Source organism: Capsicum annuum, chromosome 10 (assembly GCF_002878395.1).
Source record: "Capsicum annuum cultivar UCD-10X-F1 chromosome 10, UCD10Xv1.1, whole genome shotgun sequence".
NCBI lineage: Eukaryota > Viridiplantae > Streptophyta > Magnoliopsida > Solanales > Solanaceae > Capsicum > Capsicum annuum.
Genome location: NC_061120.1, coordinates 170,466,106 through 170,538,194, shown reverse-complemented (window position 1 = coordinate 170,538,194; position 72,089 = coordinate 170,466,106). Strand labels below are relative to the sequence as shown.

General features: G+C 33.2%; 1 protein-coding gene across 1 annotated transcript; it reads left to right on the top strand.

The window, feature by feature from the left end:
- Nucleotides 1–21,817: 21,817 nt before the first annotated feature.
- LOC124887944 lies at nucleotides 21,818–23,232 on the top strand. Its single transcript, XM_047397864.1, has one exon. The coding sequence runs from the start codon at nucleotides 22,034–22,036 to the stop codon at nucleotides 22,592–22,594; it is 561 nt and encodes a 186-aa protein (XP_047253820.1). The 5' UTR covers nucleotides 21,818–22,033; the 3' UTR covers nucleotides 22,595–23,232.
- The last annotated feature ends 48,857 nt before the right edge of the window (nucleotides 23,233–72,089 follow it).

Below are 72,089 nucleotides of genomic sequence, written 5' to 3'. Positions count from 1 at the left end.
CAAAACATGCACATGACCACCCAAGATTCATAACACCATAATAGAGTCATCACTTTGAAATCTCAAGAAAATTTAGGCATTTATCCTCTCTTTGCAAGATTCAAAACATGTGGTGGTCAAGTCAATTTATTCAATCACATCCCATTCGTTCACTTTAAAGCAAGAATGTAGTTATAACTATAAACTCCCTCTCATCATATATAAATCATGCCATACACCACGATATTGAGAATATCACTTTCAAATCTTAAAACATGCATTTCAAATTATTCGCAATGAATATATAAACTTTAGTTCGCAACAAGAGAGGGAATTCATACTCATGCTCTCAATCAATCTTACAAAATACAAAAAATCATATATGTATAGTTATAATTCAATCTCCATAAAAATCGATTCGAGATAACATATAATTCCATCAAAACAATCCCATGATGCATACTTTTTGTAAATAATATAGAATACTTCATTATAAAACATAATTAGGGATCTTTAATCTTGATAAAATATTTAAAATTATGCCCAAGATTTTTAGAGTAGTATCACATAACTTAGGTTGTTTAATTTGAAAAATGGAACCTTAATCTTGAAAACTTTCTTTAGAATCTTGAATTGAAAGGATTAGTTTCTTGATTTCTTGTTCCTGGAGGAAGCCCTAATTTCCATTGTTCTTGAGAGTAAAGAGGATTGATATGTTGTAAAACTGATGAAAGATGGATTATAATGCTCAGGATACAATTTATATTCATGGGGTAGGTTTTAGGGTGAAGAAAAGACCAAAATACACCTAAAGAAACCAAAGAAGTCACAGAATTTCATTAGTTGACGACCATGGTTGATAACCCATCACTCATGTGATAGGTCGTCACCTAGGTTGTCACTTTTGGGATAGATTTTACCACTTTAGTCCCTAGGCTGACGACTAGTTATGATGGGCCGTCACCTAGTTAATAGGTTATTAGCCTCGTCATCACATTTTGGCAGACGGACACTTCAAAGTAAAATGAGCATAACTTTATACTCCGATATCGAATTAATGTAAAACCAGTTGCGTTGGAAAGAAGACTCAAAGAACTATCATTTGATATATAGTAGGCCCTTTAAATTATTATATACAAGAAGTTATGATTGATTGAAGTAGACCCAATTTAGACGTTCACCAAAACTTAATCAATAGAAGGGTTTTCAACTCGTCTTTGAGTTAGGGGATTTTTTTGACATCAATTCCTACTAAAAGGTATTCACACACTATAGGATTGATCTTTACACATATATTAATGAAGAATCATTGGGTTTGGATCTTTACGCGTATAAAAGATGGTTCAAACTTTAGACGAAAAGTGAGGGGTGTTACATTATAATATCCCAATTTTTCATGTCATAAACCTCTCATCTCTTCTTTATGAACTTAGATTCAGATGAAAGTGATAGTCTTTGTTTATTCATTTCTTTTTCAGTTTCAAATCCATCCATATATCTATTTTCATGTAAGTTCATGCACTCACATATCAGTTCAATAGCTCACTATGTTGAGATTCAGTCATAAAATTTATTTCAGTTATGAATGATATCTTATAGCCTCATATTCTTCAGTATTTTCAGCCTAAATAGCTATATTCGAGGACAAAAGTTCACAAGGGATAGATAATGTAACACCCCACATCTTTCCTAGTTTAATTTCATCCCTAGAATGCCAAAGATTATCTTCAAGAATGAATAACATTTATTTTATATAGAATTTTCTAGATTTTAGACCTTCCATTGTGTGGAAAATTGAATAATCTTTCCATCAATTTCAAATTCTCCCAAATTCGATATGCGGTTGAGAAGTTATGGCATTTTAATATTGACAGTGTGTCATTCAAGAAACCATCGCGTCACGGTGAAAGGCAAATTCATAATTGTCAAATTCCAGTAGCTCACTGCTATTCCATCACGTTGCAGTCAGTATAGCGCCAAGAGGTCCATCGCATCACGGTGGAGAGTGAAAAGGCAATTTTCAATTTCTAGTGACTCACTGCGACTCCATTACGTCGCGGTGAGTATAGCGATGGCGGGATCACCGCATTGCGATGAAGGCATATTTGCCATGTCCTTGATCCATAATTTGAAATGTATATTCATGACCTTTATCCTAGTGTATGAAATGCTTATTGGGTGAAAAATGATCCTAGAAATCACTTAGAGCCAAGTTGAGCTAAGATCCCTTAATTCGTCGAATGTTTGGCGTTCAATTCTACAAGGGTCAACTTTGAAAGTATTTAACTTTTGTTGTATATAGAATTTTTTTATATCAAGACCCACCAAATTATAGATAATTGAGTTAGCTTTCCAATGATACCAATTTTACCAAAATTTAATACCCGAGTCAAAAGTTATAATATTTTTTGTATGAGGCATAGCTCACCACGATTACACCGCATCGCGGTGGCCCTTAAAACGGCAATACGGGTTACAAATTTTTATTTTAAATTATGGAGGAAAATGGGGTCTTTTTTCAGCTCAACCCAAGTCGTAAAAACATGATCTAAGGCTTTAATTGGGGCCTTATTTGTCCTCATTCTCCAATTTTCCCTCAATAACAACCCTAATCAATTCCTTCAAGAATAAATAATTTCATCTTTCTTCTTTTCAACAACAAGATTAAGAATTTAGGATTCCTAATCCAAGAACTTCAAGAATGATTGTCAGATCATCTCCAAAGGATTCAAGGTTCAAGATTTTACATTCAATTCATCATAGGAATCAAAGATTCAAGCTTTCTCATATAAGATCATCAATTAAGGTATGTGAGGTTTTAACAAGGACAATTCTTTCGTCCTTGTGCCTAAAACTTGTTTTAAATTTATAAATTACTGAATTTTATATGAATTTCCACGAAATACAAGTCAGCGTTTATACCCATTATTGTGATTTCCAAGCTTATGATATTCCCAATGATTTAGAAGTTGAATTACATGAGTATGTTTATGCTTTCATGCATATTGCTGAAATTTCTAGATTTGAGTTGATTAATCAATATTTACATAATCAAGCATGAATCTTTTGGTGTTTTAACATGAGTTTGACGTATGGGTCATTAATCCCTAATTTAAAGATTTTTTATTTCAAGATAATTATTGTGAGGATGAAGTTTAGTGTGATTTGACATGATTTCCATGTATGGGGTGTAAGCCCTAAGTTTTAGTCTTGATCTTCAAGAAAGATGATGTTTAAGCATCGTTTGACAAGCAAGTATTCAGATTTTTAAGCAAGATTATGATCTCAAGTTTTGTTGACAAGTTTTGATAAGTGATTTCAAAAGCAAAGATTGATCTTTTGATCCTAAGCTAAGGTAGGAATCCACATTATTTATGATTTAAAGAAAAGAGAAGTATAATTGGTCTTCATTATAGACCCTTGTATTGTTTTAAGGTGGATTTTCTAAAAAGTTCTGAGCGTAAGTATAGGAGTAGTATTTAGCACCGAGTTGGATATGATTCCAATATCTCATACCCCAGAAATATGTGCCACCATAAATTTTGAGCACCCATAGTGGGCTAAGAAAGTGATCACTAAAGTTAAGGTTCTATTCTGATGGAAAGGGTAGAACAGCTCTCCCCAACGTGGGCAAGATGTTGGACTCCATGTCAGCTCACATGGTTTATGTCGGTTAGAAGAAACTCACAAAGTTCTATAATCCCTAAGTTCCCAAAGAAGTCCCCTACTTTCTTCAAGATAAAGTATATGTTTTGAAAGCTATGATTTTAAGATTTCCAAGGTTCTATAATCCCTAAGTTCCCAAAGAAGTCCCCTACTCTCCTCAAGATAAAGTATATGTTTTGAAAGCTATGGTTATAAGATTCCTAAAGTTCTAAGTTTTAAAGTCCCTAAGTCTCAAGTTTCAAAAGTTTCCAAATCTCCTAAGTCTTTAAGTTCCAAAAGAAAAGAATGATTAAAAAGCTTTTAGAAAACTAAGTGTGAAGGCTCACAATTTTTAATCAGATTTCGCATTACAGAAAGATATTAGATTTCAGATTTCAGATTTAAGAGTGAGTCCTTCCTACACTTAGACAGCATGATTTATAGAAAAAGTATAAGTACATCTTTTAGAACTAAATATTATGACTCACTAAATTTATAAAGCATGATTTGCTTCTCATGATTATTATATTTCAGTATTGCAGATATTCCAGCTTATGTGAGTCATTTACATTTAGCATGCATTGTTTTATAAATTATGATGTTGAGATAATTTTTTATTTATGCATTGGACCCCCATATACTCAGTAAATCCTCAAAGTACTGATCCACATATATGTCTGTGTGCTACATTGTCTCATAATGTAGGTACAAGTTGTAGCACACATACCATATTCAGCCAGTTGCAGCTTTCAATCAACAGGTGATGAGACCTTTTGATTTAAGGGCTCGAATCAGTTATATAGTTTGAGAAATATTTTATTTTTTCTTTGTTTAGTCATATTTAGTTGGGATAGTTGGGAGTCATGACCCGGCTACCTATAGTCAATACTAGTAGAGGCTTCATAGACAGTGAGTATAGTTGATGTATTCAGTTTCAGTTTTTATTTTGTATAAGAATTTTCTCCGAAGGAAACATACACAAACCTCACGAAAAGCATTCATGCTGTCGCCAAGTGAATCGTGTAAGCATGAAATGTGAGAGGATGTGAACTGACATAGAGATGATCTTGTACATGAATTCTAGGGATCATGACCATCACAACATATGATATAAGTTTATTTGGTGATCATAGGCCTGATTTTCATCGGTACTAATCATGAAATAAGATTTCATGGAAGATAAGGATAGAAGTATTTTCTACTTTACATGATAGCATGAATAGACTTATACTTAGATACACTACTCATCTATTCCCCAAAAAATAAATTACATACCTCATCATTTCCAACTTACAATTCTTCCATCACACATCTAACCACCAGATCTTGAGTCCCACTAAATAATACTCCTATGTTGAAGCCCAACTCAGAGAATAGAAGTGCTAGTTTAAGCTATGGGACCTTGCACTCTACACCCTATTAAGAAAATTACTTTACCTTATCACTACTGACAAACACACCTAAGTTTTAAATCAAAGAGTACTAATCGTATAGCGCATTAGTTTGTGTTTTCATCAATCACAATCTACAAGCCTACCATTTCTACACCCATTTCGAGGATTTGCCACTAAGTCTCACAATTTCAATCACTCTCACATAGACTTACGCCACATATCTCCTTCCTAACTTTTTTACATAACAAAAGTTCATCTTTTTTCCCCCTCTTTTCTAAAATTTTTCCCAAAGAAATCACATCTAAACTTTCACATTCAAGATCATCTACTCCCCTACCTAAAACATCACCGAGCTTCCACAACAACCATCATACTAACATATGGAAGGTCATTGAGGGACCCGAACATACACATCATGACTAGAAGTCACACTTATCAATCTATAACTTATACTTATTGCACTTCTCAAGGAGGGGCATGAGGTGAAGATACGATAGAATAGACACAAAGTGCTTTATATATCAACTGTCCGGATCATAAGTAAGGAGTTGTTTAGCACAAACACAACACAACATGGTTTCCTTAGGACAGACCATGATGAGAAACATGGGTGCACATATCATGGGCTATATGGAATAAGGCCAAAATTTAAGTAGTTAACAACTAAGACAAGGATTGACACTCAACGCGATTGATCCTCATTTAAAGAACTGAAATTTCCCATGGGTTAGCATAAATTTAATCACTTTTGCCAATTTTGATATAAAATGATTCAGTGAGATATAGAGACATAATTTCTTAGGACCAGACATATTGTGAGACATAGATTTGGATCATGAGCAACATAACATATGTCTTGGATACTTGGAATATTGGATAACTGAGGGACATTGCTGCTTCTTGTTTGGAGGTCGGAACATGACATGAGTAACATAGAGAGTACAAACTTTAGGCATAGGCAAGACATAAATACATAAGACATCTATTCAAATCGAAGTAGGAGAAGCTTTCTTGAATAGGAATTGATTTTTCATGATTCTTACTTGAAACTTGACAAAGAAAATTCGAGAACTGTTGCATTCTATCATCTCCCCGTTAGATCAATGTCACACTCCTACACTTGCAGACATAACCTCTCATCAAAATCTATAGCCACAACTCTCAATGCAAAAGAGACATCACCACATACTTAGACTCTAAACTCTCCCTGATGAACTATAACTATACTCTGAAGGCCTTGTTTTTTCGTAAATGCTACTCTTAACTTTCCTAGCCTCTATAGCCATCACTCTACAAATCCCTCTCTCATGAGTGTATGCATCCACACTCCTTATAACAAAGGGATATCAATATACATATGAACAAAAACTCCCTTCAATAAATACATAAAGATACTAAATTCTTTCTAGAATCTCTCCCTTCCGGGGAGAATAAATCGTAATTTACTCCAACCCCCAAGGTCGTTAACTTACGACTACCATCATCATAGACATAGACACCTATGCTTCTAAGAACTTAACACTCCATCTTCAATTCCTTAGAATGCTAGCTTTACACCTCTAATCACACAACTTACAACTTTTCATAAACAATATAGAATACTTCATTATAAAATATAATTGGGGATCTTTAATCTTGATAAAATATTTAAACTTATGCCCAAGATTTTTAGAGTAGTCCCATATACCTTAGGTTGTTTAATTTGAAAAATGAAACCTTAATCTTGAAAATTTTCTTGAGAATCTTGAATTGAAAGGATTAGCTTCTTGATTTCTTGTTCTTAGAAGAATCCCTAATTTCTCTTGTTCTTGAGAGTAGAGAGGATTAAGATGTTTTAAAACTGCTAAAAGATAAATTATAATGCTTAGGATACAATTTATATTCGTGGGGTATGTTTTAGGGTGAGAAAAAGATCAAAATACCCCTAAAGAAATCAAAGAAGACAGAATTTCATCAGTTGACGATCATGGTTGATACCCCGTCACTCAGGTGATAGGTCGTCACCTAGGTCATCACTTTTGGGAAAGATTTTACCACTTTCTTCCCTAGGCTGATGACTAGGACTGATGGGCCGTCACCTAGTTGATAGGTCATCAGCCTCGTCGTCATATTTTGGCAGACGGACACTTCAAAGTAAAATGAGCATAACTTTCTACTCCGATAACAGATTAAGGTGAAACCACTTTCTTTGGAAAGAAGACTCAAAGAAATTTCATTTTATATATAGGAGGCCCTCTAACTCATTATATACAAGAATTTATGATTGATAGAATTTGACCCAAGTTTAGACGTTCACCAAAACTTATTCGATAGAAGGATTTTCAACTCGTCTTTGAGTTAGGAAATTTTGTGACCTTAATTCATATTAAAAGGTATTCATACACTATAGGATTGATCATCACACATATATTAACAAAGAATCATTGGGTTTGGGTCTATACGCGTATAAAAGACAATTCAAACTTTAGCCCAAAAGTGCGGGGTGTTACATGAGTGACATATTGTAATAGATAACTAATATGTTGCAACAGACGATGCATCTATTGGAATCGAGTTCAGGTTCTATTGCAATAGGTGACTAATCTAGTTCAACAGATGACTCCTCTATTGCAACGGATAACTCATCTGTTGCAATAGATGACCAATCTGCTCAATTCATGTTACGACACTATAGAACCATAAACATGAATTGAACATATGAGTCTTTTGTTGCAACAAATGACTCATCTCTCGCAACAGATGAGGGGATCTATTGAAACAGATGGCTCTTATGTTGGATCCATATTTGGGTTTTATCCATGTTGAAAAAAATAGTAGTAGTAGTAGTAGTAGTGTCCCAAAATGACAAATTCAACTAAAAATCATAATTTTACTTACCAAAGTCATCTATGAAATGATGCCAAAGTGATATACGAAACAAAATATGACCTAAAAAATTAGTCAAGTAGCAATAGTAGGGGTAACAACAGCAATAATGGTCAGTAAGAAGAAGATGAAGATGATAATAAAGAAGATGACGATGATAATGAGGCAGAAGATGATGAATAAAGCAGTAGCAACAATGAACAACAAAAATCACGAAGAGAGAGAAAACAACAATGGATGAGAAGAGAGAGAAACACGCATTTTTCCTCCGTTTCCTATTATATTAGGTTAACATTTGGATCAAAGTATAAATTAAAAAACTTGTGGGCTATTCTCAAACTTCCCCCAACTTTCTTAATCAATAATAAAATAATTGTCACCTACACTCAATTATTAAAACTTGAGTCACCAACACCTCATTTTGAAACTCTTTTTGTCACTTTTAACTCAATTGACCTAGAATCTAAACAAAAACTACTGAATTTTTGTGAGATCGACATATCATACAATAGTTTCATCCTTATCCATTGATTTCTTCCTTCAATTCTGATCCTACGACATAGAAAAATACTCATTTTACGTTTTATATTGGCAATTTCAGTCATTGTGTAGACAATTTTTCAATAATCCTTCTCGCTTGGAGCAAATGATGGCCATATTTGCAAATGTTTTTTGAAAGGAAACAAAGTTTGAATAGCGGCCTCAAAGAAGACTATTCATGCAATTTTAATGTAAACACTAATGGAAGATGATTTTTACTAAGCCTCCCTAATTGGCACAAATAGAATATTTTTCACCGTTACCATTTAAATTTTGACCTCGTTTTAAGAAGTTTGACAAAAAGAAATATGTGGTCAAATATCTCAAAATTGGTCACCTAATCTTGACTATTTTGGTAGATCATCATAAAATTCGTCAAGTTACTTTGTCATAAATAATAAAGATCGTCATAAATTGACCATCGGATCCTTATAATTTTTGGAAGTCGCTATAAACTTCTTGTACAAAATTTGAGTATCATAGTTTTTCTTCTAAACAGTCCAAATCAACTTCAAATTAATATCCAGCCTTCTAATACTAGTCCAAACAATTTTCAATTGATAGTTTTAACTCTAACCTTCAAAAATCAATATACTTACTTTGTCTTCATCAACAGTCAAACTCGATAAATCCCAATAATGATGTTCTTATGAAACCAATCGAAAATAGAGACAAAGATAAGCCATATGTTAGATTTATTGGAAGGAGGTGAAGAAGGTAAAAGAGGAGAAGATGGAGGAGGAGAAAAATGAAGACATCTAGCAGGACTTTAAGAAGGAAAAATTATGACCCTAAACATCTCAGTCAGCTAATTTACAAAATTTATGTAAAGCATATAGGTTGTATATACTTTATATGAAATATACACTGTACATATAACACTGATAATGTATATGTTACGTATATTTCAACCATGCTGATAAACTAGCATAAATTTGTAGTCGAACTCACTACCCTTGCAACTTTTTAGATGAACCATCGTTCCCATCCATGGGGTGGCCAAAATTGGGCCTCGGAACAAGATAGTCCTACAGGCTTTGATAGAATAAGCCCACTGGACATTCAGGGCTAGGTAGGAAAAGGCATTATTCTCTCAGAAGGAAATTTTACATAATTGCTGCCTGTTTAGTGATGGTGACTCAGAACCAAAAAAAAAATGAATTTTGACATAAAAAAATTGAAGGAATACTTTCCCACAAAGGATATTGACATCAAATCATGTCAATTTACTTTAGTTAAGAAATTTAACGAGACAGGTGTTAAAAGTTTATGCACACATGCATGTGACACATTTATTTGTTGGAACAATTACACCCATTATTGAAACTTAACAGAAATAAAACAATTACAATTTTGGTAACACATGCCACTATCTCAAAAGTGATGATCAGTTCAATTAGGATGCAAATTGTTATGATTAATTGCTCCCCAAAGTTTAATAACACTTTCAAACATTTGTACTTTGTGGCTGAAAATTTAGCATTTCCAAAAACAAATTGGCTAAGAAAAAAAAAAACTAGAGAGAACTTATGGGGAGCCTAAAAAAGAAGAGAGAACTAATGGTGAATTACAACAATCAAAGATGTGGTACACTTTTTTGGTAGGCCTTCTTTTCCTTTTAAAAATTAGATTGGAATAAGGCCTCCAGCGTATATCTCACGCACATGGAGTGGCAAATCAAGCAGTTTACCTTCAAGTTCATTTTTTATGTGTGAGAGGCCACACTCTTTTTTACTAGTTTTTTGTGAACTCAATACGAATAATTTGATGTAAGTAGTGAAAATGAGTTCTTCCTAATTAAAGAAGTAAATGAAGAAAAAAGACCCATAAAAGTATTCTTTCGTCCTCATTTTATGTGATATCTTTTTCTTTTTAACCCATTTCAAAAAAGAATGTCATCTTATTATATTAAAAATAGTTTAATTTTTAAAATTTCTTTTTTATCCTTAATAAATAATTTACAATCACACAAATATCTAAAGATTATTTTAGATGACAAATTTCAAAACTCTTTTTTAAAAAATAATTATACCAAGTCAACCGATGCCTCGTAAATGACAAGGGAGTGTTTTGACTTTACTTTATCGATCATAAATATACCAAGAGTATTAGGATGATATAAACCTCAGGTGCTAAAAAATTAGTTAAGATTATATATGACCACGCACACCCTAGCATTAATTTATAGAGGGAATTAGTAGTAGTAGTTGTTAAAAAGTCATGAGAAGTTGAAAACTAAGATCACCACACGTGTTGGTTGCATCATTAAACTCCTACAATTACCAAGTTCTAACCTACTATGAACATTGAACAATATCATTTAGGATTTGCACTTACTATATTCTGATTCTATGCAAAATTGACAAAGACAAATAAAAATGAAATGCAAAATATTAGAATTTGTGTGCATTGGATCCTTCACCAAAGGCTCTACCTTGGTTTTTTCGTTTTCACATAATGTCCGGCCACATTAAGGCTAAATTATTTCGCGTTTACATTAAAAAATCCTACCATTAAAAAAGTAAAGCTTTCTATATTAGAGGTGATTTCATTTTTAAAATTTCGATATGATACTTTTGATTAGTTAAGAATTGAGAAATACAAATTACCCGCTACAATATTTGCTTGAGCTCTACCTTTTCCCTTCTTTTATTCTAACTGGTTTAGTCTATGTGTTTCCGGTCAATCAATTAAAATTATATACAAAAAAATAAAATTATTAGCAAGTAGAAAGTCGGTATAAATTAAATTTTATATCTATTTAAATGATATATCTTGTACCAAAAAAGATGACAACCATTAAAGTCTATTATTAAAAATAATGATGTTATAGTTGCTTATATTAAAGTAAAAGAGAATTGATACAAGAATAATCACGGAGATGAACTTATGAGAGTGCGCGTCGAATCCGAGACTCGAAGTGTGCAAGTGAAGTGCAAAGGAACGCCATATCATACACCAAGAACGGGCAATACACTACATTCCATAGGCACCTTTTGTCTTCCCTTTATTAAGGGCATTTGGGACATTTCACTTATGTTTGTAATAAGTCTATAAATAGACTAGTTTTAGATCTTTAGTTCTTTAGTTGTTTATTGATATTGAAAGTTGTGACACTTGAACCAAACTCTCTCTAGCATGAGGAGTGTAATACCTTAGTTGTAGGGCTTGGAATAGCCACCAAACTGAAATGAGGGTGATGCTAGTGTGGAATCACTAGTATTGCAGAACATTGTTAGAAATCTTGTTGCTTGAGTGGTCTACGCCCTCTTGTGTCATGGTAAGAGTGTTGGTGTTGCTTTTACAATAGTTAAGGGTCTTAGTGTTTAAAAGACACCTAGGTTCTTAGTTCTTGTAAGGGTTAATGTCTCACTACCTATCCCTTTCATTCTTGTAATTGTTTATTGTTGTTCTAGTAAAAACCGTGGGTTGTTGTTGTCTCTTGTTACTGCTCTTGTTATATTGTGTTCATCACGTGTTATCGCTACTGTTTTGGTATAGAAATACACCTTGTGATCCCCTTGGTGTTCTCGGTTCTCTTGTGTTTTAGCTACTGCCGAAAGAGTGTTCTTGTTGAGCTCTTGGTTTCTCTTGTGTTTGTGTCTTATTTCTGTATTGGGGGTTGGTTCCACTATCATTTGGTATCAAAGCTAAGGCTGGTTGTGTTCCTAAACTACTGATCTTAGGCTCTCTAAGTCGAAAAATCAAAAAAATAAGTGTTGAAAAACTGAAAATCCCAAAACGAAGTAAATCTGTCCATTCTTGTGGTCTTGGTTGAAATTGTGTTTTGCTGTTGTTTTGGGCCGAGATTTCTGTCTAGATTTAGGTGTGTTTTTGTTGTCTTAGTAGTTTCTTGTGTTAGTTTGTTGTTCACTAACACCCTTTGAGTCTAAAGTCCAAGATTTGAGCTCTTGTCAAAGTGTTGTTGAAGGGTGAACGGCTAAGAGGTTGTAGTTGTTCAATTGTTCTTGAAGTGGTGTTCAACAAAAGGAGTTGTTTGATTTTGAAAAAAGAAGAGAGAGACAAGGCTTTATGTTTGTCTTGGGAATACTTTCAAGACAACACCAAAGTGGTAAAGAAACAAAGGGTATCCAAAAAGCTTAGTTAGTAAAAGAGTGACAAACACTTTTCAAGAAGAGAAAAGAGATAATGCTACTACAAAAAGGTGTTTTGCCAAATTAGTGCAAGTTGGTGAAAAGTTGATGGAAGCCTTTGACTCTTGAAAAGAGAGTCCAAACTCTTGAAAAGAGAGTCCAAACCTTGTTCACCTACACTACAATCGAAAATTCATCATCAAGGAGAGAGATTGAACAACTCAAGTTTGAAAAACATCATACTTCAACTACAACAACAATACAAGTTTAATTTATGTGGTATTGTTATTTGCGGTTAAAGACTTAAACTTTTTTTGGTGTTGTTGTGTGTGATATTTTGGGATTGTTTTGTGTCCTTTGTTGGCTGTTTTTGTGACATTGTGGACTATTTTGGAGAAATGAAACTCGAGACCTTATCCCCTCAACCCATGGTGGACCACAATGCTACAAGTACCATTTTGACCCTCCTTGATGCTATGTCCCGTGACCTTGCTAGGGCGAATGCAGGTCTTAAAAAAATTGGCTCGTATATGGTAACTATGAGTGAGAGTTTGGATCGAATAGAGAGCCAAAGGAACTCTCGTTCTTTTACTCCCGACACTTTACTTCCAATGACCAATCCTCCAAGACCATCACCTAATGCCGCAAGCCAAGCTCTAAATAGCCCTCAAAATCGAGACATAACTAGGCCTATTTCCCCACAATTCGATCAAGTCTAACAAGGACTTGGACGCTAAATAACTACACTAAAACTGAACCCTCCCATCCAAGATCCACTTAACCAAAGGCGTCAACTTTCACCAATTCAAATTTCTTTCATCCAAGCTCCATAACCGAAACTCTGCTTCACTAAACCAACCCTCTTGATCGAAGCTCCACGTTACCAAAACTGATATATCCATGTAGAGGAGAATGGTAGAAAGGAACATGAATGATATGGGGTCTACGACAATGCTTGTATGATGGTAGGAGACTTAAATCGGATGAGATTAAAGGTAAAACTCAAGATGGAGAGAAATCCAAGATTCAAAATAAAGATGTCGGTCGAGATGTGTTGTTATTAAACTTGCGGGTTCTCCATGTTTTGCGAACTGTTTTGAGTGGCTTCCTCTAAGTGGCCAATTGAACGAAGTGAAGCCATGAATTTGTGGGCAAATTCCTCTCAAGATGGAGAGGATGATACAAGAATAATCAAGGAGATGAACTTATGAGAGTACACACCGAACCCGAGACTCGAAGTGTGCAATGAAGTGCAAAGGAACACCATATCACACACTAAGAACGGTCAATACACTACACTCCATAGGCACCTTTGGTATTCCCTTTATTAAGGGCATTTGGGATATTTCACTTATATTTGTAATAAGTCTATAAATAGACTAGTTTTAGGTCTTTAGATATTTAGTTGTTTATTGATATTGAAAGTTGTGACACTTGAACCAAACTCTGTCTAGCATGAGGAGTGTAATACCTTAGTTGTAGGGCTTGGAATAGCCACCAAACTGAAATGAGGGTGATGCTAGTATGGAATCACTAGTATTGCAAAATATTGTTAGAAACCTTGTTTTTTGAGTGGTCCACGCCCTCTTGTGTCATGGTAAGAGTGTTGGTGTTACATTAACAATAGTTAAGGGTCTTAGTGTTTAAGATACACCTAGGTTCTTAGTTCTTGTAAGGGTTAATGTCTCACTACCTAGCCCTTTCATTCCTGTAATTGTTTGTTGTTGTTCTACTGAAAATCGTGGGTTGTTGTTATCTCTTGTTGTTGCTCTTGTTATATTGTGTTCATCACGTGTTATCGCTACTGTTTTGGTGTAGAAATACACCTTGTGATACCCTTGGTTTTCTCGGTTCTCTTGTGTTTTAGCTACTACCGAGAGAGTGTTCTTGTTGAGCTCTTGGTTTCTCTTGTATTTGTGTCTTATTTCTGTATTGGGGATTGGTTCCGCTATCAAGAATTCTAGAGTTCGAATGACTAATCAATTTCTTGAGAAAGAATGTATCAATCCAAGAATCTGATAAAAATTATAAACAAGACAATTTCAGTAATTGGCTATCAAGAATACATGACAATTTATTATTGGATAATTTCCATAGATAGTCATTCATGTTTTAACAATTGCCTACAAATATCACTTTTGTTTCTTTTAAGACAACAATATCACTCAACTATCTCTATTTTCCTCAAAAAATACTTAACAGTTTAAAAACCTTCTTCTCTCTTACTTGATATGCCATGTTGTTAAAATCTTATTTTCTTAGTGATAAACTTGTTTAATTCTTCAAATTCATTTGTTCAAATCTACGTCTTATAAACTGCAAGAAAAATCTAAATTACGTAAAAAAAATTATAGAAAATTTGCAAAAGAATTTACCGGTAACCAGATTCTCTACAAATTTTTCAACTAAACTAATTCGATGAAAAACCTACAAATTTTTCTATCAAACAAAATGGAAGGAGAAAATCTAAGAATTTTTTTTTTTGTGTCAAACAAAATTCGATCAAAAAATCTTAAAAGCTAATTATCACCTGAAAATTTTAATTCTAATGTAGATCATCTGCAAAATTTTAAGCAAGATCTTTTTGATAAAAAATGGATTCATCTTACGAATTTTCCCCAAGTAAATTTATAAATGACTCAATCAAATCCGCAAAGTTAACATAGGCAAAACACTTTAGAAAAAAATTATTATTTTTAATTTAGTTTTTCATATTAATTTTTATTTCTATTATACTATATTTTGCTTTATTATAAAATTAAACGTCAATTTTTATTCTTTTCTCATCCTAAACCCACAAAAAATAAGTTATAACTGGTTGGGTACTATTTTAAAGATTCATTTGTAATATTAGATCATTTTGTTAATATTTTTTAAAAAATTTAATTTGTTTCATGACTAAATATTTTTTCTTTCCACAAAAATAGTACATTTAGTAAGTATATGAAAATCCAAAAGCCATCATTTTTTTTCTTTTACATTTTAAGACTCTTTAGTATATGAAATAAATAATCAAAATATATTAAATTAGTACTAATTCATATAAATATCTTTATTTTTAAAAATATTATTAAATGGAGAAATAAATAAATTAGTAAAACTTTGAAAAGTACCAAATAAAATAATTCAAACCTTTGCACATCAACTATTACATTAATGAGTAATGTGCATAGCATTACCGGACGGATTATTTCCCTTTAAGTTGTGTGATTATCTGATATTTTTATCACGTGATGTAATAATTTTTCTCGTATCGAATAAAGAATAAATATAATTTATATTCTTTTTTTAAGAAAGGCAAAATAAATATAAAATTTAAAGTACATAATTAAATTATTCCTCAATGATAAATATATCATGTGTGTTTATTTTTTTAAATAAAATAGGATAAAATTTTAGTTAAATAAATTTGATAAGTTAAAATAGATCTATTTATTATATATACAAAAAAAAAATTTTAATGACATGGCATGTCAACTATGAGAGTAGAAATGTTTTTGAAGTATCAAGTATATTTTGAGGAAACCAAGCTTGGTTGGCCTGATGGTTAGTTCACTAGGTCGCTTAACCAAGTGTCGGGGGTTCGATTCTCGCCTTGTGCATGCAGCAACCAATTGGCCAGCGGCAAATACTTAAATGGAGCTCAGATCCGCGGAGGATTAGTCCTTGACCTGTTGGGCTTGGGGATACCTTGGGAAACCAAAAAAAAAAAAAGTATATTTTGAGGAACATAGGGATAGTTGAGTGATATTTTTGTCCTAAAAGAAATAAAAGTGATATTTGTAGGTAATTTTCAAAATATGGGTGACTATCCATGGAAATTACTGATTTATTATTGTAAATTTTAAGAATGTACTAAAATTTTAGAAAATTTACCTCAAATCGTAAATATATTTGTCTCTTCAATCATAGATACTATCAATATTTCATCAAAAAAATTCTCAATTAGCAGTTGTTCATCAAGAATACATTATAATTTATTATTGTAAAATTCAAGAATATTCTAAAATTTAGGAAAACGCATCTCAAATCACAAGCAAGTTTGTCTTCTTCAAGCATAGATACTATCAAGACTATATACATGAAGAACATAATAAATTACAATCAAACTTGTCTCTTCAATCATAAGATAACTTAAGATTTCACATACAAAAAAAATCTTCTTAATTAGCAATCGCCTATCAAGAATAGATGATAATCATGTATACAAGAAATTTTAGAAAAAAAAAAACAAAAAGGATCATGCCAATGATGCAAAAGACAACTCAATCAAAATAAGATGGAGAAGCAGAAATAAAAAAAAGACATGTTTCTTATAAAGTTTATTTCAAAAATGTATGTTTGTAGAAGAAGTCTTACGTTTTTAGAAAGTTTGATAAAAATATTACTTACATAGAATTATAGAATTTTTTTATTTTTTTTTAATGTAAGGTAAAGTTTTAATTGATTTCGAATTGTTAAAGATTATGATTCGAAAAGTCGTATGTTTGTAGAAGAAGTCTTATGTTTTCAGAAAAGTTTGATGAAAATATTACTTAAATAAAATTATAGCAATTCTTTTTTTATATAAGGTAAAATTTTAATTAATTTCAAAATATTAAATATTATGATTTCCTGAGATTTAATTTTCTAACACAATTTAATAGAGAAAAACTAAGGTTTTACAGGTAATTTGAAAAAAAGAATAACTAATTATAATCAGTTCACGTATATTGTCAGCTAATAATAGTTTATTGGCACTAGAAAAATTAAGTTTTTAAAGGTAATTTGCACAAAGAAAATGACTTATTGCAAATTGTAGTTTATTAACATTAGGACTTCATCGGTATCTTTTAAAAACTCACGTAAATTTGTACTCTTTATTCTTAAGGACTGTGTAGCACTTTTTAAAACAGATAGCCCAAGTTTGACATTTTTTTAAAAAGTAGTCAGTCGGGTATACTATTTTCACTTTATAGTCGTTTCCTAATTTGGATCATTTTGGCCCATTTATTTCAGATATAATTCATATACGATACTGATACAGTCCATATACAATACTGATACAGTTTTTAACTTGGGTCATTCGACCCTTTTAAAAATATTTCAGTCTTTTTTTTTTCTATAAATTTTTTAACTGAAAAAATATTCTGTTTTTTTGTTATTTTTTAAAAATAATAATTAAATATAATTATACAAAAACGGTATAATTATTATATAGAATATGTATCTATATAACATATATGTATAAAAATTGTATAGTTCTATCAAATATGTATATGTATAAAATATATATAAAAAAATATAAAAAGTGTATAAAAATTATATTGTTATTGTATAAAATATGTAAAAAAAAAAAAAAGTACAATTATTGTATAAATTGTGTATCGAAACTGTATAATTTTCGTATAGAATATTTATATGTATAAGATATGTATAGAAATTGTATAGAAGATGTGTAGAAACGGTATAGAACAAGTCACCAAATTAAAATGGCTAGAAAGTGGAATTTAAATTCCATGACCATTTTCGTAGAAATAGTTTAATTTAAAGTGTCGTTTCTGATTTTTCTCCTTTTTCTTCATCTTACCAAATATTTTAGTACTTTTTTCATACACAAAATCTATTAACATTAATTCTTCATATTTTGCTCTTATATATTTTAGAATATTTTAATAATTAAATAATATTTTAGAAAAATGAGTGAAAAGACGATTTTGTCTAAAGTAAGTCTTTTAATGAAGGACAACCAATTCGAATCACATTTCTAAGGTCTTCACACTTCTAATATATTATAGATTATAGATTATAGATATAGATATAGATAACTGCATGCTTCTTTCTCCTTTTACCTTCTTAGATTCCTTACCTTATATATATGCTTATACACTAAATAATAACAACAATAGATCTAGTTAAAATCACAAGCGAGATCCAGAAGGCTAAGATAATGTATGCAGTTTTATGCCTATTTTTACGGGATAAAGACGTTTTCAATTGATCGTCGACAAACCTCTTACTTTATATGAACTTGGAATCAAAAATGTGAACAAGCTCACGCAAGCGGAATAAAGCTTACACAATCCCCATAAGCTTAAAAAATTGAGTTAATTTCTCATATTGTCATTGAACTATTGATAATATCTCACAAAAGTCATTTTTGTATTTTTTATGATAAAAATGTCATTGAACTATTACTTTATCTCTCATATTATCATTCTAACATATTAAGCTACTAAACTCACTTAATTTTCTTAAGTGACATTATAAATTCAATTTTAATGACACGTTCATTGAAATATACAACTCAATATATAACAAAAAATGATTTTAGTATAAAGGCAATAAGCAAATTTTATTATAAAAACAATAAAATTCACTAAAATAAAATAGATTTTAAATAAAGATAAATTATACACGGTGAAAATAATTTTAAAAATTAAAAAAAATATGAGATTTTATAGAACCCATTTTTAAAAATTTTTAAAGAGTCACTCTCTCCGTTTCATATTATTTATTCACCTTTCTCTACACGTCCCATAAAAAATTATAAATAAGAAAGATAATTTACTAATTTACCTTGTAATTTTTTAATACATTCTATTAGTGGCGTCATAAATACCAAAATTAATAATATAAGATTTTTTTTGGAAACTTTATTATATTATACTTTCAAATGAATTAACATAACGATGAATAATAATTTAATTTTAGTCCTATAAATCGATAATAACTTAAAATATATGAGACAAAAAGATTAGTTAATACTCTCCTTGTTCTTAAATAAGTGAACAAAAGCAAAATGTAAATTAAGATAATTTAATGTATATGTTTTAAATTTTTTATATTTATTTTAAAAATTTATTGAATGCATACATATTAATAAAAAAATCAGAATTCATAAACTTTAACTTTTGATTCCATAAGTGAAACATGTAAAGAGAAAAAGTCTATAAATAATATGTAATGGAGAAAGTATACTTTTCTTTTAAATGGTCCTATAAAATTTCAAGTATTTTTTTATTTTTTTTTAAAACATTCCAATATGTCTAATTTTTGTTTATTTAAAAATGTATATTTTCTTTTTATATTAGACCCATTTTTTGTTATGTACTTGGGGTGGTATAATCTAATGAATTTTCATTAAATTTAAACTTAATTAAGTGAGTTTATTAGGTTAAAATGTTAGGATGACAATATGAGACATAAAGTAATAGTTCAGTGACATTTTTATCATAAAAAAAAATAAAAGTGACTTTTGTGGATATTATCAATAGTTCAATGACAATATAAGGAATTAACTCCAAAAAATTAAAACCAATGATCATTTGGTAGAAAAAACTACATATACGGAGCGCTTTTGATGTTGAGATTTACACTAAACAACAGCACCTAACAAAGCTCACAATTTAAGATAATTCTAGTATTTAATTTTTACAAATACTATGTAATAAATTAACCTACGTATAATTAATATGCATACATTATATACCTTTCTTTTAATATCTTTTGGCTTTTGCCTTTTTCAAAAAAAAAATAAAATTCAAAACGTAAATATATACCACTATATACTTATATACATTATATATATATATATCCAAAGTATACATTCTATACTTATTAAACACACGTTATACAATGACTATCTACCAATAATATCTTTTAATTATTGTTACTGCTAGGAGGGTGAAAATGTGTTTAGCCAGCTGACTGAAAACGTTGACAACCAAAAAATGATCTTATTCTCTTTATTTATTAGAGCGGAAAAGGCTCAAAAATACCCCTGGATTATCTGAAATAGCTCAAAAATACTTCTCGTTAGATTTTTAGCTCAAAAATACCTCTCCGTTAAATATTTGGCTAAAAAATACCCCTTCCTCTAATGAAATTCGGAAAAGGATAAAAAATACCCCTGAACTATCTGAAATGGGTCAAAAATACCCCTCTGTTAAATATTTGGCTAAAAAATACCCCTCCCTTTAACGAAATTAAATTATTTCGATTGAATTAAACCCTAACTTTAACTTTTTAACCCTAATACTTTAATTTTTTTTACATAAAAGTATTTTTTTAAATTTTAAAAATAAGATAATGAAAAAAAGTATTTGAATTATAATATATATTGGTTGAATTTGATTTGAAAAATAAATATACATTTATTCTTAAAAGCTATTTTCACTTTACAACTTTTTAATCTTTATAGAAATTAACGAAATATAAATTTTCACTTAAAGAAATTACCGAAATATAAATTAAATGATGAACTTTATATAAATTAATGAAATAATCGAAATAATTTAATTTCGTTAAATACTCCTCTGTTAAATATTTGGCTCAAAAATACCCCTTCCCTTAACGAAATTAAATTATTTCGGTTGAATTAAACCCTAACTTGAACTTTTTAATCCAAATACTTTAATTTTTTTTACATAAAAGTATTTTTTAAATTTTAAAATAAGATAATGAAAAAAGGTATTTGAATTATAATATAAATTGGTTGAATTTGATTTGGAAAATAAACATACATTTATTCTAAAAAGGTATTTTTACTTTACATCTTTTTAATCTGTAATGAAATTAAAGAAATATAAATTTTCACTTAAAGAAATTACCGAAATATAAATTAAATGATGAACTTTATATAAATTAACGAAATAATCAAAATAATTTAATTTCATTAAAAAACCATCTGTTAAATATTTGGCTCAAAAATACCCCTCCCCTTAACAAAATTAAATTATTTCGATTGAATTAAACCCCAACTTTAGCTTTTTAACCCTAATACTTTAATTTTTTTTACATAAAAGTATTTTTTTAATTTTAAAAATAAGATAATGAAAAAAAGTATTTGAATTATAATATAAATTGGTTAAATTTAATTTGAAAAATAAACATACATTTATTCTAAAAAGGTATTTTCACTTTACATCTTTTTAATCTTTAAAGAAATTAACGAAATATAAATTAACGAAAATAGCGAAATATAAATTTTCACATAAAGAAATAAACGAAATATAAATTAAATGATGAGCTTTATATAAATTAACGAAATAATCAAAATAATTTAATTTCGTTAAGGGAGAGTATTTTTGAGCCAAATATTTAATAGAGGGGTATTTTTGACCCATTTCAGATAGTTCAGAGGTATTTTTGATCCTTTTCCAAATTCCGTTAGAGGGAGGAATATTTTTGAGTAAATATTTAAAGAGGGGTATTTTTGAGCCAAAAATCTAACGAAGAGTATTTTTGAGCTATTTCGGATAGTTCGGCGGGTATTTTTGAGCCGTTATTGAAGTGACCATATTTCTTTCTCTTTGTCTCCTCTCTTCCTCAATCCCATCCTCTTTTGACTAAAGTTTTGATCTAGCTTGACAAATTGACATGCTCATAATTCAACTCAGTCATTAGTGACATTTGGTGGTCGATCAACTGTAATTTCAGATCCTTCCACCTCTTTAATTTTTCGTAATTCGTGCTTGTTCTTTTCAGGTCTACTTTTGATCTTTCTTCTCTCTGGAAAACAGAATAATTTTTGGTATGTCAAATTCAGACTTTTTCCAAGTGAAGGAAGAAGATGATAAAAAAAATATATCCAGTGATGACATACAACTTCCCACGTCCAACAATCCAGATAGGTGCATAGATATTGCACCTAGTCAACATGATAGCGTTGACGCAAAACAAGATGAAAATAATCCAGATGATAATGATGGTGATGATAATATCAAGAAAAAAGAAATATTTCGTGAGGAAAACTGTTCAGAGGATCAAGATGATAAAGGTAGGTCATGTCCAGGTCAATCCGATATAATTGGAATGATACAGAGGAGATCAATACAAGTGGAGCTACTCGAGGATGACACACAAAAATCGAGAAATAATTCCAGTGATGATGGATTTACGACACCAACTTCTTCGGATCACAAAATCCCAGTGATGACAACGTGTCCACCTGCACCCAAAAAAGGTATCAAAAGAAGATTTTCAGTTTCACCAAACATACATCCAACTCTCCAGGTTGACGTTGAATCCATTATTCAGGAAGAAGATTTGGGAGGTAATAACAAGAAATTAAGAAAAAATGATCATCAAGAATGAACAATACATTTCCTACAGTATTAAAGGTGAGAAACAAAATTCATCCTACAATATATATTCATATACCTTTATATCATACGGATTTAAGTTGCATAAAATGATAGTATAATAATTTAACATGTTATGATAGGTACTTATTTACTAAGTTGCTCGGATCCTTCAAAAATATTTTACTTTTGAATAATCCAACATATATCTGATGTCATTTGCGAAGAGTCCAATCCGACCAACATGGCTTATTTACCCTTTTTTATTGGTTACAAATAACTATATATACACACACATGTATTCGATTACCTTATTTATATGTAATTAATTACCTTATAAATTAGTTGATTGTGCAGAAATTTTATATTGACATCCCCTTTGCCGATAATAAAGAATGGATCAATGATCCATATATCATTTCATTTCTGTATTTTTCACCTTTGAAGATTCTCTGCGAGGCATAATATTCCATAAGCTTGTATTTCTCTAAGTAGCATCCTTTTATGATCGATTATTTTGGATGGTTGCTATGAATTGTATTGTGTTTATTATGATTGTTATTTATATTAGATTGTATTGTAGCGTCATCTCATTTTATGTAACGATCGGTTTGGTGTGACAACATGATAACTTTTTTTCCTCTCATTTTGTCTTTGTTTATTATCTTATACTAATTCTATTTTATCCTTTAGCTTACTTTTTTTATAATAGTTTTACCCCGTACCCTACTGTTCTTGTAGGTTTTATCGTTCAGATTATTGATGTGTGACATTATGTAATGATGAAAAACGCTATAATCTATCAAAACATTGCATTCATCAAAATAATATAGTATAACAACACAAGACAATATGATATAACATGATACATGATGAAATGATATGTAACAGCCATCTATACAAGGTGTTAAGTGCTGAAATCGATATTAGTATTCCCTTCATTGCAATTTCTTTGTTTGGGTTTGGCTTGCACGAAATTTAAGAAAGTAAAGAAGACTTTTAAATCTTGTGGGCTTATAAACTAGTTAAAGATATGTAGAGTGTACCAAAATTTCTTTTAATCTTGTGATTTTAAGCATTTCATGTGAAGAGTTATAATTAAAGAGTTACCAACAAAGGAAAGAGATTCTTTTTTAAACGAACTAAAAGAGAAAGTAAGACAAAACAGAGAGAATAGTAAATACTAGTAGAGGAAATTTATGTTTTTTCTCCTTGCGGAGGTAGATTTAATTTACATTAATTACAACTTGAGTTATGAATCGTAAAAAAAATCATTACAAGATGAATTAACTCTCTTATATATTCTCGCGAGCTAAATAAGTTGTACTAGCTAGGATGCTAAGAATTTTCTGTATGCAAATATTAACCGTCATATTATGGTAGGAAAATGTGTTGTTTCTAGTAGAAGAACAAGTTAATTAATGAGCTAATTAGCACCCTTTTTGAATGAACCCGACCCAAGCATTTTCCAACAAGATATAGGAAACATTCAACCCTAGTTATGAAAGAAGAAGGGAAAAAGCCCTAGTATGCAGTTTTAGATGTTGTGCTTGGGAAGCTTTCTATCTAGGTCATATATGTTGCTTTCAACAATGACATTTTGGTGGTATATGTAATATATTAATATTCCTGAATACCATTCATTTCACAACACGCTTTGGTAATGTGGTTGGTTTCTTGAACTTTAGGTGGACAACAAATTTAACAATTTTTTATTATAATAGAATTTTCTACAATTAATTTTATCATGAAAATGATACAGATGGAGAGATATGGATGCGGCCATGAACTGTAGCAATCACAAAGCTGTATTTGTAACCCTAGTATACTGTTTTTAGCATGAAGGCCAGCATTCATGGTAATATTTTTATTTTATATTCGTTCAATGTTTGATATCTAATTTGAACCTCAATTAATTCAAATTCACATTCGAGCTAGGAAAAGCGCTCCTTACCGGATTTCATCTATTTCATGGCTCGAATTCCAGACTTCTCGTCAAGGAGTGAGGAAATTATATTCATTTCATCACAAGCTTTGGTGGTTGGTAACTTGTTAATCAGGAATGGAACGACCGTTATAATTGCGGGTTCGACGAAACTCAATAACTTTGACCCAATCATGTTCTGCATTAAAAATTTCATTTACTATGTGTAAACAACTTATTCAAAATTAAGTAAAACTGTAAAAGAGAAAACAGTGTAATTTAGAATCCGTAAACCGAAAATCTTGAAGCTGCTTTTGAATGGTAATGTTTCTTCTATGCCAACGTTATTCAAAGGAAATTAGTCACCACACTTGAAAATTCAGTACTAAGATATATATGTCAATAAACTAAAGTACAAAATATGTGGTATATATGTATGAACAAGTGGCTGGAGCAAACGACAGAAAATCAATTGCGAATTGAACGATTATTTTTGACAAAATCGTGTAATAAGTATTAATCAAAAGCGTACGTGATACGATTGAGTATTTAATTTGTCATACACTATGGTGTAAAGCAACACCGATCAAAAGCGTACGTAATAAGTCAATCAAAAGCGTACATAGTAAGATGATACTTCATAGAATGAAAATCTGTTTGAATTGAGGAGTCCTTTTGCACGTGGAATAGCAAATAAGTAATACTAATTTTGGAATAAAATATTAGAGCAAAATTAATTTATCTTGTATTTAATTATGGGATATAATTAGTTTTGAAATTATTTTTTTTACAATTTTTTAAACGACGGAATACATATGCATCACTTTTTTAATAAGAATATATCCTTCTAAATAACAAAACTAATTGATTAGTAAGAGTTATGCATGTATTAGTAATATTGTAGGGATTAATTATGGAGAAATGTATGTATTATTTTATACAGATATTTAGTTATGCATGAATAGTTATTTATGTATTAGTTATTCTGCTTTCAATCGCATAAAATAACATAGATTCTTAGTTATATGGATTTCTAAATTCCAAACCAAACAAGTATTAATTTTATACATAAAAAATTTGTCTCCTAACTAGCTGCTGAACGTAATATTATTTATGCAGAATTTAATATCTATATACCACACCTTCAAACCATGATGCACGAACTAAGTACAGAATTGAAAACTACAACTAAGATACAAATACAAAGATAAAGATAGAACGGAAAGGTAGTAAGATAGACATAATGAAAGAAATTGAAAGAAAATAAAGGTTATATCAAACCCTAAACCCTCAATCAATATACCAAACAAAGCAACTAAATCATACGTAGACCTCAAGGGAATCAATTCCCACGCAACCCACGTTTCTAAACAAAGGTATCAACACAAGCTAATCCAAACTTGCCTCAAACTCTCAATAGAGTTTACATTCATAATTCATCAAAAGCTCCCTACTAAAATGAAAAGAAGTCCTATTTATAGTCTAGGCTAAGTTATTACATCATATAGGCCCAAAAGTGAATCATTTAGGAAAGAAAAACACATAGAAGCCCATTAGGAACTTGCTTGAGCATATAGGGCGTATTCCAAGGGTATAGTAGGTTGTTTTGACCCGCTCTAGCAGATCTAGAGCGGGGTGGGTGCACCTCCAAAATAGATGAGGGCATATTTCCTCTTCCGGGGTCTTTCTAGCCCCATTTTGTCTTCCATTGAGCTCTCTAACATCTCTTGAGTCTCTTTGATCATTATAATCATCCAATGAACTCCTTTTGATAGCCATTAAGCAGTTTTCAAGTGTTATTTGACCTGTAAACATCCTCTCTAGTAACCCAGAGGCCATTTGACTTGTATCATCCTCTTCTTCTTGAAAAAGATTCAACCTCAGATCCAAACCTTGCAACACCAAAGAAAAGACAAACAAACACAATATCCTCATAGCATGAGAGTTAAAGTTATCACATCTAATCATACCATCATGCCAAGGTTGCACAAACTTAAGATATAACCAAGCATCAAAATGATCAACTAAGGGTGTATAACCCCACAAAGTAAGAGCTACTTGGTCATTCCAGAGATTTGTACAAAGGGGTATTCTAGAACAACCATAGTAATCAATCAACCGCTCATGAAGGCTCACATGGATTCCAAGTCTCAATAACCTTATAACCCTTCTATAACACTCATCTTTGTTGGAGACTCTTTCCTTACATAACTTTGGCCTCTCAAGTAGATTAGAAATCTCCAAGAAAGACTTTCCGTTATAGAGATGAGCTCCAAAACCCTCACCCATGGTTGATGTCACGATCTAAAAAAGAATGTCATGATGGCATTTGTCCCCGATACAAAAAGAGAAAAAGACAGAAATATCCCAAGGTAAGATTTCTAGAATGAAGCTGAACCATATAGGTAATCATAATAATGCGGAAAGAACTTAACCAAAATAGCAATCATGCCCAAAATAAGGTGTCAATAGTGTAAGAACTGCTAATACAATCCAAAAGTCAAATAAATCGAAAAAATAACCATAAAGGAATAATATTTGCCTCCGAATACTAATAAAGACATAACTATTGTAGAAAGATAGAGGTGAACTTTGGACGCATGAATGTCCAACCACTAACTTGGAAGCTCCAACAATCGCCCGAGTCAATCAAGCTAAGACACACTCGAGCTAGGACCTGCATCGAAAGGGCGCAATAGGCATAAGTATGGACCATTTGTACTTAGTAGGTAGGTATCATAGGCCGACCAAGTAAAGTAGTAAGTAAAACATACAAAATATACACTAAGGGCACGTAACCTGCAATCAAAAAATATCCCACAGCGGTAATCCACATCGCTTGTGTTGACACCTAATTTTTGCCCTCCACGACTAAGTTTATTTTTGAGTTTCTTCGATTTTTGAATAAAATTACAACATTTATTTTATCTTAATAAAAAGATTTTCAAAGTATTTATTTTGGTAAATTTGTCATTTTAAGTAGCGATTATATGTTATTGTATTCAATTATAAGAAATTTTATAACTTTGTTACTTAAATATTTATTTACAAACTATCAAATTTTAATCAAGGTTTATCTTGAAAATAAATTCAAATGATTAAAATCTTGATCTAAATGTAATTTGTTCTTAAAATAATTTATTTGAAAAGATATTTATTGAATTTTTATTAAATTGAGAAGCTCGAAATTAAATAAGGTATTAATTCATATCGAATTTTGATTTAATTTAGTCAATTTATTAAATTTTAACCCTATTGAAATTAAATGGACCACATTTGCAATACAATGGACTAATTTAATTTTTAATTCGATCAAAATATTAATTAAATTTGACTAAGTCCTAAATTTTTATTGAAGGTTCTGTTTTAAATAGCCTCAAAATTTTAACACATAATCTACCCCGACCCAAATCTTAAAACCAATTTAAGCCCAATTCATTAATACCCAATGGCCCAAATCATCAACTCCACCAGCGGCCCAACACCAAACTTCCTACACAACCCATTTTATTCCCTCTCCTCCTTTTAAGAATATAATGTACAACAACAGGAAATAGCCGCAACTTCAAAATAGCAAAAAATCAATGTACAACACACAGAGCTTCCCAAATTATCCAACAGCAACAACAAAGTGACAATAGGTTTTCTTTTTTTTACTATTGTGTTGTAATGGTTATAGCAGTAGTTGCTTTGATTATTGCCTTGTATGCTGGGATTAGCTATTGTAGAGGTCGTGAAGACCATAAATTTTCTTTTCTTGCTTGATAGGTAATTCTACCAAAACTCATTCCTGTCTTAGTTGTTTGGTTAATTTCTGAGTTATCATTCTGATTTGATTTTGATATTTGTTCTATGATAATGAGGATTTGTTATTGGGAATGGAATTTGACTGTACGATTGGATCTAGCGATGTGCTCTTTGCAGCATTTTAGAAAGACTGCTATCGGTTTTTTTTCATTTGAATATTGAATGTGTAATTTGTTTACTACGTAGTGAACGACCGTGACTTTGATGTTTCGTCTAAAAAATATTTTCTTTTGTCTTGAGTTGTATAATTGTTTAGAAGTTTAAAACTGGTCATTGTTTTTATTTGTTTTGTCTTATCCCTGCTTTCATAATCTTAAGTTTTCTTGTTGGCGTTAAAACAAATCGGATGGGTATGCATAACCTCTTATGAATGTCCAGTTGTTCCATTGATAAAAGATTCTTAGAAGTATGGCTCGGTTTCAAACAAGATAATTCAAGTGTTTTAGTCTGGTTTTCATTTCTATTCTTGACATATTGAAACCAATGGTTATTAGATCTTTGCTTTTGCATGATGTTATATGATTTTGATCCTCTATTTTATTTTCTACATTCGATTTTTCAAAGATTGTTTTGACTTCGATGTGGCCTGGATTCTCAATCTTTAAGGCTCTTATTACTATTTTTTTTAAACACTATTTGATAGGATTAAATTTTATTCGTCGCTTTAGTTCAGCATTTTAATTGATAGTGATCGCTTATCAATGCATTTTTGAATCCCAATCATCATGCTCGTTGCGATTTTAATCTTGTGATCTAGTTTGAAATATGCAGATTTTTGTTTGAAATATGTGATTTTAGAAATAATTTACGGATTGTTTTGGTCATGGTTTCACAATGCCTAAAATTCTGAGAATTTTGTAAAACCATACTCCAAAAACTGGTTGTCATGTTCTTAGTAAGTGTAAAGGAATATTTGTGTAGTCTTGTCACTGCTCTTCTTCTTCTTAGACCTATTAGTGAGTTTAATTATCATTTGTTTCTTATTGTCTGAATTGTTATGTTTTGTGTCGATTAAGCTGGTTTGAGTTGTTTGAATACATCTATTTCATTCTTGGATTTAATATGTTTGTGATTGGAGGACATGATAAGTCTCCCCTCTCCCGAAGTATCTTTTATGTGAAATTAAGGATCCCTCCAAACAGCTTTGAACTTTAAATTTGTCAAAGAGGGTAAAATAATTAATTAAACTTTAATTCCTTATGTTTTTTTTGAGACATCATGTTTTGCTGAAGCACTTTAGATGATCTATCTTTGTTCAACGTGGTAGCATTAGTTTTATTTTTATTTATTTATTTATTTAATTTAATTTATTTTTATTTATCATTAGGTTCTAAGCGTTATCATTTTCCTTACATGTATCGACGGGTTTGAGTCTAAAATGGACTCAATTTCTCCTTGCATTTGCTTCATGGGCCATTGAGACCCATCATTGCTTTGAGTCATCCTCAAAATTGAATCCCAAGTTGATTATATGACATACGGATATAGGAAGACAAAAGAAGAGGATGGGTCTAAACCCATTGATGATAGATCACTAAATTTACATTGTTGGTTTTTTTATTTTTTTATTTATTTTATTTTGTTATTTACTTATTCATTTATTTAGGCCTCGAAGCCGAAATTGTAATTAATATAGTTGAAGTTGATTATGGGCCAAAAGGTCCAAAAAGATAGATTAGGATAGGTGAACATGGGCCGAAAGCCCAATTAGATTAGGACAGAGCTGATAGATTTTGGCCTAAGAGCTTAAATCACTTGCTTCTTCCCCCTTCCCCTTTTTTTCTATGCTTATTTGCTATTTGATTTTAATTTACTCAGAACTAGTTAGATTTCCTATAAAGTCGCTAAAAAGCTGATTTTGCATAAACCTCAAAAATATTCCATAATCAATTTCTTTTCAACAATCAATTTTTTCTTTTAGGAGTTTAGTTAAAAGAATAATTTTCAAATAGTCCAGATAACCGCAAGTTAACGGACATTTTAGGTTCCTTAAAAACCTTTCTAAAATGTTAATGAGAACCGCTTACCTAGAATTTCTAAACTTAAATGATTTTTTCTATTTTGAAATCATTCAAGTAATTTATAAAGGTTTTCTTAATTTTCCTAAATATAGTAAGGGGCGACTCTAAAAATTCATTTCTCCACAAAACAGAAATGATGACTCTGCTTGGGATTTTAACTAGGTTTTAACCAAATGTTTGAATTTATCTTTTGACTGACTGTTTATTTATGTGCTTATATGTTTCAATTCAATGAAATTTAACTATTGCATTTCATGGAATAATACCACATGATTATTAAACCATTTTGGGGGTTCGTGGATGTCCCGACCCCTATTGTTCAACTCTAAATCAAGTGTTCAGAATACAATAGTTTATCAGTACATTAGGAGGTCAAAGGTTGTTCATATTTCCAAACCCAAGTTGTCCACTTGGGAACCTATGTCCAAACCTACTCTATACACCCAGGATAGAATTAAACTAAAATTCATTTAAGGCATGAGCTTAGGACGACTCAATACCCGAGGAGGTATTGGGCCCATTAGAAAAGTTGCCCTTTGTCTATTGACCTCGAGTCAATTACAGACGAACCATATTTATATATTGAAAAAATATATGTTTGTTTAATCCAGTCCATTGTCCTTTGGGGGGTCGACAGAAGGCTTGATTTGCTTACTTTCGTGTAAGGATGTCTCAATCGTACACCAATTGAGGAAGGAATTGAAGCGAGCCAAGAAAGAAGTTGATCTATTTAAACGGTTGCATCTAGAGCACAGTTATACAGAAATCGCTTAATTATAAATAGATATTGCCAATGACAAGAAGAGCATTTAGGAACTAGTATTTCCTTCCCCTGCACGAAATGTTGTTTTTTTAATCATGTTATTTTCCCTTTCCCTAAAGATGGTATACCTTTTGTGCAACTTTTGTAGGTATTTATGTCATTTATGTACACTTATGAAGGTTTTGGGGGATAACGATTTGGTTTTAAAAATCATATACTTCCTTCAAATATGTTAGGCGAACCTTTGGCTCAACAGGGTCACCCAACTAGGATATGCGTTTATTTTGTGATATAATTCCCTTATGTGTTTATGTGCGATCGTTTGAATCAAAGACAAACTTATCCACTATGTTCTCGTGGATCAGTTTGTCTATGAGGAAAATAACTCTATGTGGTTACTTGTCAAATCTCTTATATTATTTATCATATATGGGATCTCACACTTCTTCCTTTGAGTTATTTTACTATACAGATAACAGAAAACTACTCCGTGTTGAAACAAACTGGCAGAACATCCTTACTTCACCTGGTCAAAAGTTCATAAAATCCTATCCTCTGACCATTATTCAAAATTGACTGGAAGCGATGAAGACAATATGTTGGCCACCAGGGATAATGTAATCGCAGAACAAAGTGAGATGATTGATGAACTCGCGAGAAAATTGGAAATGCTTCAGGCGGACATGAACTGTACTAAAGATTTGGATAATCTGGCCATCACTTCCAATGCTCTCGCTCTAAGAGTACACGAAACACCACTCCAGATCCCTCCCCTCAATACACCTATTCTCGGGGACCATCTAAATAATATATCGTCTGCCCTCGCTCCTCAAATTATCCAAAACACCAATCGAGAAAATAACCCAGATACTTACCATCCATAAAATTCATCTCCAAATCCACAAAATTTATCCCCACATCCCCAAAGTCCATTTTCAAACCCACAAAACCCGCTCGCAAATCCACAAAATCATCTCTCAAATCTATAAAATCCATCTCCAAATCCATAAAATTCATTTATAAGTCCATAAAATCCCTCTCAAATTCCACCAAACTACTCTGAAATTTCACAAAATATTCTCAATTTCCAAAATGTCCTTCCAACCTACCACCCAACCTCCTTTCATCCTTAAAATCAAGCTACCCTTCCAAATCCGACTCATGTCATCATATCCCTGACATCTACAATCTCTTTCCCAATCTCGAGGTAGATCATTATGAAGAGAAGGAAAAAGAGTGGAAGACTGAGCATGAAAAAAGTTGCTGGCAATAAATGAAGAGATCATGAGGATCAAGGAATATGGGGTAGGTGATAATGATGCTTTGAGGTACGATGATCTGTATGTGCACCCCAGAGTAGATCCATGATACAAAGTCCCTAAATTTAAAGTGTTTAACAATACCAAAAATCTAATGGCCTATCTAAGAAGGTATTGTGATCAAATAATTAGTGTAGGAAGAAATGAGGTGTTATTAATGTGCTTATTCAGTCGAAGCTTAAGCAGTGAGCCTTAGATTGATTCACGTCTCAGGAACTGAAAAGATGGTCTAGTTGGAGGACATTGGCTAAAAATTTTCTCGATAAATTTGCATTTAAAATCGAGATAGTCCCTGACCGATACTCACTAGACCAGATCAAGAAGAATAATGATTAATGTTTCTGAGACTATGACTTTCGTTGGAGAAAAGAAGCTGCTAAAATACAACCCCTCATGTCTGAGAAGGAAATGGTATCGGTTTTCTTTTGTGCTTAGGAGGGAGAATTTTACACTAGGATGGTATCCTGAATTAGGGCGACTTTTGCTGTTTTGGTAAATATCGGGGAATCTCTAGAGGAAGGCATTCAAAAACGAAATATTATCAAAACCCCAAAATCATCTGGGGCTTCTGTGTTTCCAAAGAAAAAAAAGAAAGATGTGGGTGAGGTCTCTACCGATTCTATTGCTAAGTTAAAGAAGAAATTTAAGCCCAGGAACATTCCGTCCTCTCTGCTGTTACCAAGTTTTTAGTCTGTATTCTATGCCCAATCCCAATACCAAGCTCCACTTCCAAATATTTTACCCCAGTATAAAGTTCCACATCTAAATTATCAGTCTCATGTTCAAGCTCCCCTTCCAAACGACCAAATAAAGGTTTAAGTGCCCCCAAACTATCATCAAGTACCTTCTCCCGCTAATCAAAACCAGTATAACCCCCCATGTCTAAACTGCAAAAAGAAACCTCCTAGAAAATTCACTCTATTGGCTGAAAGTTGTACCCAACTCTTCGGAAGATTGATAAAAGATGGTTATTTACAGCCTATTCCATCTAAACCCACCAATCTCAATTCCTAATTCTTTCAAGCTGATCAAGTCTGTTTTTATCTTTTAGGAGCAGCCGAGCATAATACTAAAAATTGCATCAACCTAAAACACAAGATCCAAGACTTAATTGATCAGAAGATCATCACTCTTTAGGAGATGACACCAAATATCACAGTGACCCATTGCCTAATCATAGGGAAGCCATAGTTAACATGATCAAAATAGATGGCGAATAGGTGTCTAGCAAGACTATCATTAAGGTGGATTCAAAAAATCCCAAAAAGAAAGAAGGAGTGGAGAATACAGAGAAATTCATGGCTGCCTTAAGTGTATTGAGTAGGGATTTAGAAGGAATTATTAAGCCTATTATGATCCCAGCAAAAGTATCTAAACATGGGTTAGGATACCAGCCAAGAAAAGAAGATGATATTGAACATAAATCAAAGATGAGTCTGTCTAAAGTATTGTCACTCATGTACCAGTCATTTCTTGTGCGCGAGATATCAAAAGATGGTGGTCATGGGGATGGGATAGAAAATTTATTCGAGGGATACAATGTATACCATAGGATTTTCTAAAGCCTGGTAGGGTGAAGAAGGTTGCATCGGGTGAGGCTTTACAAAACTGGACCTCCACTTCACTCATAACTTGTCGCCCATCGTGGTAGATGAAAGAATAATTACTAGTAGTTTTAAAAATCGGGGATAATCCAAAGGAGGCCCGTGATCCACCCTTTTACTGCTTTTAAAAAGTCATGGACCTGCATTTGCGCGGGTCATGAGCCATAGTTTGTATTTATTTTCCAAAAAGGTCTCCCTTTATTTAAGAAGCTTATTTTGAAATATGATTATATTATTATCTTTTATTATCTTGTTATCATCTAACTTGGTTTGTTTCATTAGCAATAATTTAAAATCTCCCAATGTTATATCATGTCAAGGACTATATGAACAAAATGAGGTGAATGATGATAAATGAAAAGACCATGATGAGGAACGGTTAATGGAAGACATAGGAGAACTTGAAAATCAGGAAAAGACCGGCCTGGAGGAAACTGAAAAGAACTCATCCATTTTCTATAAAAATACATTGACATATTTACTTGGTCTTATGATGATATGCTGGGATTGAGCACCAACCATGCCGCATTAGTTACCAATCATTCCCAAGTTTTGATCCAGTTAAGTAAAAAGTGCGGAGATTCAAGCCGGACTTAAGCTTGAAGATCAAGGAAGAAATGACGAAGAAAATTCAGTCTAAGGTTGTGGAGGTCACAAAATATCCAACATGGCTAGCCAATATTGTCCTACTATTGAAAAGAACGGCAAGATCCGAAAAAAGAAACAAGAGCTCAAACATTTAAAGTTGGGCAATTGGTCCTCAAACGCATATTCCCTTACCAAGAAGAGTACAAAGGCAACTTTGCTCCAAATTGACAAGGACCATATATAGTTCTCAAGGTACTATCTGGAGGAACCCTGATCCTATCTGATATGGATGGTCAAGAGTGGACCAAATCAATCAATTCTGATGCGATAAATTGATATTCTGTTTGAAAGATATTTTAGTTTTGTTTCCTTGGTTAATTTGTAACCGTCTTTATGATAGAACTTGTTTTATGATGTGTAATCTCCTAGAATCTCTTTCCTTTTATGTACGAACTATGTTTGACCTGAACTGCCAAGAAAGGGATACGTATGCGGCCTATGTTAGCTTCGATCAATCCCTTAGAAGAATTTACTCTCTTCTTTTAGGTATGAACTACGTGATGACCTGAATTCCCAAGAATAGGATAAGTAGGCGGCCTATGTCGGCTTCGGTCAACTCATTAGATTTTTCTATCCCTAGAGTATCCTAAACTACATTTGACCTGATTCCTCTTCAACGGGATATGTAGGCATCCCAATGGCTCGGTTATATAACCCCAGGAAGTGAAAACGAGGCCAGAATTTTTGAGAAGGAATCTCAAAAATTCATAAGATGAAGATCACGATCCAAAATAAAGATGAAAACCTGCGAAGACCGTCGATCCTCTCAAGCCAAGGTCATCTCCAATAGTATTAAACTGGGGTAGAAATTTTGAGGAGGTCCTCAAAATTTTCACTAATATATTGGAATATATTTCAAATCCCCCTAACAACAGAGGTTAAAGTCAAGCTTTAGAAGTCTCCATATGTGACAAAGTCTAGGTAGACTAAATCTCCAGCTATGATAGAACTGTTGATAGAAACCCTCAGCGACGATGATGAATTCATAGAATTCCTCCATCAAACATTGAATATAGTCAAAACCAAGAAAAAGATGTTCGTTGAGCAAGTATATGAAATGAATAGCAGAGATTTTCTAAATTTTTTATAGAAGTTTTGAAACTAGTTTATAAAAAAATTAAGACTACCTTCGAAAATATATGCAAATATCCTTACTTGGTGATTGCCTAGGCATCTAGTGGAACAGGGAGTCAGAGTGGAAGTTCCAATATGACGGAGCACTCTAAAGATGGCGAGACGCAAACCAAGGATTGAAGAAGGTCAACACGGTGTAGTTTTACTAAAAACTAATTATTTATCTGTGGATGCACGGATCAATACACAAAATGAGAATCTTTTTCAAAAAAAATCCCAAAATAAGTTGCGAACCACACCAAAGTATATAATGCTAAAGAACAGTGCATTCAAGGAAGTCGGTATAATAAATACAATAATCAAAAGGATAAATAAATTGGTGAAAGAGCAGAAAGTCATCCTCAAAATTCGCCTTAAAGTGAAGCAAATGGTATTTGAGTAATCCCTAAATAAGGATTTTTCCCCATTTACTTGCATCCGGTGGATCTGTTATTTAATTATTTCTAAGAGAATATTAATAGCGGAATAAGTTATTTAAATTATGATGCTCAGTATTTGTCATTAAACTATCATAAAGCATGACTGTGGTCGCCAGTGAGAGCACTATTATGTCTACTAACTATCTGCCATGAGTACAGGTACATGTAGAAAGCAAAGCACAGACAAATGGACTCAGGTGAAACTGTTTTCAAATCATTAGAAGAACCATTTCATTTTATTCCATTGCCAAGAAGGCTATGCCGAGGGAACCATTTCATATCATTTCATTGCCGAGAGGTCCATTTCATGCCATTGAAAATAGGGAAATTTCATATTATCTCATTGCCAAGAAGGACATTTTATATCATCTTATTGACGAGCGGGCCATTTTATGCCATTGTCAAAAGGTCCATTTCATATCGTCACCAAGAGGTCTATTTCATGTCATTGCCAAGAGGGCTATTTTATATCATCTCATTATCGAGAGGGTCATTAATACAATTGTCGAGAAGGTCATTTTATATCATCGCCGAGAGGGCCATTTTATATCATCTTATTATTAAAAGGGCCATTTTATGCCATTGCTGAGAAAGTAATTTATATCATCACCGAGAGGGCATTTTATGCCATTGCCAAGAGGGTCATTTCATATTATCTCACTGCTGATAGGGCCATTTCATATCATCTCATTACTGAGAGAGACATTTTATGCCATTTTCAAGAGGGCCATTTTCTATAATTATCGAGAGGGCCATTTCATATCATTTTTGAGAGGGCCATTTCATTTCATTACCGAGAGGAACATTCATGCCATTGCCAATAGGGAAATTTTATGTCATTACTAAAAGAATCATTTTATGGCATTGCCAAGAGGGCCATTTTATATCATCATTGAGATGGCTATTTCAAAATATTGCCAAAAGAGCCATATCATTTAATATCTGTTGACATATGAGATAGCATATGCTGGTGTTGAGGATATCATCAACATTTAATATCTATTGACACACAAGATAGCATACACTGGTGTCGAAGATATCTTCAGCATTTAATATGTGTTGAGATGTGAGATAATATACGATGGCATTGAGTATATGTAATACCCTGAACCTTCTAAGAGCTTAATATTGCTTCTAAAGTTTTAAGGAATGACTTCCAAAGTGATTGGTGTTTTAACCAGATAGAGTTTTCCTAATTTTGACTTTTTATCATGAGGGAAATTGAATTATCTTTCCAATGATTCTCATTTCATCAAAATTTGATGTCGGAGTAGAAAGATATGACAGAATTACAGAAGGTAATCTAAATCACCCATGTGCGACAGAAAGGACCGAGGAACCATCGGGCTAGCGATGGACCGTTGCCCAAACCATTGCAGAGGAGGTAGTAAGACCTCATTCTGTCCAGGCACGGTGGAGAGGGCCGATGGACCATTGACCTAGCGACAGACCATTGACCCAAACCATTGTAGTATGGGCACTGAGACCCCTATTCTGGATAGAAGCGATGGTAAGGCCAATGGACCATCGATCTAGCGATGGACCATCTCCCATGCCATCGCTAATAAGACAAAAAGCCCAGTTCTGGCCCAAATACGACGGTCAGGACCGACAGACCGTCAGGTTCTCGATGGAACGTTGCACCCCACCATCACCTATTCCGTTCAGTGATTTTAAGTTATTTTTAAAAAGAATTTTGGTCTTTTCCCAACCTCTTAACCCTCAGATATATCCAGAATGAAGTCGAGGGATTCATTTTTTCCTCCAAACATCCTAAAAGCTAGGGTTTCCTCCCTCAAGAGAAAATCCAAATCCTTTTCCAAGAAATTCAAGATTTCACTATAGATTTTGCAAATAGAGTTTAGATTCAAGGTCCCCAAGGCAAAGGCTTCAAGAACCCTCTCTTAAGAGAAAGAAAAAGAGTCTCCAACAAGCTTGTTCTTCTACTTTCAAAATTCTAAGGTATGTGGGGTTTGAACAAGGATAATCCTTGCATCTTTATGCCCAAAACTTTTTTTAAATACAGATTCTTTTGAAATTTATGAGATTCTATATAAATTTAAGTTAGGGTTTTTCACCCATTATTATTAGTTGCAAGATTTTGATATTTTTCATGAATTGAAAGCCAAATAGCATGATTTTACATGATTTCTTATGAAAATTAAAGTTGGATTCATACCCTATGTTGCCATTCATGAGATTATGATATTTTCATGGTCTTAGAAATTATATTACACAAGCATGTTCATATTTTGATGCATATAGCTGAAATTTCCAGATTTTAAGATAATTATGAATGTTTTGTTGTCAAAGATGAACTTTGAGATGTTGAAATCATAAGATTCATATTATGAGTTATTTTTCATTATCTTGTTTGAGATGATTGAAAGCTTTTCAAGAAGATTGTTTGAGCTTGAGTTGAGATAAGAGTCCACATTGATTATAATTTAAAAAAATGAGAAATATGTTTTGGTCTTCATTATAGACCCTTGAGTTATTTTGAGGTGAATTTCCTAAGAGTTCTTAAGGTGGATTTTCTAAGAGTTCTAAGCTGAGTATGAGAGTAGTATTTAGCATCGAGTGGGTACGATTCCAAGGAATTATACCCCAGAACTACGTGCCACCATAGGACTAAGATTTATGGGCCTGAGATCGAGATAGTGATCACTAAAGATGAGGTTTTACTCCGATGGAAAAAATAGAACAGCTCTCCCCAACGTGAACGAGACGTTTAACTCCATGTAGCTTACATGGTTTATGTTGATTAGAAGAAACTCCCAAGTTTCCTGAGTCCCAAAGAGTCCCAGAGTTCTCAAGTCTTAAAGTTTCTAGAGTTTTAAGTCCTTGAATTTTGAAGAAGTTTTGATTTCCCTGAGATACAAGCATGAGTTTTGAAAGTATTATTTAAAAAGGTTTTTTTGAGTTCCCGAGTTTTGAGAATAAGAGGAGAACACAGATTTTTGAGATAAGAATAATGACTCACTAGATTTGTATTACTTGTTTTACCCTTCATGATTGATATATTCAGATTTCAGATGTATTCAAGCTATGTGAGTCATTCATACCTGTATGCATGAATTTATTAAGAATGTTGATATTATTTTATAAAATTGCATACACCCCCATATACTCAGTACATTCTCAAAGTACTAATCAAATACTCGTCTGTGTGCTACATTTCCTCATAATGTTGGTTTAAGTGCTCAGTCCCGACAACATCAGTGATCCCGAGTACCTTTATCTACATTCCCATAGTGGTGAGTCCTCATGGTTCAAGGGCCTATTATCTTCAGACATTCAATTCTATGAGTAGTTTTTTTACTCCTCTTCATTTGAGTATGAGTCAGTTGGGGATCTGTCCCAATGGCTCTATAGCTTAATTGAGTAATAGAGGCTTTGTTAGACTAGACTAGCAGTGGTGCTTTAGACTTCCAGAATTTGATGTTTAAGACTATGTTTTTTATATTGTTTCAGTTTTGATTTAATATATATATATATATATATTAGTATATTGGTTTGGTTTGATATCCCAAAGTGAGAGATTAGATAGTAATAGGCTCAAAGGGTTAGCTTGGAGCTACTTGTAGCCTTAAGCACCGTGTGACTTTTTGGGATGAGATTTTGGGGCGTTACAAACTTGGTATCAGATCCTAAGGTTTAAGGAGTCCTAGGGAGTCTGACAAGCCGCGTTAAGTAGAGTCTTGATCATTTATGTGTAGCGCGACACATCTATGAGCAAAAAGCTACAAGATGTTTTAGGAAAAGGTCATCTCTTTCTTTAAGAATATATCGTGCTTAAAGTTGTCCCTCTCTCTACTATTAATTCGTGCTCTCTCTTATAACATTATGAAAATACCTCCTCGAAGAGCCCGCAGAAACAATAATGAGCAACCTCTACTTGTTGATCCCTTGACTGAGACTATGTCTCATACTGAGTTTTGGATGGCATTTCAGGCATTAGCCCAAGCAGTCATCGTGAATGCCCAGGCGAATAATTAGGCCGCAGCACCACATTAGTAGGGAGGTGATTTAGCTACTGCTAGAATTCAAGATTTCATAAGGATAAATCCGCCAGAGTTTTATGGGTCCAAGGCAGGTGAGGATCCGCAGTTATATATTGAGGAGGTGAGAAAGATCTCCTGAGTCATACATATTTTTTAGGAAGAAAGTGTCGAGTTGGCATCTTATAGGTTGAAAGACATCGCTTATGATTGGGTGGTAGCATGGAAGAAGAGTAGAGGGGAAAACGATGCCCCTATGACTTGGTAGGTGTTCCAAGATGCATTCTTGGATAAGTTCTTTCTGTTGGGGATGAGGAAGGCGAAGATCAAGGAGTTTATGAATCTAAGGCAAGGCTCCATGACTGTAAAGGAGTATTGTCTGAAGTTCAACCAGTTATCCAAATATGCTCCTGACTTGATTGCTGACACCCAAACTAGTATGAGTAAGTTTGTGACTAGGGTGTCTGGTTTGGTGCTAAAAGAGTGTAGGATTGCTATGCTCAATAGGGATATGGATTTGGCTAGGCTAATGATACATGCACAGCAGATAGAGGCAGATAAGATAAGGGACAGAGATAGCGTGAGGGAAAACAAGAGGGTTAGATCTGAGCAGTAGGATTATGGTCAGACTAGGTCCTATGGAGAGAACCATCCTCAATTTTAGAGCTGATCATCTATGCTAGTGCCTTCATCATCTAGTTCTCCCTCACTCATAAATAGGCAGGAGCAAGAAATAGGTTTTCCATGTCTAGGTTGCAGAACAGTGTAAATAACAGACCTCACTATCCTCCATGTGCAAAGTGTGGTAGGGACCATCTAGTTTAATGTTTGGCAGAGTAGTGAGGATGTTTTGGGTGTGGAAAGTTGGGCCACAGACTTAGAGATTTCCCGCAGGCTAGGCAGGGGAACAAAGATGCCCGACCTCAGACATAGGCTACTAGTACACCAGCTACTATATCCCTTCCAGCTCCTCCTCAGGGCACTCCATTCAGTACTGCTGGCAGTCAGCGCCAGAACAGATTCTATGCCTTACCTTCCCGCCAGGAGCAGGAGGATTCTACCGATGTTATGACTGGTATGCTCTGTGTCTTTTGTTTTGATGTCTATATGTTATTGGACCCCGGGTTAAGTTTCTCTTATATGACCCCATTAGTTGTTATAAATTTTGAGAAGAGCCCTAAAAATATTCCCGAGCCTTTCCTTATTTTTACTCCAGTAGGGGAGTTAGTTGTTGCCAAGCAAGTGTATAAAAAGTTTCCTATCACTATTCTTCATAGAGTCATACTTGCTGATTTTATAGAGTTGGAGATGGTTGAGTTTGATATTATTTTGGGGATGGATTGTCTTTACTCTTCTTATGCATCTATAGACTGTCAGACCCGTGTGGTTAAATTTTAGTTTCTCGATGAGCCAGTCTTTGAGTGGTCTGGAAATTCCGTATCTCCAAAGAGTCATTTTATTTCCTATCTTAAGGCCAGGAAGTTGATATCCAAAAGTTGCATGTATCATTTAGTTTGAGTTAAAGACTCTCAGTCTGAGACTCTCACTATTCAGTCAGTCAACATTGTAAATGAGTTTCCTAATGTCTTTCCAAAAGATCTCCCATGGGTACCTCCCAATAGAGAGATAGAGTTTGGGATCGACCTTCTTCCTGATACACAACCTATTTCTATTTCTCCCTATCGTATGTCACCTGTAGATCTTAAGGAGTTAATATAGCAACTCAAAGATCTTCTAGATAAAGGTTTTATAAGACCTGTGTCTCTCTTTGGGGTGCACCTGTTCTATTCATGTAAAAGAAAGATGGTTCCTTGCGTATGTTCATTGGCTATCGTCAGCTTAATAAGGTCACAGTCAAGAACAAGTACCCTCTTTCTAGGATTGATGATTTGTTTGACCAATTGCTAGGTCCAAATTACTTCTCCAAGATAGACCTTAGATCTGATTATCACCAGCTTAAAGTAAGGATTGTGATATCCTAAAGACAGTATTCCGAACCTGTTATGGTTATTTTGAGTTTCTAGTCATGTTTTTTGGGCTAATCAATGCCCCAGCAGCTTTCATGGACCTTATGAATCGAGTTTTCAAGAAGTATCTTGATATGTTTTTCATAGTGTTCATCGATGACATCCTTGTGTATTCCCGAAGTGAGGATGACCATGCTGATCATCTTAGAATTATCTTACAAACTCTTAGAGATCATCACCTGTTTGCCAAATTTAACAAGTGAGAGTTTTGGCTAAGGTCCATAGCATTTTTAGGTTATATTATTTCAGCCGAGGGCATTAGAGTTGATCCCTAAAAGACAGAAGCTGTAAGAAATTAGCCTAGTCCTATCTCTTCGTCTGACATTAGAGTTTCTTGGGTCTAGCTAGCTATTACCACTATTTTGTTGAAGGTTTTTCTTCTATTGCGTCTCCCATGACTCGGTTGACCTAAAAGAAAGTTAAGTTCGTTTGGTCAGATTCTTGTGAGAAGAGCTTTTTAGGAGTTGGAGACTCAACTCACCTCAGCTCTAGTGTTGACATTGCCTGATGGTACGAATGGTTTTATGGTGTATTGTGATGCTTCTAGAGTATGTTTGGGTTGTGTGTTGATGTAGAGAGGTAAGGTTATAGCCTATGCCTCTAGACAGTTGAAGCCACATAAAATGAATTACTCAACCCATGATCTTGAGTTAGCTACTGTAGTGTTTTCTTTGAAATTTTGGAGACACTATCTGTATAGTGTGCATGTTGATGTGTTTACTGATCACAAAAGCCTGCAGTATGTGTTTACTCAGAGGGAGTTGAATCTTAGACAGAGGAGGTGGTTAGAGTTTTTAAAAGACTATGATATGAGTGTGTTGTATCACCCTGGAAAGGATAATGTAGTGGCAGATGCCTTTAGTAGGTTGTCTATGGGTAGCATTACACATGTAGAGGAAGATAAGAGGGAATTAGCTCATGAGGTGCATCAGTTGGATAGATTGGGTGTTAGATTGATTGACTTTGCTGAGGGGAATATTTTAGTACAGAGTGGTTCCGAGCCCTCTTTAGTTTTGGAAGTGAAGGGGAAGCAAGACTTAGATACTAGTTTGGTCAAACTGAAGGAGTCAATTAAAGACCAAAAGGTAGAGGTTTTCTCCTAAGGTGGAGATAGGGTATTAAGATTGTAATGTAGATTGTGTGTTCCTGATGTTGATAATCTAAGACTGAGGACTATGGCTGAAGTGCATGGTGAGCGATATTTTATTCATCCCGATGCTACCAAGATGTACCATGACTTGCAGAAAATCTATTGGTGGAGTGGTATGAGGAAGGATATAGCAGTGTTTGTGGCAAAGTGTGCGACTTGCCAACAGGTTAAGTTTGAGCATCAAAAACCTGATGGTGTGATGCAAGAGTTTAGTATACCCACTTGGAAGTAGGAAGAGGTGAATATAGATTTTGTGGCTGGTTTACCTCTTTTCGTCATCATTATGATTTGATTTGGGTTGTTATGGACAAGTTGACTAAGTCAGCACATTTCTTACCTGTGCATACATCTTATACAACTAAGGATTATGCTAGATTGCATATCCGGGAGTTAGTCAGATTTCATAGAGTTCCCTTGTCTATCATTACGGATAGGGGTACTCAGTTCACTTCCTAATTTTGGAGAGCTTTTTAGAGGGGTTTGGGTACCCAAGTTTATTTGAGTTCTGCTTTTCATCCACAGACTGATGGTCAGGCTGAGAGGACCATCCAAACTTTGAAAGATATGTTAAGGGCATGTGCTCTAGATTTCAAAGGAAATTGGGATGAGCATTTGCCATTAATTGAGTTTGCGTCTAACAATACTTATCACTTTAGCATCCAGATGGCATCATTTGAGGCTTTGTATGGTAGAATATGTAGATCACTCATAGGTTGGTTTGAAGTTGGTGAAGTTGCTTTGACTGGACCCGATGAAGTGTTTGAGTCTATGGAGAAGGTGAAGTTGATTAGAGAAAGGTTAAATACAGCTCAGAGTCGTCAGAAGTCATATGCCGACAAGAGAATGAGAGATCTTGAGTTTGAAGTGGATGACTTAGTGTATCTAAAAATTTCACCCCTGAAAGGGGTGAAAAGATTTGGTAAGAAAGGAAAGCTTAATCCCCATTATGTTGGGCCCTTATAGAGTTTTGAGCCATGTTGGGAAAGTATCCTATGAAGCTAAGTTGCCCGCAGAATTGTCAGCTATTTATCCTATCTTTTATGTTTCCATTCTTATAAAGCACACTGGTGACTCCGATGTTGTAAATCCTTTGGAGAGCTCAAATGTTCAGACTAGTCTTTCATATGAGGAGATCCCAATTGAGATTCTAGACCATTAGATTTTTAGACTAAGGAACAAAGAGGTTCCCTTGGTCAAAGTTCTATGGAAGAACTAGTCTTTTGAGGGTGCTACTTAGGAAGCAGAAGAAGATATGTGATCCAGTACCCACACCTCTTCTCTACGAGTTCAGATTTAGCTGAAGGTACTACTCTTCCTTAATTCAGTTCCTTTCTAATCCTCTGTATTCAGCTATATATTGGTCTTCTCTATGATTTTATGCATTCTCTAAAGTATTCAAGATTTTTAAATAAGTAAAGTCAGTTTAGTAAGTTGTTTCATCTATACATTCTCGATTTTATCTCCGTATTCTCAGCCTAACTAGTGACATTCGAGGACGAATGTTTCCAAGGGGAAGATATTGTAATACCCCAAACATTCTAAGAGCTCAATTTCGCTTCTAAAGTGTTAAGAAATGAGTTCCAAAGTGTGTAGTGTTTTAACCAGATAGAGTTTTCCTAATTTTGACTTTTTATCGTGTGTGGAATTGAATCATCTTTCCAAATATACCCATTTCGTCAAAATCTGATGTCAGAATAGAAAGATATGACAGAATTACAAAAAGAAGTCTGAACTGCCCAGGTGTGATGGAAAGGGTCGACGGATCATCGAGCTAGTGAAGGACCATCGCCCAGACCATCGTAGAGGAGGCAGTAAGACCTCATTCTGTCCAGGAACGACGGAGAAGGCCGATGGACCATCGACCCAAACCGTCATAGTATGGGCAGTGAGACCCTCATTCTCGATAGAAGTGATGGTAAGGCCGACAGACCGTCAAGCTAACAATGGACTGTCTCCCATGCTGTCGCCAATAAGACAGGGAGCCCAGTTCTGGCCTAGGTCCGACGATTAAGACCGACAGACTGTTGGGTCCTCGATGGACCGTCGTACTCCACCGTTGCCTATTCCGTTCAGTGATTTTAAGTCATTTTTAAAAGGGTTTTATGGCCTTTTCCCAACCTCTTAACCCTTTAGATATATCCAAAATAAAGCTGAGGGTTTCATTTGTTCCTCCAAACATCCCAAAAGCTAGGGTTTTCTCCCTCAAGAGAAAATCCAAATGCTTCTCTAAGAAATTCAAGTTTCACTATAGATTTTGCAAATAGAGTTGAGATTCAAGGTCCCCAAGCCAAAGGCTTCAAGAACCCTCTCTAGAGAGTAAGAAAAAGAGTCTCCAACAAGCTTGTTCTTCTAATTTCAAAATTCTAAGGTATGTGGGGTTTGAACAAGGATAATCCTTGCATCTTTGTGCCCAAAACTTTATTTAAATACAGATTCTTTTGACATTTATGAGATTCTATATAAAGTTAAGTTAGGGTTTCCTACCCATTATCATTAGTTGCAAGATTTTGATATTTTCCATGATTTCTTATGAAAATTGAAGTTGGGTTCATACCCTATGTTGCTATTCATGAGATTATGCGATTTTCATGGTTTTAGAAGTTGTATTACATGAGCATGTTCATATTTTGATACATATAGCTGAAATTTCCAGATTTTAAGATAATTATGAATGTTTTGTTGTCAAACATGAACTTTGAGATGTTGAAATCATAATATTCATAATATGAATTATTTTTCATTATCTTGTTTGAGATAATTGAAAGCTTTTCAAGAAGATTGTTTTGAGCTTGAGTTGAGATAGGAGTCCACATTGATTATGATTTAAAGAAATGAGAAATACGTTTTGGTCTTCATTATAGACCCTTGAGTTATTTTGAGGTGGATTTCCTAAGAGTTCTGAGCTGAGTATGGGAGTAGTATTTAGCATCAAGTTGGGTATAATTCCAAGGACTCATACTCCAGAACTACGTGCCACCGTAGGACTGAGATTATAAGCCCAAGGCCGAGATAGTGATCACTAAAGATGAGGTTCTACTCCTATGGCAAGGATAAAACAGCTCTCCCCAACGTGGGCGAGACATTTGACTCCATGTAGCTTACATGGTTTATGTCGGTTATAAGAAACTCCCAAATGTCCCGATTCCCAAAAAGTCCCAGAGTTCTCAAGTCTTAAAGTTTCTAAAGTTCTAAGTCCTTGAGTTTTGAAGAAGTTTTGCTTTCCCTGAGATAAAAGCATGAGTTTTGAAAGTATTGTTTAAAAGTTCTTTTGAGTTCCCGAGTTTTGATAATAAGAGGAGAACATAGATTTTTGAGATAAGTATAATGACTCACGAGATTTGTATTACTTGTTTTACCCTTCATGATTGATATGTTCAAATTTTGGATGTATTCAAGCTATGTGAGTCATTCATACCTGCATGCGTGAATTTATTAAGAATGTTGATATTGTTTTATGTAATTGCATACAACCCCATATACTTAGTACATTCTCATAGTACTGATCACATACTTATTTGTGTGCTATATTTCGTCATAATGTAGGTTTAGGTGCTCAGTCCTGGGAACATCAGTGATCCCGAGTCCCTTTGTCTACATCCCCACAGTGGTAAGTCCTCATGGTTCTAGGGCCTATTATCTTCAGACATTCAGAGGGCCTATATGTCTTTTATGTCTAGATCTCAGAACAGTAGAAGTGGGAGGGCCAATCATCCCCCATGCACAAAGTATGGTAAGGATCATGGAGGTAGATATTTGTAGGGTCAGAAATGTTGTTATAGTTATGGACGGGAGGGTCACGGTATTAGAGATTGTCTGCATGCTAGATAGGAAAATAGAGATGTTCGTCCCCAGACTCAAGCTAACATTGTACCAGCTCCTTTAGCCCTTCCAGCCCCTCCTCTGCACCAGAATAGGTTTTATGCTCTACCATCCCATCAGGAGCAGGAGGACTCTCCAGATGTTGTTATTGGTATGCTTCATGTTTTTCAATTTGATGTTTATCTGTTGTTAGACCTTGGGTTGAGTTTCTCTTATGTGAGCCCATTAGTTGTTGTTAATTTTGAGATAAATTTCAAAAAGATCCCTGAGCCTTTCCTGGTTTCCACTCCAGTAGGTGAGTCAGTTGTTGCTAAGCAAGTTTATAAAAATTGTCCTATTACTATCCATCACAGAGTCATATTTGCAGATTTGATAGAGTTAGATATGGTTGATTTTGAAATTATTTTGGGTATGGATTGGCTTCATTCCTGTTATGCAACTATAGACTGTCGCACCCGTGTGGTTAAGTTTCAATTTCTAGATGAGCCAATTTTAGAGTGGTCCAAAAATTCAGTATCTCCCAAGAGTCATTTCGTATCCTATCTTAAAACCAAAAATTTAATCTCCAAAGGTTGTATCTATCATCTAGTTCGAGTTAAAGACACTAATTCTAAGACTCCAACTATTCAACCAGTCAACATCGTTCAAAAGTTTCCTGATGTTTTCCCAGAATATCACCCAGGGGTATCTCCCGATAGAGAGATAGAGTTTGGGATTGTCCTTTTTCCTGATACCCAGCCTATTTTGATTCCTCCATATTGTATGGCACCCACAGAATGTAAGGAGTTGAAAGAGAAACTCAAAGATCTTTTAGATAAAGGTTTCATAAGGCTAGTGTTTATTCTTGGGGTGCTCCCATTCTATTCATGCGAAAGAAGGATGGTTCTTTGTGTATGTTCATTGACTATCGTCAGCTGAATAAGGTTATAGTCAATAATAAATACCCTCTTTCTAAAATTGATAACCTGTTTGATCAATTGCAAGGTGCAAGTTATTTCTCGAAGATAGACCTTAGATCCAGCTATCATCAGCTTAAAGTAAGTGTGATATTCCAAAGATAGCCTTTAGAACTCGCTATGGTTATTTTGAGTTTCTAGCCATGTCTTTTGGGTTAAGCAATGTTCCAGCGGTTTTCATAGACCTCATGAATTGAGTGTTCAAATAGTATCTAGATATGTTTGTCATAGCATTCATAGATGATATTCTTGTGTACTCCCGATGTGAGAATGACCTTGCAAATCATCTTAGAATTATCCTACAAACTCTTAGAGATCACCAATTGTTCACCAAATTCATCAAGTATGAATTGTGGTTAAGATCATTAGTCTTTCTTGGTCATATTGTTTATGCTGATGGCATTAGAGTGGATCCCCAAAAGACAGAAGCTGTAAAGAATTGGCCTAGACCTATCTCTCCATCAGACATTAGGAGTTTCTTGGATCTAGATGGTTATTACCGCTATTTTGTTAAGGGTTTCTATAACGCCCCAAAATCTCATCTTGGAGCGACACACGGGGCTTAAGGCTACAAGTAGCCCCAAGCTAACACTTTTAGCTTGCTACTACATATAAAGCTTACTTAGAGATGAATAATGCAAGTCAGTGGCACTGTCATATCATAATCATAGGAAATACGAGGAAAATACTTTGTTTGAACAGACACAATACTAAAAACCTCAACATACTAATAATCTGGTAAACTAGTCTGACAAAGCCTCTACTACTCAAATAAACTACAGAGCCATTGGAACAGGCCCCCAACTGACTCATACTCAGATGAAAGAAATATATCAACTACTGAAAATACTGAAATATCTGAAGAAAGGTCCTCGAACTATGACGACTCACCACTGTAGAGATATAGATAAAGGTACTCGAGATCACTGATACGGCTAGGATTGAGAACCTGAACCTACATTATAAGACAATATAGCACATAGACGTATATGTGAATCAGTACTTTGAGGATGTACTGAGTATATGGAGATATATGTATTTACACAAAACAATATCATAGATCTTTTACAGAAAACATGCATGCTATTATAGATGACTCACATAGCTTGAATAAAACTCTCATAAATACTGAATGAAAATCATTTATATAAATCATGTGAGTCACTACACTTTACTTTAAATCTAGATTCTTTCTTTGTCTTCAAACCTATAAACTAGATGGGATCTTAAAACAATAACTTTCAGGACATGTACTTTAGTCTTATGAAGACAAGGACCTTCTATTAGAACTTAAAGATTTTGACATTTGAGAACCTTAGAATTCATAGCTTTCAGTATATATATATATATCTGCTTTCAGACTCATACTTTTATATTGAGGAGAATAAAACTTCTTTTAAACTCAAGGACTTAGACTTTAGGAACTTAAAAACTAGGGACACTTGAAAACTTGGGAGCTTCTTCTAACTAACATAACCTATGTGAGCTATATGGAGTTCAAAGTTTTTCCCATGTTGGGGAGAGTTGTTTTATCCTTGCTATCGGAATAGAACCTTTACTTTTAGTGATCACTAGCTTAACCCACTTGGGGTAAATCAATCCTACAGTGGCTTGTAGTTCTGGGGCATAAGACCTCGAAATCAAGCCCAACTCAGTGCTAAATACTACTCCCTGACTTAACTCAGAACTTATAAGAAAATCCACCTTAAACAGTTCAAAAGGATATAATAGAAGCCGACTATGCTTCCCTTTAACTTAAATCAAGATGGTGTGGATTTATTTCTTAGCTTAGGACCAAAATCAACTTTTTTTCTTGAAATCTTGGTACACTTATCATCAATACACTTCAAAACTTCAATAGCATGGTAATATAATTACACTTCTTGAAACACTTTAGAAAATATGAACAATTCATTCTTAAAAAGGATTCACAATTTCACAATCAGACTTAATCCATGACAACAACCTTGGAAATACTTGAAATTATCACATCAATATAGGATTATGCAATTTATAGCATGAATGATCAATTCAATTCGTAATTAAACAAAATAATCATGTAACTCAAGGCTTGAACAATTTTATAATCTCAAAATCTTGAAATATAGCAAACTAGGTACAATTTCATCTGAAAATATGAAATTCTTTAAGAAATTTAAAACTTTGGGCACAAGAATGAAAGGAGTGTTCTTGTTCAAACCCCATATACTTTGAATTTAATGCTTTGAATGAACTCCTAACTCCGTATTGCTATTCGTGAAATTAAAGGGTGCTTCTTGTAGCCCTCACAATGGGGAATCCAAATACGGAAAATTTATAGAAAAGCTACGGTTAAATCTTGAGATATAGTGATTTTTGGGTTGAAACCCTAATGAGAGTTCTTGAGCAATTTTGATAAAAAGTAATGAATTTTGGTGTATTTGGGATTAAATCTCATGTTAGAGATAATAAGGGGTTGGAAAATACTAATTTTACCCTTAATAAGATGGAAATGGGGCTAAAATTTGAACTGACGGGAGTTACCAAGGCGGCGCCCTGCCTAGTCCCTGGGAGAACCCAGGGTAGTGCCTTGGCTAGAGCAATGAGAGGACCAGGGCGGCGCCCCTCTTAGAGTGGGGGAGAAGCCTGGGCGGCGCCTCCTTATCACCCTAAGCTACTGTTTTTGATACCTAAATACTCTCTTAAGCTCGTCTAAAAATCTTAAAACTCATCCGAGATGTACTCTCAACTTGACCCATCATAACGCAACTTGAAAATTAAAAAACGGAGGTCGGGAAGGTTGGGAAATAATTCATCAAAGTTCAAAGGCTCAAAATAAACTTAATGTTGAACACTTAGCTAAATTTCTAAGTGTAAAAATTCTTGTGACTCATTTTGAAGGCTTTAACGATGAGGAACCTTTGAGGGGTCTTACAATTTCTCATCTATTGCATCTCCTATGTCTAGACTAACCCAAAATAAAGGTAAGTTCCTGTGGTCATATTCCTGTGAGAAGAGTTTTCTGGAGTTGAAGACTCGACTCACATCAGCCTCAGTGTTAGCTTTACCCAATGGTACTGATGGTTTTGTGGTGTATTGTGATACCTCTAGAGTTGGTTTGGGTTATGTGTTGATTCAGAGAGGTAAGGTTATATCAAACCTATTCCTCTAGACAGTTGAAGCTACATGAAAAGAATTATCCAACCTATGATGTTGAATTAGTTGTTGTGGTCTTTGCTTTAAAAATCTAAAGACACTATCTATATGGTGTTCATGTTGTTGTCTTTATGGACCACAAAAGTTTGCAGTTTGTGTTTACTCAAAGGGAGTTGAATCTTCATCAAAGGAGATGGTTCGAGTTGCTAAAAGATTAGGATACGAATGTGTTGTATCATCCAGGCAAGACCAATATAATGGCAGACGCCCTTAGCAGGTTGCTCATGTCGAGAAAGATAAGAAAGAGTTAGCTCGTGAAGTTCATCATTTGGCTAGATTGGGGGTTAGGTTGGTTGATTCAGCTGAGGGGAATATTTGGGTTTAGAGTAGTTCTTAATCCTCTCTAGTTTTGGAAGTGAAGGAGAAGCAAGACATAGATTCTACTTTGGCCAAACTAAAGGAGTTAGTTAAGGACCAAAAGGTAAAGGTTTTCTCCCAAGGGGGAGATGGTGTGTTGAGGTTTCAGGGTAGATTATGTGTTCATTGTGTTGATCGTTTGAGGCAGATAATTATGGCAGAAGTGCATGGTGAATGATATTTTATTCATCCTGGTGCTACCAAGATGTATCGTGACTTACGAGAAATCTATATAGCAAAGTTTATGGAAAAATATACAACTTGTCAACAGGTTAAGGTAGAACACCAAAGACCTGGTGGCACATTGCAAGATTTTGGTATCCCCACTTGGAAGTGGGAAGAGGTGAATATGGATTTTGTGGCTGGTTTACCCCTTTTACATCATCGTCATGATTCATTTGGGTTGTTGTAGATAGATTGACTAAGTCAGCACATTTCCTGCCAGTGCATACAACTTATACAACTAAGGATTATGCTTAGTTGTATGTTTGGGAGTCAGTCAGATTGCATGAAGTTCCCTTGTCTATCATCTCAGATAGGGGTACTTAGTTTACTTCCCAGTTTTGGAGAGCTTTTCAGTAGGGTCTTGGTACCCAAGTTCATCTTAGCTCCACTTTTTATCCACAGATAGATGGTCAGGTGGAGAGAATCATCTAAACCTTGGAAGATATGTTAAGGGCTTGTACTCTTAATTTCAAAGGTAGTTGGGACAAGCATTTACCATTGATTGAGTTTGCTTATAACAACAATTATCATTCTAGCATTCAGATGGATCCATTTGAGGCTTTGTATGGGAGGAGATGTAGATCAACCATAGGTTGGTTTGACATAGGTGAAGCAGCTTTGCTTGGGACTGATGCAGTGTTTGAGGCTATGGATAAAGTAAAGTTGATTAGAGAAAGGTTGAAGATAGCCTAGAGTCGTCAAAAGTCATATGCTAATATGAGAAGAGGAGATCTTGAGTTTGAAGTCGATGTCTTGGTATATCTGAAGATTTCACCCATGAAGGGGGTGAAAATATTTGGCAAAAGAGGAAGTTTAGTCCCCTTTATGTTGGCCCCTATAGATTTCTGAGACATGTTGGAAAAGTAGCTTATGAGATTGAGTTGCCCGTAGATTTGTCAAATGTTCATCCTATCTTTCACGTATCCATGCTTAAGAAGTTCATTGGTGATTCCATGGTTGTAAACCCTTCGGAGAGCCCAGATATTCAGAACCATCTTTCATATGATGAGATTCCAGTTGAGATTTTAGACCACCAGATTCTTAGACTAAGGAACAAAGAAGTTCCCTTGGTCAAAGATCTTTGGCGGAATCAACCAGTTAAGGGTGCTACTTGGGAAGCAGACATGCGAGCCAAGTAGCCTCATCTCTTCTCTGCGAATTCAGATCTAGCCGAAGGTACTACTCTTTCTTAACTCCTCCCTTTATAATCAAAGATTCAGTTGTACAGTTATTCTTATAACAAGTTCATGCACTCTCTAAAGTACTCAAGAGTTTAGAATGATGTAGAGTCAGTGTAGTAAATTATTTCAGTTTTTCATCCTCAGTTTTCTCTGTATTCTTAGCCTAACTAGCGATATTAGAGGACAAATGTTTCTAAGTGGGAGATATTGTAAGACCCCACAAATTTTTCTCATTGTCCAAGCTTTTAGAGCATCTCAAGAGAGGTCTAATACTTAGAAATTTGGCTAAGTGTTGGACTTAGTCATTTTTGAGACATTTGAACTTTGAAGATTTTATTTCCAACCATCCCGACCTCCGATAGTTGATTTTTTTTGTTGATTAACCATGGGGAAAGTCAAGAGTACATCTCGGGTGAGATTTGGAGTTTTTTGGACTAGCATAAGGGCGAGTTTGGATGACCAAACTAGTGAGGGGTCGCAATGGCCCCGCGCCGCGAGGGCCAGTCAACCCGACTGGGGGTCGCGTTGTGATAGGTAACGCGATGGCTATTTGACTTGATTAGGGTTTGCGTCGCGATATCCATTTGACCCAAGTAGAGGTCGCGACGCGAAGGCAGTCTTGTGCAACATTATTTTATTCAGATTTTCAAGGGCAAATGGGTCATTTCCCAATCCCAATCTGCCCAAAACACAAGATTAAAGGCTTTCAGAAGCATTATATGCTGAGTTTCATCAAATCCTCTCAAATTAAGAACCCTAAGCTTCAAAACCCAATTTTAAGAATCTCAAGGTTCCACCATAGTATTTCGAAATTGATTCAAGAATTAGAATCCCCAAACCAAGAGCTTAAAGAATCATCCTACAAAAGTACAAATAGATTCCTAAAAGCAAGTGTTCATCCAAAGTTCATAATCTAAGGTATGTGGGGTTTGAACAAGAACAATACTTTCATTCTTGTACCCAAAACTTGTATTAATTTACAAAGATATACTCCCTCCGTTTCAAAAAGACTGACCTACTTTTTTTTTTAGTCCGTTTAAAAAAGAATTACCCCTTTCCTTTTTTGGCAATACTTTAATTTCAACTTTTCACATAGCATGTTTAGGACCACAAGATTGAAGGGCATTTTGGTATATTTTACACAACTTTAATTTAAGGCCACAAGATTCAAAAGTCTTTTTTATTTTCTTAAACTTTGTGCCAAGTCAAAGTAGGTCATTCTTTTTTAAATGGGGGGAGTATGATTTTACATTTTTCCTATGAATTTGAAGTATGGATATATACCCTATGTTGTTATTCATGAGATTATGATATTTTCAATGTTTTAGAAGTTGAATTACATGAGTATGTTGATATTATTATGTATAAAGCTAAAATTTTTAGATTTTAAGATGAATTATGTATGTTTATGTTATCAAGCATGAATTTTGAGATGTTTTATTATGATCTCGATATATGGGTCATTAAACTCTATTTAAGATTATGATTTTAAGAATTTTGTGCTACATGCACCTAGTGATTAGACTATTTGAAATAATTTTGAAAGATTTGACCTTTTGGACATAATAGAGTTGAAATTCACATTATAGAATAAGATTATAGATTTTATAGTTGATTTCATTATAAATCATGAGATTACTTTTAAAGTGGATTTTCTTGAGATTTTGAGCATAAGATTGGGAGTAGTATTTAGCACCGAGTTGGACATATTACTACGGTTTCATACCCCAGAACTACGTGCCACTATAGGTTGAGATATTTATTCCCACTTCTATGTGAATGACTGAGATTGTGATCACTGAGATAGATTGTTCTATTTTGATGGCAAGGGTAGAACAATCCTAACCTTATGGGGGCTAGTCGTGGAAAACTATGGATGCTCACATGGTGTACATGTCAGTTAGAAAAACCTCCCAAATTGATGTCCCCCACTCTTTAAACAGTTTACAAACTTTAGGTCTTGAGATAAAGTACTTTCTATGCAAAATGAGTTTCTGATTTTATCTTGCTTACATGATTTGAGAACAAGAAGTGAATACAGACTTTAGAACTAAGTAAAATAGTTCATGAAATTCAGATTATATGTTTTACTATTTATTAGTTATATCTTAAGATTTCTCAAGCTATGTGAGCCATTTACATTTAGCATGCATGACTTTATAAACTATAATGATATTTTTTTACATATTTCATGCATCCCCATATACTCATTATATTCTCAAAGTGTTGGTCCACATATATGTTTATGTGCTACATTGTCTCATAATGTAGGTTCAGGTGCTCAGTCTCAGCAGCGAGAGTGACTTTCTGAGTAACTCATCTACATCCCTGCAGTTCGTGAGTGCTCATATTTCAGGGACTTATGCTAATCAGATTTATAGTTTCATCAGTAATGATTTTATCATTCGTTTATTTCAGGCAGTTGAGTCAGCTGGGGCATGTCCTAGTGACTCTCTATATTTAGTCATTAGAGGCTTGTCGGACTACTAGATTTAGACTTAGACTTCAGATGTCATATTCAGATATTTTACATATTATTTTATCAGACTATTGAGTTTTGCACTTTGAGACATGTTTAGATAATTTAGACAGAGTTCTACACTCACTATGATTTTATGCTTATAATTATCCTTTATGAGACTCTGATTAGTAGAAAGCAGTCAGGGTTAGCTCAGGACTACTTATAGTTTAGGGCACCGTGTGGCATACCGAAAACTAGATTTTAAGGCATTACAAACTTGGTATCAAAGCCTAAGGTTTAAAGAGTCCTAGGGAGTCAGACAAGCTGTGTTACGTAGAGTCTTGATCATCGGTGTGTAGCACGCCACATCTATGAGCAAGAGGCTACAAGATATTATAGGAAAAGTCATTGCTTTCTTTCATAATCTGTCGTACTTACAGTTGTCTCTTTCTGCTATTAATTTATGCTCTTTTATGATAGAATATGCCTACCCACAGAGCTAATGCCCGTAGGAATGATAACCAGCCACCTCAGCCTGTTGATCCCCTGAGTAAGAATTTGTCTCATGCTGAGTTTCGGGCTACCTTTCAGGCATTAGCTGAGGCAGTTACCGCTAATGTTCAAAATAATAATCAGGTTGTTGTTCTATATCAGCAAGGGGATAATGTAGTCGCAACCAGATTTCATGACTTTATGAGGATGAATCTGCTGGAATTCTTTAGGTGAAAGGCAGGAGAGGACCCATAGCTATATCTTGATGAGGTGAAGAAGATCACCCAAGTTATGCATACTTTTTAGGAGGAGAGTGTAGAGTTGGCATCTTATAGGCTTAAATATGTTGCTTATGATTGGGTTGTGATGTGAAGGAAGAATAGAGGGGAGAATACAGCTCCTATGACTTGGCAGGTGTTCCAGGATGTATTTTTAGACAAGTTCTTCCCACTTGAGATAAGGGGAGCTAAGATAGAGGAGTTCATGAACCTAAGGCAAGGTCCTATGACAATGAAGGAGTATTGCCTCAAGTTCAATCATTTGTCTAAGTACGCCCCTAATCAGATGGCAGACTCTAGCGCAAGCATAAGTAAGTTTGTGACTAGTGTGTCTGGGTTGGTGGTTAGGGAGTGAAGGACTTCTATGCTCAATAGAGATATGGATTTTTCTAAACTGATGATGCATGCTCAGCAGATTGAGGCAGAAAAGATAAAGAAGAGAGATAGAGTAAGAAGGAATAAAAGGGCTAGATCGGAGCAGTTTGAGTATGGTCATACTATATCCCATGGTGGGAACCGCCAGCAGGTTCAGAATCATTTGTCTATGCCCGCACCTTTATCAGCCAGTGCTCTCGCACCCAGAAATAAACAAAAGAAGTGGGGTAAGTCTTCTATGTCCAGATCTTAAAACAGTATGAGTGGAAGGCCCAATCGTCCCCCATGCGCTAAGTGTAGTAAGGATCATGTAGGTAGATATTCGTTGGGTTAGAAAAGTTATTATAGTTGTGGCCAGAAGGGTAACGATATTTGAGATTGCCCACATGCTAGATAGGGAAATAGAGATGTTCATCCCCAGACTCAGGCTAACAGTGTACCAGCTCCTTTAGCCCGTCCAACCCCTCCTCAGGGCGCCTCATCCAGTACTGGTGGCGATCTTAACCAGAATAGGTTCTATGTTCTACCATTCTATCAGAAGTAGAAAGGCTCTCCAGATGTTATTACTGGTATGCTTCATGTTTTTCAATTTGGTGTTTATGTGTTGGTTAAATTTCGAAAAGATCCCTGAGCCTTTCCTGGTTTCTACTCTGGTAGGTGAGTCAGTTGTTGTTGAGCAAGTTTATAAAAAGTATCCTATTACTCCATCACAGAATCATATTAGCAGATTTGATAGAGTTAGATATGGTCGATTTTGACATTATTCTGGGTATGGATTGGCTTTATTCCTGTTATACAACTATAAACTGTCCCACCCATGTGGTTAAGTTCTAATTTCCAGATGAGCCAGTTTTTGAGTGGTTCGGAAATTCAGTATCTCCCAAGAGTAATTTCATATCATATCTTAAAGCCAGAAAATTAATCTCCAAAGGTTGTACCTATCATCTAGTTCGAGTTAAAGAAACTAAGTCTAAGACTTCAACTACATTTAGTCATTCAACATAGTTCACAAGTTTCTTGATGTTTTCCCAGAAGATCTCCTAGGGGTACCTTCCGATAGAGAGATAGAGTTCGGGATTGACCTTCTTCTCGATTCCCAACCTATTTCTATTCCTCCATATCATGTAGAACCTGCAGAACTTAAGGAGTTGAAAGGGCAACTCAAAGGTCTTTTAGATAAAGGTTTCATAAGGCCCGGTGTTTCTTTTTGGGGTTCTCCCATTCTATTTATGTGAAATAGGGATGGATTTTTACATATCTGTATTGACTATTGTCAGCTGAATAAGGTTACAGTCAAGAATAAATACCTTCTTCCTAGAATTAATAACCTATTTGATAAATTGCAAGGTGCAAGTTATTTCTCGAATATAGACCTTAGATTCGGCTATCATCAGCTTAAGGTAAGGAAGTGTGATATTCCAAAGACAACCTTCAGAACCCATTATGGTCATTTCGAGTTTCTAGTCATGTCTTTCAAGCTAACCAATGCTCCAGCGGCTTTCATGGACCTCATGAATCGAGTGTTCAAATAGTATCTAGATATGTTTTTCATAGTATTCATAGATGATATTATTGTGTACTCCCAGAGTGAGAATGACCATGTAGATCATCTTAGAATTGTCCTGCAAACTCTTAGAGATCACCAATTGTTCGCCAAATTCAGCAAGTGTGAATTTTGGCTAAGATCAGTAGCCTCTCTTGTTCATATTTTTATGTTGGTGGCATTAGAGTGGATCCCCAACAGACAGAAGCCGTAAAGAATTGGCCTAGACCTATCTCTTTGTCAGACATTAGGAGTTTCTTGGGTCCAGCTGGTTATTACCACCATTTTGTTGAGGGTTTCTTATTTATTGCATCTCCTATGTCTAGACTGACCTAAAACAAAGTTAAGTTCTTGTGGTCAGACTTCTCAAGCTATGTGAGCCATTTACATTTAGCATGTATGATCTTATAAACTATAATGATATTGTTTTACATATTGCATGTATCCCCATATTCTTAGTATATTCTTAAAGTGTTGAACCACATATATGTCTATATGCTACATTGTGTCATAATGTTGGTTCAGGTGCTCAGTCTCAGCAGCGAGAGTGACTTTTCGAGTAACTTATCTATATCCCTACAGTTGGTGAGTCCTCATATTTTGGAAACTTATGCTAATCAGATTTCTAGTTTCAGCAGTAGAGGTTTTATCATTTGTTTATTCGTTTATTTCAGATAGCTGAGTCAGTTGGGGCATGTACCAGTGACTCTCTATATTTAGTCATTAGAGGCTTGTCGGACTACTAGATTCAGACTTAGACTTCACATGTCATATTCAGATATTTTCCATATTATTTTATCAGACTATTGAATTTTGTACTTTGAGACATGTTTAGATAATTCAGATAGATTTCTGCACTCTTTATGATTTTATGCTTATAATTACCCTTTATGAGACTCTGATTAGTAGAAAGCAGCCAGGGTTAGCTCAGGACTACTTGTAGTTCGGGGCACCGTGTGGCGTTTCGAGAACTAGATTTCGGGGTGCTACACATATACAATCCCCATATCTCATAGCTCCTTTCTGTCACATCCCTCGAAAAGATTTTTATAAGGTGTTACAATATATTCTTTCTGGTACATCCCTCGGGGAGTGTTTTAAAAAGGTGTTGTCAGTGTTTCTCAGATATTGTCGTAGTGGTACCATTGTTTTATGAATGAGTATGATATGAGGATGTGGTGCTCACAACTAATCACAATGAGTATTTTCACAACCAACCATATGATATATTTTCACAACCAATCACAACGATTTATTCCACAACCACGTGAGCCAATATCCTTTTATTATTTTAGTTTCATCCACGATTTTCTATATGTCTCATATGCCAATAAAGTATGAATATAATCACAATACACTAATGGTACCATATTAATCATTTTAACAACACAATACAATTATTCACATGTATTCAAGGCTATTAATATCACATGAGACCCCACATGGTCACACATATCATATAATAACTCAATTTTGACAATTATATCACATATAGGCCCCCACACGGTCACAACATATAAATAGCCATTTTCATGATTAGTTACCACCCTTAACATTCATTTTGTATCATCATTTACTACTTAGCCCAGTTTGAAAAAGTTAAGCCATAACCTAACTCAAAAGCCGAAACTGGTCCGCTACACTTTGAACTCACGACCTTACTTTTAACAAACAATCTTGAACTCCACTAAAAACATCAAATATGAAATCTATGCATAAAAACAAAACCAACGACACTCATATTGACTACTTTTGGTTCGGGGTCAAAACAGACCCCCGAAATGGATTTTCAAAAAAGAAGGGTAAAATTAGAATTTTACTTCAAAGTTCTCATATTTTTAGGAACATACAGCTAAAACCCAAGTTAAATCGAGTCAAAAATGAGGTTCAAATCTAAGAAAAACTATTGATGAAAATTAGTAATTATAAGATAAAAACATTATTCAAGTGAAAAGGAGTGAAATTGGGGTTTAAAGTCAAGCCTAAGATTTTTGAGGTTTTGAGGAATTTATCAAGAAATTACTAAGAAAATGATGAATTCTTATCTTAAATCTGTAAATAGGTGTTAATCTAGATTCCCAAGCTCTCACAAACTTTACTTTTAAGCTCCCACACTATTTTAGGGTTTAACTCCCAAGAAACAACATGAAAAATGAGCAAAATAGGCCCAAAAATTGGCATAAATAGTGCAGCTTTTTTGTGCACAACTTTTGTTTTTTAAGTCTAATTCGGACTTCAATGGGGTATTCGAAATTCGTTCGGAGTCCGATACACACAAACGAACTATTCAACAATACTAAATTCAACATTTTGTACACGATGGTGAGATTAGATTTTCAAAAAAAAAAAATATCGTTTTCACAAAGTTGATCCCCAAAATTTGAAATCGCAATTTTTCAAGCCGAGGGTCAAAATGAGATTTAAAAACCGTAAAATCACACCAAATATGCTAAAAATCTAAAACTGATATTTTAGATATGCTGGCAAAGTCGAATTTTTCATCCGAGGTCATTTTCACTAAATGTGGGTTCCACACCTATATTTCTAATTTTTCAACTCTCCGATCAACAGGTCGAAATGAGCTCGAGTGCACGAGACCCGAAACAAAGGTATATCTAGCCTAAAATTGATATTCCAGAGCTGCTGGCACAATCCGTTCGGTCATCCATCATATGAATCGAATGATATCCCCATAAGTCTAAAATAAGGCTCTCGAAGCCATCAAAACCCACAATATCGCATAGATGATACCAAAATGTATTGAAAAACATGTCAATCACTCTCACACCCCAGAAATACCATAATGAAACTATGGAGAGGGTTAAAATAGTCAAATCACATAACATAAATTTCACATATTTTCATCAAATTTTTAGGTCGTTACAGTTAGCTTGTATTCTTGCCCAAGCACCAAGTGGTGTGGAGAAGAACCACCATAGTTCAAATGATCACCGGGATTAAATGGGTAGAGTGACCAGGGACATGGGTTTAGGAAACACTTCTTTCCCCCAAGATTACCACTAATATAATCATTTATACCCTATATACTAGCATAATCATCAACAAAGGTAATTAGAGGGTTACTCTTATTTAATCGACCAACATTTTCAACATCACAATTCACTTGAAGTTCTTTAAACACTTCACAAACATCCTCAAATGGTAGGTTAGGTTCACACAAAAGTTGGTCCTCATGACTTTCACAAGACAATGTACTATCACTCGGCATAATGGCTTTAACACTAGGTGGGCACAAATTGATCTTGCTAGAAGAGTCAATTTTGTCATCATTAGGATAAACTAGTGTATCCACAATCTTAATTTGTACATTATCATCATAAATTAAAGAGACATTAGGCTCACCTAAATAGAAGCTATCATTCATACTTAATTGGCTACTAGCCTCATTCACTAGAGTGCAAGAGTTATCTCGGTTACCTTGAAGTTCATTTAGAGCATGTCCACTCAAGGGAGCTTGAAAATTTGATGGATTGGGAAGGGTGGATTAGGAAATCTTGGATTCTCTATTATGTTATCCAACTTCTATGAAAGAGAGTTTTCCATGCCTTCCATTCTTCCTTCAAGGGGTCCTAATCGACTGTTTTCATGGCATTAAGCTTCTCCATGATGGAAGCTAACATAGAATTTATGGTGTTATTATCCATGGTATGTGATGTTTCACCTTCTTGAGCCATTGTACCTATTAAGAAACACTAAACAAAACAAAAACAACAAACAAGTTAAATGTTAGGAAATCAACCTCACAAGCTCTCAAACTTCACACCTTTGTGTATCTCTCAATGGGTGTCGCAAGCATTGACAAATTGTTTATACTTCAATGAGAATACTTGGTACTAATTGTGGCTTGAGGTCGGAATAGATTCTTATTTGAAATTAAAATAAAAAACACAAAAACAACTAACGTACTTGAATCAAGAAGGCTCGACGAAAATAAAAAGAGAAAAGCACACAAGAATGGACAGGAAAGAATCAGACTCTAGAACCAATTAATCAACTAATAGATCAATTATTAGTTGTTAATAGTATTTAAGAATCAAAATATTAATTTAAGAATCAATAAATGAAGTTATATTGATGGAACGTTGCAAAAAATTATTGAAAAGGGTGATCTACGCTTAGAACAAGCTGAAGCGGATCGGGAGCAGACCTAGCGCATATAGGGAGGGGGGGTATCCCCATCAAATAAGATACTATTTTGGGATGCCCTTGACCTGCTTTAGAAGTCTGGGCGCACTTCCAAGGCAGATCACCCAAAACGCTTGTGTACTTGTCGTGGTCCCTTTTTGTCCTCTTCTCTTAGAACATTCTTAGGATCTTCAAAGGTGCTCTGGTACTAACACTTTTGTACACTTTTTCTTTATACTTTTTGGATCAAACAACAACTTTTTGATGAAGATTCAACTTAAAGATATGAATCTTCTCAAGAACACCAAGAATAATTTTGAAAATCCAAAATGCACAACTTCTTTGTTTTGGCTTGAAATTCTATAAAATGTTAACCTTAGGCTCTCATCAACATAAGGTAACACATTACATGCATCATTAGCCTTCAAAACATTACCAAAACTTCCAGATTTTCAAACTCACTTGTATTTCCTTCAACCTTTAAAACCGTAAAAATGGTGGATTTTTCAAACTTCTCCAAATGACACCATCTTCTAACCCTAAGCTTCTTTCAACATAGAAAACACCTTTACAACTTCCTCAAACTCAAATTCCAACTAAAAATTTGTATATCTAAGAACCCATTTCTTTAAATTTCAAGACAACAGTGGTGGGTTCTTCCAAATGCACTTCCAAACACACTAAATGATCAAGTTCCAACTAAATATCACTAAATGGAACAAATCTAGTGTAGAAACAACAAGAAAGACTCAACAACACAAAATTTTTTAGGGAATTTTCTTTAAAATATTTTTGACACACTTTTTTTTGAGATAACAAACCCAAGGTTGACTTCTTGGGAACGAAATCAAGCTCGTCTCTGATAAAATGATACATGAACTAACTTCAAAATTGAAAACTACAACTAAGATACGAATACAAAGATAAAGATAGAACAGAAAGGTAGTAAGATAGATATAATGAAAGGAATTGAAAGAAAATAAAGGGTATATCAAACCCTAAACGTGCAATAATATACCAAACAAAGCACCTAAAGGAAGTGATTATACCCGAATCTTAATAACCTCTTAGGTTTTTTTTATCCCTACTTCAACAATCGAATTATTGGAGTACATATCGCCTAGATTAAAGATGACACAAATTATTTTTCCTTCAATATATATCATAGGAAAAATTACATAACACCACAACTAATCTTTATTAAATCACATAAAATATTTATCTTTTTTATTAATTACCTAAATCCCTTTTCTAAAAAAAAAATTAATCAAATATCTCCACAAACCCATAAATTTTTGGATACATAATTTTAACTATTTACCTTTCTGGTCTAGTTAATGTATTATGTATCTCGACCAAATAGTTTCAGAAATAAATGTATCTCAGTAATCAAAATTATGTATCTCAATTTCAAATTATGTATCCGGTGCTAATTATGTATCCAAACAAAAATGGAGTAATTAACTGTTACATTCTTAAGTTCAAAATTATGTATCTCAACTTCAAAATTATATATTCGGATGCTAATTATGTATTCAAAAATTGTAAAATAACAGATTATCTGGAACTTAACAAAGAGTGGGGATAGGGAGTAATTAGGGGTAAACTAATTGGAATTTATGTAAGTTTTACTTATTTACATACTAGTTTTATAAAGTTTATGTTAAGCCCAAGCTCAAACTCAAGAGATATGATATTTTATAATAACATGATTTAAAATATGTAAAGTAATTGCAATTTGATTAAAGAAAGGCATAAATTTGTGTTAAATAAATGTGATGATTTGAACTTAGTTTATACAAAATTAAGAAAAAAATAAATATACTAAAATAAACCTCAAGAAATTAGTTCTACTTACAAATTTATAGTTAAGAATAGGGAAAGAGTATAAATACCCCTGAACTTGTCACCACGATTTACTTTAGCACTTTAACTTTATAGGCAATTATTAAGAGTATAAATACCCCTGAACTTGTCACCACGATTTACTTTAGCACTTTAACTTTATAGGCAATTATTTACCTCCCTAAACGACTCTCGCATGAATTAAATACAACCTCCAAAATGTAGTACCAATTTCACAATGGAGAGTGTATTACACTCTTTTCACCGACCCGATTTACAAGTCATGATGGAACCTACCAATTTCTTCCAGTACGTAAGCCAATACCATAACCCGGAGCTAACGCAACGGATTAATTCAGTAAGAAAGGTCCAACATAGGCAAGAATTTAAAGAACAACAAAATTGCTAACACGAGGGTTCTAGATAGCATAAGAAATTAGAGATACCAATCTCAAAACCTGGTAGAGCTAGTACAAGAGCAACTAATAGTATTAATATAGGTCTAACTCTAGAATAATTAATACATTTGTCTCAGATACTAAAGACCGGATAAAAACGATGGAAGGAAAATAGGTAACTTGATCCCTAAAAACTCACCCTATCTTCGAAAATCAATCACTGCACGAACCACGATCAACGACGACAACTAATACTTGAATCTGCACCAAAAAGATATATAAGTGTAGTATGAGCACCAAAATAATGGGTACTCAGTAGGCATCATCACCTGACTGAGCTAAATCATGATATAAGAATGATAAAGTGCAAGATAATCATAACTAATTCAAGTTATAGAATCGAACATGAATCATCTCCATCATCACTGTGTATAATAAGTAAGCAATTTAAAATAATAGTACAACATAAGGCATCAACACATGTCAATATCGTAACCCATAACAAGCATGGAATATCAAAAATAACAATATAATATAAGGTACAATGCATGCCAATATCGTCTAGCATAAGAAATAAATGATTCGAAATCATAAAGCAACACAAGTGCAATCACAAGTAAACATAAGTAAAAACGTTGGCGCCCATACTCTAACTAATGCATAAAGTAAAGAATCCATCACAACATCACATACCACTAGAGAGTACACCCAAGAGAGCATAAAGTAAAGAATCGAATCGCCAATATATATATATATATATATATATATATATATTATATATATATATATATATATATGTATATATATATTACCAACTTTCTCATTATCCATAGTTTTCCACAATTTCCATCAAACAGCCATTTACCAATATTCATAATCATCACCAATAATCATAATTGAATAATATATACCAATATACTCGTAACCGTAATCATACCACCAAATAGTCACATATCTCATCATTACACCCTATTCACTCATTATTAACTAGCCAACGCTTATTACTAAACCAACTAGTATACGTACCCGTGTGATGCACAAATAATATTAAAGTAATATTTCTAACTATTTCAAATTGAGATTTCTTGTGTGAACATGCTAAATCATATTACCATAACAAAATAGATTGAACTATTTTAGTATTTCTCAATGAAATGCACTCCCGCCCCTACCCTTCCAAGCTCTAACCAAATTTATATGAATAAAAATAATTATATAATTAAAAAAAGTTTTTATGTTTTAGATTTTTCTTTATTATAATGTCCACAATTTAAGGATGTTAGATTTTTAACCCCTCCCTCCCCTTCTAATCAAATCTATATAAGTTAGATAATTATATAATTGTAAAAAAAAAAAAAGCCTTTATACTTCATATTTCTTTATTATATTGTTCAAAATTTACAAACATTAAATTATTAATATTACTTTTTTTATTTTAAAATTTTTGTTCATGACTTTCATCTTTTCAGTTTAAAATTTGCGAATATTGATACGTATATTATCTAATTACTTCATTATATTCTCAAAATTAGTTTAAAATTGTTGTTATTATTACTTTAGAATTTACCCTTATCTTTCAGTTATTCTTTTTAATTTTGTATTTGATTAAAATTATAACTCTTTTTAAAAATGTGTTCTTGAATTTGAGAGCTCCAACAACCCTGATTTTATGGTCGCATTAATTGTCTAAATTTATAAAATAAATGAAATTTTTTAATTTATTTAAAGCTTTTTTAATTAATTTATTTAAGGGATAATAGTTTGAAAAATATTAGTACTTTCCCTAAATTTACAGTTGCGCATACTGAACTTTGCAGGGGTCCTATGACCCCCCTGAACTATTTAAAACTAAAATTATAACACCCCTGGAAAGTTACAACCACATTTAAGTTGAGTAGTGAAACACATGAATTTTGACACGTGTAAAATTTATTTAATTTTTTTATTCATTTTCTTCCAGAATTTACTCCATTCTTTTGTTCTTCTTTTTTTTCCTTTCTCTTCATCTTATTTCTTCAATCTCAACCCTTTTTTCCCTGTCTCTTCATCTTCTTTTCTTCAATCTCAAAATCCAAAATAAAAATACTCATTAAATTTTCTTTCCTTTCTCTTTCTTTCATTTTCTTCAATTTCAGAAATAAAAATGTGAATACCCACCTGCCAATCTTTTTTCTTTCTCTTTTCTTTCTTTTTTAATTTATCAACTATGAAAATTGATGTTGAATTTATGATTGTACAAGAAGATAAGTACAATAATGATTGAATTTATTTTCAATTTGATAAATTCACCAATAAACATCTAGCAAAGATTAACTTGAATTTAGAGATTTCTACCATTCACTTTCTTCTTCATTGCATTTAATTTTTTAATTCCACTCCAAATTTGGTAAAAGGGGTGGGAGTAGGGATGGGGGCTGGCGGTGGTAGTGGCAGCCAATGGGGTGGTGGTGGCGGGTGAGATAAAATTCATAATATGAATTATGAAGGAAACATTTTTGTGGTATAATTTAGAATTTGATGGTGGGTTTTGAAGATTCAAAAATGACACCACCATCATAGTTATGGGTGAGATGAAATCCATAATTTAAATATTCTTAATTTTTTTGATGTTACATTCTTAATTCTTACAATTTCGGTAAGATTTTGAAAAAATTAGACAATGAAAAAAGAGAAAAGGTTGAAGATTTATATGGGAGAAAAATGGAGGAAGGTAAAGAAATGGTTAATGGTGGAGATGACACTGGACGCTGGTGGCGGCGGCTGCATTGGTGGGTGGTGGTGGAGATATTTTGGGTATGGTGAAAGGAAGAAGAAAGAATATATATATATATATATATATATATATATATATATATATTAAAAATAAAGTTTCAATATTTTTTTGGTGTTCACTCTCTTAAAAAGAGTGAAACACACTCTCTTTGCCATGTCAGCCTTTAAGGGTGTTATAGTTTTAGTTTTAAATAGTTCGGAGGGGGGGGGGGTCATAGGACCCCCGCAAAGTTCAGTATGTGCAACTATAAATTTAGGTAAAGTACAAGTATTTTTTAGACTATTATATCTTTATTTAAAGATGGATAATTATATATGAGATAAAAAAGAAGCATTTATTTAGGATCACTCACAACCAAAGAGCTACTAAAAATTGAAGAAAAAAAATTAAATGTGCATTTTGTTACTATAAATTAAGGAGTCTATTTTTTATTTTTTTTTTTTGTGCAAAATAATATACATGGTGCGGGGTTGAGGGAGGGTTTTATGCTCTTTTCTTTACTCAATTTTTGTGATCTATATCGCTTATATATTATATATAACAAAATTCAAGCAATTTATTCTGAATCTTATTGGGTAATATTACACAAATTCATAATAAATGCTAAATAAGATGTTGAAAATAGCATCTAATTGGGTAATATTACACAAATTCATAACAAATGCCAAATAAGATGTTGAAAATAGCAGTGTCGTCAGCATCAATCAAAAGCAAGTGAAGCCAAAACTGCATTAGGCAGCCAAGACTGCTTTAGGCTCTCAAATTTTGGGGGTTTCGTTTTTAGCAATTAAGGTTTGTGATTTTGTCGATTTTTTATTAGAAACTATTGATTATTTTTATTTTTATTTCTTTTTCATTTTAATGTCGCTTTATCTCAAAAACATTATCACTTTAGAAATTCAAGACTAAAGTTGACGATTGTTTTCAACTTTATCCTTAACATTAAGGAAGATTTCTTTTTTGTACTCTATATTCTAAAAAAAAATCTAATAATAAGGGCAACTTAATGAGCTATTTTATTATTTTTCAAATGTATATATAGCTTATAGAGTTCCTATAAGAATTGCCTCACTCGAAGATATTTTTTTAAAACTAAAATTGATAAAATTTACTTAGAATCAACAACATCTCAAGAGAAATTGAATGATTTATATATACTATTAATTGAAAAGGAATTATTGGAGAAGCCAATCGTAAAATAATTTTATTCATAATTTTTCATCTCAAAAAGTATAGAAATAAACTTAAAATAAAATATAACAATAATAATCATTTTTTGTTAAGGCTTCATTTTGAAGTTCCGCTTTAGGCCACCAACAATATTGAGCCAGAATTAATGAAGCCTAGTTATTTTTCTTTTTTGATTTACTCTTCTTATCTTTCTTTTGTTTTTTTTTTTTAAATCTTTTCCTTGTTAGAAATAAAAATAAAAACACTCTAAGATAAAATAGATAGTTATTCTTATTTTCGATAAATGTGTTTATCTTGACAAAATTCAAATAATTCAATTTATAATTTAAATATTTTTGTATGAAACTATCTTATAGTTTTACTAATTTAGAATGCATAAAATTATTTATTTTCATTCAAATTTCAAAAGAATCTTTGTCTTTCAGTTCAAAAATATATTACTATTACTACACACTACTTTTGCCTAAGATAAATATTTAAAATTAATAAGATGATGACATGGACGATGAAATTTCAAATAATATGTAGCACTCGAAAAAATAAGATGTACAAGTCTTCAACTACGTATGTTATCTACCACCACACAGACGAAAAAACAAAGCAACACATGGTTCTCTAAAAATTACATATTCATGAGAAGCAATATAGAAGAAAATTACTAACCTTGATGCTTAAGTCAAGAGATCAAATTGAAAATACCAATGTTCTTTGATCTTATATATATAGTGGTCTTTGTAATATTTGAATAGCAGCAGATTCTCGTTTTACATATATAGTCAAAGGTAACTGATTTTTAAAGAAATGCTTGTCTTAAAGTTAAGGAAATTGATAATATTAGAAGAGTGTGCATTAAAATAGGACTCTTTCAAACAAAAAAAAATGACGTATTAAAAAAAACTACGTATTATAGTTTCGATTTTAGTGCTTTGGTTAGTAAAGGGAGTATGAGTGAGTTAATACATCAGATTAATTTTCACTTTTAAAAAAAAAAAGGTTAGATTTTATCTTTGAGAAGATACTGTTTCTCCAAATCAAATTCAAAAAGTTACCTAAAATAATTCAAATCATAAAATTAATAGAATTATTATTATTATTATTATTATTATTATTATTATTATTATTATTATTGACTTATATATAATAGTAAATATTATAAATTTAGGAGATGTTAAGAAGTTAGAATTCAATTCCCATTTAAATTCTATTTAAGGTCAAATTTAAATATTATATCATATCAGTTTGTTCTAAGAAGATCATTTTATTATTCTTTTCTTATCCTTAATATTTTCCAAATAAAATGTATATTTATCATATAAAATATAAATTTTAATTAGAGAAAATTTTTAAATTAATCCTGATGATTCATTTTTTTATACTTATTATTTTTACTATAACTACTAATACGACAATATTTAATTATTATTATTATTATTATTATTATTATTATTATTATTATTTTCAATAAATTTTATATAATAGTAAATATTATAAATTTAGGAGAATTTAAGAAGTTAGAATTCCATTTCCATTCAAATTCTATTTAAGTTCAAATTTAAATATTATATCATATGAGTTTGTTATAAGAAGATCAGTTTATTATTCTTTCCTTATACTTAAGTTTTTTTAAAATAAAATGCATATTTATCCTATAATATATAAATTTTAATTAGAGAAAATTTTGAAATTAATCCGGACGATTCTTTTATTTATTATACTTATAATTTTTACTATAACTACTAATACAACAACATTTACAAAATTCAAAGTACAATTTGTCTAATATAAGATTCAAGATATTTTTGTGACTTTATTTTATTCACTCTACCATGCAATTTATTATTTATAAAAATATTGTATAGATTCTTATTATTGTTACTAATATTACTACAACCACTTTTTTTTCCAAATTAAACGCAATACAACTTGTGCATTACTACTACTATTATTCATTGCTTATTATTATATTGTTAACACAAACACCCACTCCTTCCCCCTTTCTCTCTCTCTCTCTCTCTATATATATATAGAGAGAGAGAGAGATAATTATTTAAATTATAAAAGAGATAAATTTGAAATAGTAATAGTCTATTAGAACTCTTCAATTATGAGTTTCAAGCTATTAAGATAATGTATTTCAAATTCAAATACTTAATCTTTCAGTTCAAAAATTTTATTACAATATTTTTAACTTTGTCTTATAATATTTTTAAATTTTGTCCTAAAAACTGCCACGTGGCTATTTTAATATGTTATCACTTGGCATCTTGTCTTGTTTTAGCTTTGCTTCTTTATATATATATATATATATATATATATATATATATATATAGAGAGAGAGAGAGAGAGAGAGAGATTACTTACTAGCCATCATATAACCTCTAATTATTATCCATCCACTATTCATCACTTAGTCACTATTAATGGATCAACGACTAACCATTATTTACTCACTAGCCCAAAGTAGTATCTAGTCAAGATTTACCACTAGACCATATTCATAATATTCATTCTAGCCAACATAATCTCACTAGTCGCCATTTAAGAAAAGATCACTAATCACCTTGAGTACACATTCATCTCTTAACTAACATCTCTTATTAACTAGCATCATTAATCCACAAATCCTCATTAAACAATTAATCAACATCATAAACTTAGTTATCAATAGAAACTAATCTTCACCATCGCTAAACCCATTATCATTAACCACCATAATGAAATAATCACCCTTGTTAGTAGCCATCAATGCCTACTAGACCTCTTTACCACTAAAGTTCACAAATCCACTAGTCGCTATTAGCTACTTAAGCAATATCCACCGCTAAGCATCTTTCATCCTTAAATCAATAACTATACCACTTTATACCTCAATCCATTAGAAGACCATAACCGACACACCTAATATCAATATTATAGCCAACTATACAAGAACATAATTAAGCAAATAATTGTCATACATAGGGCTAGCCTAATTCAACTGGTAGGTGCACATAGAGGCGCATCAATAATCATATCCTTCGACATTACCGGGCATCATTATGTCATTATAATATCCTCCGGACTCAAACTGGGTATCAATGTATCATCATAATATCCTACGGACTTGTCGGGTATTAATATATCATCATGATATCCTCTATCCTTGCCAGACGTCAATATATCATAATATCCTCTAGCCTTGTCGGGAATTAATATATCATCATAATATTCTCTGGCCTTACCGAGCATCAATATATAATCATAATATCATTCAGTCTTGCTGGGTATCAATATATTATCAACAAATCCTTCGAACTCGAACTGGGTATCAATATCATCAACATATCCTCCGGACTCGAATCAGATATCAATATCATCAACATATCCTCTGGCCTTGCTAGGTATCATCATATCATCACAATATCATCATAATAGGCAGTCAATATCAATAATAAAGTACAAGTCCCACAAGGGCTA

Coding starts and splice junctions, on each gene's coding strand:
- LOC124887944 (XM_047397864.1), top strand. CDS start 22,034: ATGTCAAATTCAGACTTTTTCCAAGTGAAGGAAGAAGATGATAAAAAA.